This window comes from Nicotiana tabacum, chromosome 5 (assembly GCF_000715075.1).
Source record: "Nicotiana tabacum cultivar K326 chromosome 5, ASM71507v2, whole genome shotgun sequence".
NCBI lineage: Eukaryota > Viridiplantae > Streptophyta > Magnoliopsida > Solanales > Solanaceae > Nicotiana > Nicotiana tabacum.
Genome location: NC_134084.1, coordinates 24,169,066 through 24,241,154, shown reverse-complemented (window position 1 = coordinate 24,241,154; position 72,089 = coordinate 24,169,066). Strand labels below are relative to the sequence as shown.

The 72,089-nt window shown below is 37.8% G+C and overlaps 1 protein-coding gene across 1 annotated transcript; it reads right to left on the bottom strand.

Annotated features, from left to right (window-relative positions):
- Nucleotides 1-37,722: 37,722 nt before the first annotated feature.
- LOC107788899 (putative F-box/LRR-repeat protein 9) lies at nt 37,723-58,939 on the bottom strand. Its single transcript, XM_075252783.1, has 3 exons — nt 58,593-58,939; nt 45,514-45,958; nt 37,723-38,151 (listed from the first exon to the last, which is right to left on the bottom strand). The coding sequence occupies exons 1-3, from the start codon at nt 58,937-58,939 to the stop codon at nt 37,723-37,725; spliced, it is 1,221 nt and encodes a 406-aa protein (XP_075108884.1).
- Between the last annotated feature and the right edge of the window lie 13,150 nt (nt 58,940-72,089).

Below are 72,089 nucleotides of genomic sequence, written 5' to 3'. Positions count from 1 at the left end.
GTTGGCTGATCGAAATAAAAATCTGTAGCAAAACAAATATTTTTCTTCTCTCTTCTCTCTTGACGAAAGCTCTCTCAAAAGTCACTCTTATGTGCTTAAGTCTTTCAAAGACTTGTATCAATGAGCATAGAATAATTCTCCAAGGTTGTTCTATTTATAGATCATGAGTGGTGCTTTCTCTTAAAGCCAAAACCCACTCAAAATAGGAATAAACCGAATCCAATTCCAAATAGGAATGGAAACTAAAAGAGAATAGGATTAGGCCATTGGGCCTTTGGCTGGACAACATGGGCATGACCCCAACAAACTCTCCCTCCAGCCAAGGGGCCAAATGTTTCTTTAAGTAGAGGAACTATTGACAAGCTTCATGCCTGCCAATTTTCTACAAAATCCATGTTTATCTGTAAGCTTAACTACGAAGTCCTCAAGGTGCTCCATATAAATCTCTTCATCTAAATCACCATGAAAAAAAGCAGTCTTGACATTCATCTGCTCAACCTCCAAATCTAGACTTGCAGCTAAGTCTAGAACCACACGAATAGAAGACATCTTCACAACAAGGGAGAAAATTTCATCAAAGTCAACTCCCTTCTTCTGACCAAAACCTTTAACAACTAACCTCGCCTTGTATCTAGGCGCAGAGGTATGGTTATCTTGCTTTATTCTGAATATCAATTTGTTAGATAAAGCTCTCTTACCTTTCGGCAATTTCACTAACTCATATGAGCCATTCTCATGGAGTGACTTCATCTCATCTTCCATCGCTTCGATCTACTGATCTTTGTGAGTATCTTGCATGGCTTCATCATAATTTTCAGGTTCTCCCATGTCAGTCAAAAGTACATACTCATCAGGAGGATAGCGCATGAATTTTTGTTTCTCCCTTGTAGATCTTCTAAGAGAGGTTTCAGGAGCATTCGAAGTAGTTACCTGTGCAAGAATTGGTTGTTGATCAACCACAACTTCATCAACTGGAGCATCCATAACATTTACACCATGATGATCATTTTGATCTTGATCACTATCTCCATCATTGTCTTGGGTTTCTTCATGTGCAATAGGTGCCTTAGCAATTGAAACTGGATCAATATCAACTAAGCTCTCATTATTCTGAGAATCTATCTTCTCAAATTTGTCAATATCTTCAATAGTTTGGTCTTCAAAGAATATTGCATCACGACTTCTAATAAGTTTATTGTCAACTGGATTATAAAAACAATACCCAAACTCATCTTGACCATAATCGATAAAGATGCACTGCTTAGTTTTGACATCCAATTTCGATCTCTCATCTTTAGGAACATGCACTCAAGCTTTACACCCAAAAACTCTCAGGTGATCATAAGAAATATCTTTGGCAAACCAAACTTTATTTGGGACATCACCATCCAAAGCAACTGCAGGAGACAAATTGATAACGTAGGCAACAGTGTTAAGTGCTTCAACCCAAAACGTATTTGGAAGTTTAGCCTCTGAAAGTAAGCATCTAACTCTCTCAACTAGAGTTCTATTCATCCTCTCTGCCAAACCATTCAGTTGAGGTGTCCTGGGCGGAGTTTTCTAATGACGAATTCCTTTTTCCTTGCAATAGTTATCAAAGGGACCACAATATTCACCATCATTATCAGTGCGAATACATTTTAATTTCTTCCCCGTTTGTCTCTCAGCTAAGGCCTAAAATTCCTTAAATACGCTAAGTGCTTGATCTTTAGATTTCAAAGGATACACCCAGAGCTTACGAGAATGATCATCAATGAAGGTCAAAAGTAAAGTGCACCACCTTTTTACTTTACTTTAACAGGACCACACAAATCAGAGTGTACTAGCTCCAATAAATCGGGCTTTCTTGAGGGAGGATGGCTATGAAAGGAAACCCTTTTCTGTTTGCCAGCTAAACAATGTAGGCACATTTTCAGCTTTGCTTGTTTCACTCCAGAAAACAAACTTTTCTTGGCCAAACACGTAATCCTTTCTCACTTATATGGCTCAATCTTCGATACCACAAATTCTGACAAAGTATCACTTTCCACCAAATTTATTGAGTCATTAAGAATAGAGCCCTGTATCACATATAAATAACCAGACTTGACTCCTTGAGCCACTACTAACGAGCCCTTGGTGAGCTTCCATTGGCCATTAAAGAGGGCATTATGGTAACCTTCATCGTCTAATCTTCCTACGGAGATCAAATTGAAAGGAAAGTCTAGAGCATGCTTGACATCTTGAAGAACTAACATTGAACCATTATTAGTTTTCAAACAAACTGTGCCAACACCAAACACCTTAACTTCACTAGCATTGCCCATTTTAACACTCCAGAATCAATAGGAGTATAAGATGAGAAAGTCTTTTCTTGGTGTGACATGTAAGGTAGCTCCAAAATCTACTATCCAGCTCGTCTCATGGGATACCAAATTGATGACATTTTCATCATAAGCAAAAAGAAGGTCATCTCGAACAATAGCAGCAACATTGTTCTCGTTATTTTCAGCTTTCTTTCCTTCTCTAGTATCTTGATTCAACTTGCGGCAAAACCTTTTGATGTGTCCTTTCTTGCCACAGTAGTTTCATGTAATATTATAGTATTTAGACCTTGACTTACTTCTACTTTTACCTCTATTCCTTGAGCCTCTTGTTCTATCTCTCGCCCGGTCTTCAGTAACTAAGATATCTACTTATGAGGACGAACCCTGAGATTTTCTCCTTATATCCTCGTTCAACACACCACTCTTGGCATATTCCATGCTCACCTTACCTATAGTAGCTGAATTTGTCAAAGAAACACTAAGAGTTTCCCAAGAGTCTGGCAGAGTATTAAAAAGCCAAAGTCCTTGTATCTCATCATCAAAATTAACTCCCATTCCAGATAGCTGATCAAGGACGCCCAGAAAAACATTTATGTGATCAAAGATATGGCTGCTTTCCTTATATTTAAAGGTCATCAATTGCTTTAGCAGAAACAATTTGTTGTTCCCGATTTTTGAAGCATAAAGTGTCTCTAGCTTTTCCCACAATGATCTCGCATGTGTCTCGTTCACAATATGGTTGTGAACATTATCTTTAACCCATTGTCGTATATATATACATACTTGTTGGTGCTCAAAATCCCAATCTTCATCGGATATACTCTCGGATTTATGAGCCAAAAAAACGGGTAGATGCATCTTCTTCACGAACAACAAGTCTTTCATCTTGCTTCTCCAAACTTTATAATTTCTCCCATTTAAACATACCATCTTGCTCATATTCGCCTCCATTCTGTAACAACCCGGATAAATAACCAAGGCTTTGATACCACTTGTTAGGACCGTAAAAATCAGGTGTCATATGGAAGCTTGCAACGCAAACCTTGAGCGATAATAAATCATACAACAAAGGAAAAATATACCAAAAGAGACACAAACATTTAACGTGGTTTGGTCAATTGACCTACGTCCACCGCGGAGATGAGCAATCCACTATATAAAAAGAGAGTACAAAATATCGAGAGAACAACCTCATAAAGAAGCAAACACAGGTGACACACTAACACTTCTCTCGTAAAGTTCTCCCCCTAAACACTACTCTTAAGCCCCCATGGCTACATTGTGGATGCTACTAAATGAGAAGGACGGATTTTCAATTTATAGAACTCCAAACCTTTTCCTACAAGAAAAAGGACTAGCCAAGTATAGGAGAATTATAATTTTCTTCTAAAAAAGGAAAACCCAATTAAGGTAATTATATTGCTCTTTCCTTCAACAAATAGGAAAACCAAATATGGTAAGAAAATTATGGCAAATACCTAACAATTCTCCCCCTTGGCCGGAATTTTCTGACAAAATAACTTGATCCACCTTCTTCACATAGCCTTCAACAGGCTGCATCTCCAAATCTCCACCACAAAGTTTGTCTCAACGTGCGTAGCACATCGGTCAAATTTCTCAGACAAAATTCACGATATCGTCAAATATGTTGCGGCTAGAACTGAACCTGCCAAGATGAACCTGTCTTAAACCTCGCTCTGATACCACTCTTATGACGAAGAAGAGGCAAACCCGAAAATAAAGAAGATAAAAAATACCAAATTTTAACGTGGTTTTTACCTTCGATTTGAAGGGTTTTCCACGTTAAAATTTGGTGTTCTTTATCTTCTTTATTTTCGGGTTTGTCTCTTCCTCGTCATAACAGGATTATACTCCAGCACCCAGCACACAATTGGATCATGATGTCACAATTGAGGTACCCCTAGTTTTGAATGACTAAGTTTTACTTATATAATTTAGCATGCTTCTGATGCATCATTATATTCAACCTCTTTTACCTTCCACTGGGAGAATTGGCATGGTCTTGTTATTATTCTTTCCATTTTCTCCTTTTATATCAATGGTTAACATTAGTCCACTTTTTCTATTGTTGGGATTACCTTCTATGAAACTTAGATTCAGTTGAATCTGGTGTAGAAGTGTTAGGCGATCAACTACATACTGTTACTGGAATTTTCAGCATAAATATTCACTCTTTACTACCTGAAACATGTTTAGTGGTGCAGGGTATTAACTATTAAGTAGAGGTATGGCGATGGGATGAGTGTGAGCGTGTTGACGGGGTGTGAAACTACAACTCTTGTAGGAATGTTGGCTTCCCTATTCCACTTCTTTTAAAAGAAAACTAATTTTATTAATCAATTTTGAGTACAATTCTGTTTTTTCCTTTGATTCTTGTCTCTGGATTATTCTCCGTGATTCGAGAGCTTAAGCAGTGTGTTTCTCGAATGCGGGATGATGCAAACTTCCTTGAGATGCATTTGATCTCCATGAAAAAGGAACAATGCCTCTTGATAATATCTTGGGCCCGTTTGGCCATAAAAGAATTCACTTTTTCCGGGAAATTTTCACTTTTTTCCCAAAATGAGTGTTTGGCCATGAAAATTTCAAGTTTTGCTTGAAATTGAATTTTGGAATTTTTCGAAATTTGAAAAACTCCAAAAAGATGTCTTTCAAAATTTTCACTTCAAATCACTCGCAAAAATTCAAAAACGGCTCCAAATTGTATTCACGTCCAAACATAACTCTAATTTCCAAATGTCATCTTCACTAAAAAAAATTAATTACTTTTTCCCGAATTTCACAATTCTTATGTCCAAACGCCCACCTAGTATTGGTTAGTAACTGACCTACCTATCTATCTATCTCTCTCTCTCTTTAAACAAATAGGGTAATTAATCCATAACTATATTATTATAAAAGTAGAAAGCCCTTAGTTAAAAAGTTAAATTACTTAAATGTCCTTTTAAATATCCTAAATGATCTTACTTATAAACTTAAATTAAAAAAAAACTCATCCGAAAAGGTCACTACAAACAAAATACTTAATTTGTGGGGGGGTTTTGGTCAAATTGTGACAGTTTTTGACCCCCACAAAAAGAATTGTGGCAGTTTTTAGAAGTGCTACATTTACCTTTGCCACGAGCATTATTGCAGTGGCTTTCTAAAACCTCCATGACAATCGCCACAAAATGAATTTTTAATTTGTGGGGGTTTTAAAAGATAATTAGTGCTAGTTTAAAGTCCTCACAATATGATTTTGATGTGTCAAAAAAAAAATATTGCAAGGGTTTATAAACTCCCTCAATATGATCATAATGGTTAAAAACAAATATTGCAGGGGTTTATAAAACCCCAAAATATAATTTAAATATTTTTTTTTAAAAAGAAATAAAGTTATGTGGGGGTTTTGAAAGACAATTAGTGCTAGTTTAAAACTCCCGCAATATGATTCGACTTGTAAAACAAATATTGCGAGGGTTTACAAAACCCCATTAATATGATCATAATAGTTCAAAAAGATACTGTGGGGTTTATAAACCCCAAACATATGATTTAAATATTTTTTTAAAAAAGGTTATGTGGGGGTTTATAACTGCTACAATATAATATTAGTGTTCTAAATAAAAAAATAGTGACAGTTTATTTCTGCTACCATCCTTTCTTTCCAGTCAATTTTCTGCTGCTGCTTACTGATGAAAGTCATTTACCTTTACCGCAGATGACAGCCAAAGGAACGAATTATAAGAAATAAAAGCATGCAATGTACAATGGACACAGATGTGTTCTGGTTTAACCAATCAGATCAGCCTCGAAGGTACAGTTGTGTCTTCAGAACAATAACTCTTAACATATTATATACAATATGGCTAGACCATTTGAGATATGGAAGTCTTTTATGTATGCATAGAACCTTTAGATAGGCCTCTGAAATTATCGTGCTGGATGATTAGGTAGAAAGTGCAGCTCCTTCTATTGCTCCTCCATTGATCTTATGGAAATGGTATATGGTAATCAATGTGCTGTCAAGAATGTAATATAAGAATTAGGATACCTCTACAATTATTAGTCGTACTAGCACACTATGCATTACACAAGTAACATAAACAATGATCAGGAAAAACACTCAACATCAGTTTCTAAAGCAATTCCTTGAATCATTATCATTTGTCGCAACTTAACTTCAACAATCTCAAGAAACAAATATAGCTACCATAATATCCTTATAGAGAAAGGGAACAATTGATGAACCACTTCTGTTGGTGTTGCTAACCATATCTACTTAGCACAAGAATAGAAGCTATCCTAAGATCATTGAAGAGAAAAGGATCATCCAAACCTCGACAACACTTCTGCACTCAACTCATTAGAGAATCAATGAACTAACGGTCCATGTCATGTGATGAGAACTAACAGAGAACTTCAACCATCTCTTCTTCTCAATAAACTTAAGGCACGGTTGCAAGTCATGGGTAATTGTACTGTATGAGGCAATTGTGTAATAAAATAAACTTTAACAACCAAAGTATAATCAACTAAAGTCTCAACATCGTCTCTAACTTTTTGTACTGGATGGTTGTCCGGAGCCAGAGTAACAATTGAAGTTTCTCAAACTATTAAGTTAAGCTTCTCAATTTTGTACAAGTCTGTCTCTTATATAGAGGTACGAGCTTTGTTAGATCCAGTTAAGATTCTCTACAAAAGAACAAAATCCATGTGTAGAAATAGAACTTACTTGCAGTAGGAATATATCTCTTGGCATTATAACATCTTCTGGAGAATGGCAAACTCCTTCCAACTTGATGACCTCCAGCAACTACTGAGCATAAAAGAGATTATGATCAACATTAATGATGAGGAATCCATCCCATATTATCCAAAGAAGACAGAAAGGAACAATTTTAGGCATGCCTACATTGATTTAAAATAGGATCTAGAACACTTGCCTCTTCATGTTCAGCGGTGTGTGCCAGTGGAAATATCACTTGACCCCCAAAATTATAGACTCGGGCCCCAGGTAGGCTGCAAGGACCAACTTTAACAGCTGCAGCTGCGTAGGCATCAATATCGTTGTATATCCATTCTGATTGACGCTCGCGCAGAAACCTGAGAAGTACTGCAGGAGTCGCACTCTGAACAACAGAAACAGGAAGATGTCATAAAGCAAGATAAGAATATGGTCAAGTCAAGTAACGTACATAAGGAGGAGGAGGAACTGTGTCAAGAAATTGATTGGGAAAAGCAAGCAACATCACTGATAATAGCAGATCAGAGTCCTCCATTTTACCATTTCACGTTTTCAAGCAATTAAATATCTATAATTTGGGCGGTCTATCTTGCACTATACAAGACGACCATATCAACATAAGTCATTGTGAAACCAATTTTAATTTTCTAAGGGGTTAAAAGCACCAAAATGTATTTATCTGCATTGCATAGGAGAACAACTAAATGAGTTTTAGTAAAGCCAAGCCTATCTAGATTCTAGATGAACTATCAACTTACCAAAATGACCTTTTCTTTTAATTTGGTTGTCTGGGACTCTAAGTTATATCCCTGCTATGAAAATTAGTCTTTCCGTAGCCCAAATACAAAGATTGAGAATAAAACAAAAAGACCAAGTGATCCAATTTACTTGACTATTCTCATCAATATTGTTTACCATAAACTCATCCGGATTATATGGCATCTCGCATTTGCAATACCTTCAGAGAAACAAAAAAGGATTAAGAGCATAAAGAATATTACTCAACTTCAATTAGCAACCATGCGGAATTTCATACACTTACATTGGAACTATGGATGCATCGTCCTCTCCCCAGCCTTTGGCTGTGGGAGAGATGAATTCAAATCCTAATCCAAAACAAACTTATGCTGAGCAACTTCATTTAAAACAAGCTGCCATAGTTTCGTAAAAAATAGAGTTGTTCCCTGTTAAACTCGATCATGGAGAACCTACAATAGAATTCACCATTGATGAAGTTAACGAGTTTACAAGAGAAGAAGGACTGCATCAAGCATTTGTAATGAAGTTCTCATATGGAAAACCTGAGCTACAGGAATTTCGAAAAATATTTTCGTCGCAATTCGATGTTCAAGGTCGCTGCAATATTGGGTTGCTGGATTTTCGTCACTTATTGATCAGATTTGATCTTTATAGTGATTATGTTCTGTTTTTATCAAGATCAATTGGTTATGTTAAGGCAAAAGGTGATGAATTCTTTTTCAGAACATTCACATGGACGCTAGGATTCAATCCGAAGGAGGAAACGTCCATAGCAGTCGTGTGGATCTCTTTTCTAGGAGGTAGTGTATGACAACCTTCCAAAGTATTGCACTTATTGCAAGCATCAAGGACATTACGACAATGTGTGTCGAATTATGAAAGAACAAGCTGGAACAGAGGTGATGGCAGACAAAGCAACAAAGGTTGCGTCTCAAGGTGGTCTTGTTTTGGTCGAGGCAGCTGGTCCAGTTATTGAAAAACTTCGAGGTGATGCTAGAGACTATCTCAATGCAAAAAGAGCTAGCCAAATAATGGAGTTAAATACAGAAGATACCAGAAATTGTGGGCAGCAACAGATTTTCAACAACTCAGTTATATCAAAGAATATTGCTACTGCTCCTGTCAATCGTGTTTTAGCTAGGATGTCTCAAGCTATGGTTGTAGATGCAAGAAATAGGGTGTTGAATGATAGAGGGAATAGCAGTTATTTGAATGATAGTGGGCAGCAGCAGCTATTAACTTTACAAGGTGAAGTCGAGGCAGCAACAACAACTGGACCAAAAGCAATTTTAATTGATGCTAACATTCCTACTGGTACACAGATTTACAACAATACTATTAATATTGTCCCTGTAGATCGTGCCTTAGATAGGATGTCTAAAGTTATGGTTATAGAAGCAGGAAATAAGGTGTTGAATGAACGAGGTAATGGCAGTGTTATTGTGACTACAACAGAAGGTGATCGACCTCGTATTGCTACAACTAAACAACCTCATAATGCAGTAGGTTATGAAGTTGTTACTGTGAATGGCTAGGGACATGAACATGAAAGTGTTGAGTATTTGGAGAAGGAAAATGCTACAACATCTAGGTTTGAGAAAATGGAAAATTCAGCTAGAGTTTTGCAATCCAATCCTGGAGCTTGGAAACTACTGTTACATTGACTCCTACTGTTGATCAAGCAGCTTTTGATCCTTTGGTGACAGTTTCAGGAGGTTGTCGACCTATTAATGATGCAATTGATAAGGCCTCGAAGGAACATGATACAAGTATGGTAAAAAAATATAGCATGTCCAGATGGTGATTGTCAAGAAGCAAAGTTGGAGACTAATGCTGCATTGCAAGCAACAGGTGACCGAGCTATTACACATGTTGAACCATTGGAGAAAATAGCAGTAACAGGTGTTGTCCAAAATTCTAGGGTACTGCACATATCTCCAATGCAAAGGATGTTATAGTAGAAGGAGATCAACCTAATTTTGGACATGGTCAGGAAGGTGTTATGGCTAAAGTTGTTGTGGCTAAAGAGGGGGAAAGTCAGGGTACTGGAGTTGATAAAAATACTGCTGCACTTGTTGATTTCGTTGAAAAACCAGCAACCCTTGTAGCTAATGTTGTGCAAGCTGGGCAGATACTTCCCACAAGAAAAACTGCACGTGATTTCGATGGCAAAGCTGCTACAACTCAGTTGAACTCACCTTCTGAAGCTTCCAAGGATACAAGTGCAGCTACTCTTCCATTGCACACAACTACAGAATTTGCACACTTAGAGGGGCAGGGGAATATTCAGATAACTGAATCTGTATTTGAACAGGTAAAGGAACAGGTTCAAGTAGCTTTTAAAGCTACTGCTGCCAACAAGGAAGTACAACTGAAAAAACAAACATTGACACTGAAGATAGGAAGTTGCAGCAAGTAGAAAAAACACTAACTCAAAAAAAGAGTAAGCTGCAGCAGGCAGACAAACACATTCCCTCCAACGATACAGTTACTCTTTCAGAAGACTCAGTGCACCCAGCATATTTTCTACATGATGCTTCCATGAAATCTTCTGTAGTATCCAAAAGCTGGGCAGATTAGTTTGAAATAGAGAAATATAATCACGCCGATTCAGCGGACAGTTATCAGGCAATTGTTACTACCAGCGTACAAAAAGTCAGTACATGTAAATCTGGGCAGCAACAACATCGTCAAGAAGATGCTTCTGCTGTTGGTCAATCTCCTGTGCAGCAACACCAGCCTACAGGCACACAAGGTGATGCACTATTGCATCCTAATGCAGGACAACTCAAACAACATCACAATGCAGTCAATTCAAGCGATACAGCAGTAGACTTGGAGATTTCAAACCATGATCGGGCACTATTGGATGTTTTGGACAGTCCTAAACCTCATAGATGTGCATACTCAACTGGCTCAAAAACAACTTCACAAAAGCTGAAAGTTTCAGTGGCAAAGAGACATGAACCATGTAGTGCAAAGAGATTGAAGAGGCATGAACCATTGTGGATGGTTATACAAGAAGAAGCTAATCAAAAACTTGAGGCCAACTTATGTGTTGCCATTTCCGACGAAGCAAATGAAGATGAATTGATTGAACCTTGTCCGGAAGAATAAATGAATTTCCTCCAGCCGCCAACATATTTGCATGTATTTTGACGACTTCTTTAGCCATTCCAACTAATATTAGCATTTTTCACTAGGAGATATCAGCTAGAAAGGAAAGAGTAACTCACAACATGATGTGTCCAGGCATCTTCACTATCAATCTCAAAGCCTTTGTTTGCAGCTTCTTCTGCATCTGGTTTCCAGTGAATCTTAAGTATGGAGTTTGAGTCGTTAATTATGAGATGAGAAAAAAGTAAAAAACATTAATGTGGTTCAAGGAAAAGAAATCAGTACATCTAATACATAATGACAATCTAATAAAAATAAAGCTCCCAAACACTAAAGATAAAGAAAGATAATTAAGTGTAAGAGCCTGTAATAAAATTTAATCGGTGTATGCTTGGCTGCAATTTGAAGTTGATAAACCATCCAAAATAAATTTAGCTATAGCATACAAGCATACCTCAAGGTATCAGTAAATGAGTGTACAACAGCTTTGGATGCACTATAAGCACCTGACCATGGTCCCAGATCCAAAGCAATGCAACTTCCAACATTTACTATTTTCCCTTTCTCTTGGATGCCATGTGAGGAAAAACAGATTGAATTAACCTTATCATTTCTAACTATGCCTTCAAACCAATTATGAATACCATTCTAAATATACTTATACATCAAATAAATAAAATAAACACTAGTTATGCAATACTATTACCTTCAGGTAAAGCAACATATTAAATAAATTTTCTATTCAAACATGTATGTATCAGCTGCTACGTTAGTAGCAACATTTGTCTCTACTACATCATCAATTATATGGTCCGTAGCTAGTTGTACATACTCATCACCATCACCAAAAAACTGTTCAAGTTCTTGCTCTTGGTATGGTTCATTCTCATATACTTCATCTTCCACTACTTCTTCTCCCATATCATATAGATCTCTTGGCTTTAGATGCATAGAAACACTCCACCCTTTATTGATAACATCATCCACATAGTACACCATTTGTGCTGGAGATGCTTCGATGTAAGGCTCATGTTCTTCACGTTCACCAGTATGAATCAATCTATCAAAATTAACATAATTTAATTTCCAACGATCCTTTTTATACCCTCTATCTCGAGCAGTATCAGCCCATCTACATTTGAAAAGAACAACCTTGAATCGACCATAATAATTAATCTCAACAATATCTTCTAACTTCCCAAATATGGTAACTCTGCTTGCCTTAAATTTCTGTCAATACTACTTGCAACACATGATGTTTTAAAAGTTAAGAAAACTCCACTATTCTATGTTCTTAGACCTTCTTCTCGAGCCAAAGTTCGAAATTCGGACCCATTGCTGTTATATGCAGTAAAACGTCTTGCAACTATCGATGGACCTCGTGCAAGAAACTTTAGATCAATAGACATTGTATCTATTGTGTCTGGATTCATAATCTAAATGAAAACGAGATTGTATTAGTGAAGTTTGCTCGTTCAAACCAAATGTAAACAATAACTAATGATTACTTACTCACCCGCTTTTGGAACCGATCAACAAACTCTTTATTAACTCTCCTTTCTATCTCTGTAGGTGAAGGTCTTCTTTTTGAACTCCTCCTTATGTACTGTCTAAACTCACTATATGAAATAATTATACTAATGTTAAAGAACATGAATAGCCTATTCAAACATTACAATGATAAAGAATATAAAGTTTGTATGAGTTACTCACTCCACAAATGGCGTGACTACTGCACAATTCAGAAGCACATACCGATAAGCTTGTAGTTTCTGCATATCATTTAAAGGGAATGTAATCGAAGCTGATGCATGTTTACCTAATTGGGGAAATATAGAGGACATTCCATAAGGCTCAGTGACATTTGGGTCATCACGAACACGCCTAGGTCTATTGAATCTTGTCTCAATATCCTTAATATACCGAGAACAAAAGGTAAGAGACTCTTCAGCTAAGTAACCCTCAGCTATAGAACCCTCTGGTTGTGCTTTATTCCGTACAAAGGACTTAAAATGTCCCAACTCCCTACAAAATAATTGGCCATAAGTGTACAAACTAATTCAAGTGACCAGAATGCAAGTATCTTCAAATTAGAAATGTTAATATTTTACCTCTCGATGGGATACATGTTTCGATGATGCACTGGACCTCCGAGTTTTGCTTCCTCTGCTAGATGGACAGACAAATGAACCATTACTGTAAAGAATGTTGGAGGAAATAGTATCTCTAGGTGGCAAAGTGTGCTTTCAATGCGCTCTTGGAGCTTATCAAGCTCTGAAACATTCAAAGTTTTGCTAGAAATGGCTCTGAAAAATGAGCATAAGTCCACCAACTACAACTACATGGTCGGGCAACACATTGTAGATCGCCAATGGTAGCAATTGCTCTAAAATAATATGGCAACAAAGTGTGCTTTCAATGCGCTCTTGGAGCTTATCAAGCTCTGAAACATTCAAAGTTTTGCTAGAAAGGGCTCTGAAAAATGAGCATAAGTCCACCAAAACTGCAACTACATGGTCGGGCAACACATTGCGGATCGCCAATGGTAGCAATTACTCTAAAATAATATGGCAATCATGACTTTTCAACCCAAAAATCTTTTTCTGTACCAAATCAACACAGCTAGAAATGTTACTTGAGTAGCCATCTGGTACTTTAATATTCTTCAAAGTTGTAAGGAGCAACATTTTAGTGTCCAACTTCTTTTTTTTATCAGTCATAAGTGAAAACACAACAAGGTGATATTTTCCACTATCATCCGGCCAAAGATCACGCCTTATGCCCATTTCTTTTAGATCCTTTCGGGCATTAATATTATCTTTTGATTTCGATTTATCATGGAGCAGTGTATATATGATATTGTCACATATATTTTTTTCAATATGCATAAAGTCTAGATTATGATGCAACAAATTAGATTTCCAATAAGGGAGTTCAAATAATATACTTCTCTTGTTCCATTGCTTAGTTGCTCGTCTAGATCTTTTTCCTCTACAATTCAACTCTGCTCCTCTCCTTTCTTCGATTTGTCTCAAAATGGCAGACCCTGACAATTTTAATGGTGGATTTCGCTCCTCTGTACTTCCATTAAAGCGTACTCGATTCAACCTAAACCTGTGATTTCTTCTCAGAAAATGTCGATGGCCCATAAAGCACCACTTTTTACTATGACGAAGACGACAAGGTTCTGAGTCAAAGTTACAAGTTGGGCAGGAAAAATCAGTATGTGTATTCCAGCCAGATAAGATACCTAATCCAGGAAAGTCACTGATTGTCCACATAAGAGCTGCATGCATTCTAAAATTTTCATTCAACGATGAGTCAAACGTTTCTACACCATCATTCCATAACTCGTGTAATTCCTTCATAAGGGGTTGTAAGTACACATCTATATTATTTCCAGGAATGTGCTTCCCTGGAATGATCACTGATAAGATGAAGGAGGTGTGCTTCATACACATCCAAGGAGGTATATTGTATGGAATCAAGAAGACTGGCCAAATACTATATGTAGCAGTCATTGTTCCAAAAGGACTGAAACCATCACTAGCAAGGCCTAAGCGAACGTTTCGAGGATCTGAAGCAAATCCAGAATGAGTCCGATCAAATGTCTTCCATGTCTCACCATCCCTTGGATGCCTCATCAACCCATCAGTATTATTGTCTGAAGCATGCCATCTCATATGTTCAGCAGTCTTACAACACATAAATAATCGTTGCAATCTTGGTTTCAATGGAAAATAACGCAAAACCTTTGCAGCTTGCTTTTTTTTTCTTGTTAGGATTCCATTTAGATGTACCACAATGTTACATGCTTCCAATTCTGAATCACCTTCCCAGTATAGCATACAATTATTTAGACATGCAGGTATCTTGGTATAGTCAAGGCCAAGTTTGCTAATGGTTTTTTGGCCTCATAAAAGGAAGGAGGTAACTTTGCATCTTCAAATGCATCTCTCAACAAATCTAGTATCATAGTCATTGCCTTGTCACTTAATCCACAATAGACTTTTATATGATACAATTTTATTAAAAACTCTAGCTTTGTGAACTTGTTGCCTTCATGCAGTGTTTCACTTCCATCTTTGAGAAAATCATGAAAGTCACCAGAATCCTCCCTATGCCCCTCATTTGATATTTCATTTGAGTCCAATGGTTGAGATATCCCTACATCAACCGCTTGGTGCCTATAGTGCCCAAATGCATCATTAATCATTGTTTCTATTGGATTTTCTGGGTGAACCATCTCTTGCATAACATCTTTATCTCCAGAAGGCTCTACTACCTGTTTCTCACCGTGAAGATTCCAAATAACATAATTTTGAGGGAATGGCTTGCAAATCAAATGATCCTGCACTATCTCTCTAGTTTTCCACTAGACAAATCCACATTTAGGACATGGGCATCTAATTGTATCTTCCACAGCCGCATTCTTAAACGCAAAATCAAGAAATTTATCCAAACCAAGCCAGTATTCGTTTGTGTTCTGTGGCTTTTCAATCCATGATTTATCCATTGAAAAATGATAAATAAATTAACATGAACCCTTTTAGAATATACCTCCAAAAGCAATCCTCCAGTCCACGCGTACCTTCAGATTTGACTATCCTTCCAATCTACTCCAAGAATTTTAAATGCTCTTTCAAACAAAGTTAATTCCAGAAACTGACAGAGGACAGAAAGAACCAATGAAGAATTCCCACAAAGGACTCCTTGTTCATATAGCGAAGGATAACAAGTAGTAGAAAAAAGAGGGTCAGAATTACAAATGAAGAAAACCTAAGAATTTCGATATTTCCCACGGTTGCCGCTTTCCTTGCTTAAAATAAACCCTCATCGCTTCCAACTATTTAAAATCTTTAACAAAATTTATGACAATTAGTATTATACGGATATAGGAAATTTTCTACTCTCATGATAAAGAGCTTTAAAGAAGCTAGAAAGTTTTTAAAATTTTTGAAACCAAAAAGTGCAACGATTTTTCTTTCATGTAAACTTTTAGAAATGGAAAAATAACGTTTAGGGTTAAGAAAGAATAATTTTGGGGAAATAAATAGCTTTTCCTCTATTCATTTATTTTAATTCTTATTACTAATTTTAGGAGTCTATATAAATAATAATAAAATTAAAATTAAATAATAATATTAATATATTTAAATTATAAAATAAAAATTAAAAATATATATAAGCTCTTGAAAATAATTAATATTGATATATTTAGAAAGATCATAGGAAGAATCTTGTCAAATTTCTCTAACAAATGAATGATTAAAGTTTTATTCATCTATATGAAGATTGAGAATAACTCAAAATAATGAGTCAAAGTATCACATATTTACTAATTTGGAACATTAAAAAATGAGTATCATTGGAATAGCCAAAATTTACATCTTTTAGGAGCATCTAACATTTTTTTTCATATTTTAGTTTTATGTCTCTCAAAATTATCAAACATTTATTATTTTGCTATTTGAAAGTAATTTTATATTTACTCACGAGGAGTAATATTTCGAATTACATTATTGATGGAGTTTATTGATTATTAATTCTTAGAGAGGTAAACCGTGCAATTTGATAATATTCTTTTAATCGTTTGAAAGATAAGACGTTAAAGTTGAATTTTCTCTCATATTAACTTTAATTGATAAGTTAACAATATGTAAGTCATATGCAAATAATAAAGTGAAGATGTAATACCGTACTAAATAAGATATGATTTTTGCCATACACAGATACGATGATAATTATAATTTTGTTAAAACACGTGCTTAAATAAATTAGATCATACTAATACTAGCATTTAGCAAAAGAGAATGGCCTCATTGGAGGAGGGGGGATTCTAAAGATGAATAATTACATGAAAGAGATATGTGAGCCTTACAACCTTGAAAACACTCTTGGTTGACAAAACCAAATTCACTGTGTATTGCTTGTATGTTATTTAATGCAAGAGATATTTTTTGTTTTCCACAAAAGATGCATAACTCTAGGTTTGCAGCAACTATCCCTTCAGGAGATCCAATGAACCTCAGTATACAACCCAAAGATGACATTCTGGTAAAGAGCAAGTGACAAGCAACTATGATGTTGAAGCAAGTTCAGCTTCAAGTGTCAATTTAACACCATCCCTAAATGAAGTTATTGACATATTGAATGTCTGAATTAATCTGGTGATATCCATGGATATATCTGCTGGAGATTTAACACCGTGGTTAACCTAGAAAGTTCAGATAACACTAGGCTTCAAAATGAGAATTTTTCTTTAAATTAAATTCCGAATCTTCTGAAAACTAAACTCGACCATACACGCGAGTCATAATACATATTACGAAGCTGCTCGAGACCTTAAGTCCCTGAACGGGGCATTAAATTCTTAAAACGACAAGTCGGATCGTTACATACATGTTAGGTACACGGTTTGAACACAAGCATTAGTGATAATTTCTTATGTAACACAACAGGGAGAAAACAATAGTGAGAGCAGATTGAAAGCTCATATAACATTTGGTAAAAACAAAATAGACTTCATATTGAAGTGATTAGATGAAACTTTCACTACGTCTTGTGAGGCTGAAAGATACAGAAAATTAAAGTTCCTACCCTTTCGCTCATAATCTAGGTTAGCTCATAACCAAATTAACTAGCAAAGAAAGGCATGAAATTTACAGAGCAACTGGGAGGTTCATTGTGCGGCAACAGATTAAGGTATAATAACATACTACCTGACTCACTGTACAGACAAAAATGTTGATTTAACACAAGGATCAAAAGAAACCATTTCGGGGCAGCAGAGGAACACTAGAAGAAAATAGTATGTGTGTCGAGGATTAAGATTGACAGTACCTTTTCTGCTGCAACCACAACCATAAGGCGTCCAAGGATCTCTTGGTCAGATAATCTTGCAAATTGGACCAGGGCACATATACTTTGAATCAAACGCTCAATATTCCTATCATCTGATGCATTTAGCTCCAAAACGACCTCTTTATAGTTTGGTCCCAAAAGCTCATGAGCAAGAGCCAATATACTAGTGGTTTTGCCAGTACTAGGAGGACCATACAGAAAGTTTTATATAGAACTGAATATCTTACATGAAGAAACTATGCACAAAATATTTAGCAAACTGCTTTTGCCAATTCAATGTGACACCAAAGGGACAAACATTTCAGAGTCTGGAAGTCCTAAATTAGATATGCATTTGAGTTAAAATGGTCAACTTCCAGGAAAACTAGCAATAACTACTTTGTTTTTATACATTCTCATCAATCAACACATTAAAACTCAATGTTACTCAAGGATACAACTCAGGAATCATAAAAAAATGGTATGTGAAACCAAAGACCATTCTTCCAAAAATAGAGTACGCATAAGAGGTAAAAGAATCAGTATCCAACATCAGGTATAAGCTAATACAAAAGATCATAGTTCTTTGCAAATATGTGCACATATAACTATGAAACTCCAAGTACCATTGAGCAAGCACCATTAATATCTACACAAGGAAAGGAATAAGAAATGTTTCATATTCAGGACTTATTGACCTCAAGAGAATAAAACTGAGGTCGCAGTAGCAAAACTGTAATCCAGCAAAAGTCAAACACATTGTATGAAGCTTTTGGGCCATGTATGAGCTTCAATGGCCACTTCTGGAATACTAAATTTCCCACTAACAATTTCTTATAGCATGACCTGCCAGAAAGAAGCCTCCTTTCCCAGCAGACTCCCAAACAATAAATTCCTTTCAACAGTTTTGCAACATTGTGATATCTCAATCAGAACAACTTTGTTTGAGACTTAAACTCCATTTGTAACCAGATTTACATTGTAGAATAGTGACTTGCAGTAAGAGCAAAGATCTCAGGATTCTGCTTCTTAGAGTTAGAGGGGTGTTCGCAGACCAAGTCATTCCAAATTTTAATCTTTTCCCAATTTACCACTTTTTATTTGTACTGTTTCTGAGAAATCAGGCCAATGATTCCTTATGCAGTTGCAGATCCTAGACCATACATGGAACTTATTGATTGTGCACCAGAATGCCAACTCCCTATACTTCACTTGTACCAGCTTTATCCAACGCTACTATTCTTCTTTGAATATCTCCATAACCATTTCATTATTAGAATTTCACTATAGTTCAAGCTTGTGAACAATGCCAGAACCATAAATTTATACAACGGGATACGAAACAATCTACAACGTCATAGTTGGAATTTGAACCTAAGGCCTAAATCAATTTTGAACCTCCTTCACAACTACATTTTGATTTTTTTTCATAACAGTGCACATATAACAAAAAGAAGACCGGTTTCACTCTTTTATATTGTGTTATTTTTCGATGAAGGGGGTTCGATCCCTTCACTCTACCTAGTATCCATGATAGCAAAAGTCAGAAATTGAAGTACTGAAAATGTGAGGAAAATGGGAAGGATTAAAGTAAGAAAATTGGGAAAAACAGTTAACTTCTGAGAATATAGCAGTGATTGAAAATGTGAATGATACAACTGTTGAACATGAAAACAAAAAAACTGATCTAAGGGAAGATGAGAATGCCTTACTACAACAAGTTCTTGCATAGGCTGTTGAACCATATGGTATTAAAAGCTGGTGCTAGGAATTATTCCATTCATGGTCAAATGGAACTTCTACATGCATTTTGTCATTGGGATAAGGCTAGTTGGGGTACAATGGTTTTTGTTTGGCTTCTGAACTGAAATTATTCAGCCAAGAGCTTATATTAACTCCATCTTTTACAGTTCAATCACTATTACCGTATTTGTTCGACCATGCTTCGCATAATGCTTATTGTTATTGTGGCACACGAATCACACCTGATGAAACTGTTGTTCTAGGGGCTGCAGTATCAACTGGTGCAATTGTTAGATATGTTAGTGATATTGTTCTTTTAGATATGGCACCATTATTTCCTGGCGAGGAAACTCTTGGTGATTTTATTCCCTATACTCAAGAGAGAAACAAAGCAATATAAATTCCTAAAGCAATATAAACACAAGTCTAGATAGCAACAAAAACATTAAACATTAGCTGAAGTAAAATGATCACAAGTCTAGACAACCATTACAAATTTAAATTCCTAGAAAGCAAAAGTAGTCACAACGAAAACATTAAACACTAACTAAAGCGATATAAACACAAGTCTAGACAACCACTAAAAATTAAATTCCTAGAAAGCAAAAGTAGTCCACAACGAAAACATTAAGCATTTGATTGGTGATTTGCGTTGTTATCCGCCAATGAGCCTCTTACATCAACTGGTGAAGTAGGTTCATTCTCTGCATCATCAGGCTGAAACAATAAAAATGATATTCAGTGAGAAAGTTATAAGATTAATTCCAAACAAGATCAGGAAAAAAGATTGTATCAAATGTAGCCCTTATCCTAACCAAATCAAAGCCTTTAACTTCTGCTAGGAGATGGGAATTCCTTGCCACCACCTCTATCTTTAGCAAAGTTAGCAACAAGTTTTACTAGAATTAGATGATATGAACTGTATATTGCACTAACTTTATTTTGTTATCAAATAGAAGTACAATGCAATTAAACTGACCAGAAGTTGTTGTAATAGAAGAAGACTAATTATATTACTTCTTACCTGTGGTTGAAGCGCAAACAGACCAGCAAATTCTTCAGGAACCACACCTTCTTTTGACATCACGTAGACCTTCAGTGCATTTAAGGTGCCTTCTAGTTGGGATTCCACACGCATAAGCTTTTGTTGCAAATGGGTATATGTTGCAGATGATGTACCGTAGCTAGATGAAGAAACACTCGGATCACTAAGTTGTCCTTTCGTATTCCTGAATGTGTTCGAAGGAGATGCTCTTATACACATACATCGTACTCTCCCAGAGTACTCTGCCCCTAACATCTTGCCAATAACATCATTTGGGGAAACTTCACATTCATTAGTATCATATTGAGTCATACTCAATTCAATTTATTCCTACAAGCAGATAAAATATCAATTAGTAAGTACAAGATAGCAAGACTTGAGTTGCAGAATGTTATACAAAACAATGAAAATGATGTTAGAAAAATGCACCAAAGCTAGACTTACCCCTATAGTCCTTTCCGCATCATTTACAAATGATCCATTAGCTTTCTTATGAGTTTCAATAAACATTTTTCCACGACTAGGAGTTTTTCCAGTTTCCAAAAACTAAAAAAGATATGTATTAAAAAAGTTATCATAAAACATTTTAATTAGAGAAAAAGTAAACTTAATAAGGTAATGTGCATACAAGCTCATATCGTCTTCTCGAGTTAGCTTTTGAACCACCAGTGTGTGGCATTTTTTGTTTCTTTCAAATTTCTTTATTTCTTCGACAAAGCTCCTATCAACAAAAACAAATACAAATTTAAAACATCATCTTCATTTAATTATGATGAAACTTGTTAAAATAATCTGAATCTTACCATTGTTGATGATTTTTGACGATAAGCAACAAAAATAGCTCATTGATCTTTATTTATACTTGTGGCACATTACTTATAATTTTATTTTTGCTTTTGGCTGGGTCAAAATATTCATTCCACAAATTCTGCCTATGTGTAGTCCACTTCTTCGAAAGACTAGCATTGTAGTATCTATATGCAATGGACTCACTTACCCGAAAATCAAATCGAGGCTTCAAACAAAAAATTGAAGTTAGTTTTTTCATGGTATAAAAATCTAGGTGCAATAAGTACATATGTATGTAATAACACTTGTACCTTCAATATTGTTTCAAAGCAGTCTTCCATGTACTTCTTAGGCATGCCCGATGGCCCTGACCACTTCTCAAAACTAATCGGAAACAAATTACAATCAATTGCCAGCGTTCCACAATATCCAGTAAGTAATCTTTGTGCTTCACCATATGCTGCATTGTAGTCATCAAAATTCACAATGATGCGCTCCCCAACAATTAGGTTGTTAACTTCATTGACCTTGACCCTAATTTTCTTGGTAGCATTTTCCGAGTCTTTAACAAGAAAACAAGTTACTTAACCAAAAAGGAAGAAAAAGTAAGATTCTCATAAATTGAAGTAAAAATATATGTAAGGCATATGCCTTTTGCCTCTACTGTCCAATACTTTGTAGATTAACGTCCTGCACTGCGAGATGTTGCACTTGAATTAGAAGGAAGAATTGGAGCTTGTTCTTGTTGCGGGACGTCATGAGCATGTGGAAGGGCTTGTATTGTTGTTGAGGGCTCGATAGCATGTGATTGGACTGGAGTTGCTGATGATGAAGAATGTCCATGAGCATCATGTGGTTCATGAGCTGACTTTTGTAGATTCCGAAAACACCTAATCTTCGGCATGACTGCGTATTCATAAGAAAAAGAGAGAGGTGAATCAAATATGAAGATGAACTAAACATAAGACAGAAGATGATACAAAAAATTGTCCCGAAACTACCCAACAAACCCAATCTAGAGCCTCAAAAGATCTGGTTTTTTTACTCCGAACAAAACAAAATAAATAAACTAAGTACAATATACTCTACAAACAGTCAAACTCAAATAATTGGCAAAGATGATCACAGAGAATCAACAAACTACACAATGTCACGATTTTGGTAAAGCTAAGCAGTGAAATTAAAATGAACAAACTTAAAAGAATTAAAATACAAAAAGAAAAGAGAGAACTGACCTAATGCTCACCAGGAATTTCATCTCTCCAAGAGGCACTATATGCTGAATATATAGCTCTGGAAGTGGAAGTTTCTTACGCAGAAATGGGAGATCAGGGGTCGAGGGGAAGGTGGGAATATGGAGGGAACAATGGCGGGAATAAAGAGAAGTTACCTGAGTAGTTGAGTTAAAAAACGAGGGAAAAACCGAGGGAAATGAAAAGGAAAATAGTGAAGTGGTTTCTTTACTTTTCCTCGGTTTAGTTTTCATTATTACATTTACAAGAGAATTCAATTTGCTGTAATTACACATTTTGAGCTACATAACTATTTTTCCCAGCAAGTATCGGTAAAGATACTTAATTAAGCCATATGTTGTGACTTTGACTTCAAATATAGCTAGTATATGAACTAAATCAGACTTCTAATCATAGCATAATACGATTCCGATTTGAAGTTGTCTTTAATTGAATCATAGAATTATATTTGGACAAAATTTATTTGATCGAACTCCTAAATAGTAGGAATGTTTTTTGAGTTTATAGTTTTATCCTGTCACGGCCCAATCCCCGAACCCGGTCGTGATGGCGCCTCTTGTGGAGACAAGGCCAGCCAGACCAAAACGAAACACCTCTTTTAAACAGTTAATCATCATAAACAGTAGTAACATATAATATAATATTCATAAATTGCGGAATTTAACGATAATAACAGCAGGAACCATCCCGACACATCCCAAACGGGGGTGTCACAAGTCATGAGCTACTACAGAATCTGCTATAGGTCTACAAAGTATGGAATCTGATACAACAGTCTGAAGAAAACATAAATGATAGAGGATAAAAGAGACAAGGGGCTGCAGACGTCAACAACTACCTCGTAACTCCAAATCACTGCCTAGCCTGGAAGGAATCAATGCTCAGGTGCGGACTCTGCTATACCTGAATCTGCACACACGGTGCAGAGAGTAATGTGAGTAATCCGACTCAGTGAGTAATAATTACAAATAATGGCTGAAAGTATGAAAACACGTAAAGGCACAAAACAATTCCATATCAAGCAATAAAATCACTTAAAGCAGTAAATCAGTGAAGAAATCAAATGATATTCCTTTTTAAAACAAGTAAAACAGGTAATTAACAAGTAGAAATCCGCCCCTCGGGAACAGTGTCAATCGCTCAGCATAGTATCGGCCCCTCGGGCTCACTCTCAGTACAATATCAACCCCTCGGGCTACCTCACAATCACTCTGCATAATGGTCAGCCATTGTTACCTGACCAAATTGCATCAAACAGTGTCATTATTACCACTATTTCAAATCACATGGGTACTCGCGCTCACTGTGGGTGTGCAGACTCCGGAGGGGCCCCTTACGGCCCAAGCGCTATATCAAGCCACCTCGTGGCATCATCACTCAGTATATCCTCACAGCACTCAAGCAACCACATAGCATATAAAGTATCTCAGGCCCTCGGCCTCATATCACTCAGCATATCCTCATATATGGCCCTCGGCCTCACTCAGTCCAGAAATCATCATAAGCCCCTTGGACATTAGTAAAATAGTAGTTCTCAGCCCAAAACATGATGTAGAAATATCATTTAAGTTTCAAATCTGAGTAAAAGTGGCTGAGTTTGTAAAACAGTAGATATCAACAGGACTGAGTTCAAATAATAAGTCAAGCAGTAAGGAAACAGTGATAAAAATCCCCGAAGGGTTCAAATAGTTGGCACGAAGTCCAAATATGGCAATCAACCCAAATCATCATGATAACAAATGAATTTCAGTCAAATATTCAGTAAAGTCATCAAATGGGATGGACCAAGTCACAATTCCCAGTAGTGAAAGAGCCCACGCTAATCATCCAGCGCGTATCTTGCCTCAATATAGCACTACGATGTGCAATCCGGGGTTTCAAACCCTCAGGACATCTTTTACAACCATTACTCACCTCGAACTGGCTAATTCTCTAGCTCGTGACGCCCTTTTCCCCTCGAATTAGCCTCCACGCATGTCGAATCTATCCAAAATCAGAACGAATACGTCACAATATGCTAAGGGAACAAAGCCCAAGCGAAAACATTAGAAAAATATCAAAAATCTCGGAATTAGCAAAACCCGAGCACCGGGCCCATGTCTCAGAATTGGGTAAAATTTATATTTTCAGAATCCTCATACCCTCACGAGTATAACCATACCAAAATTATCCAATTCCGATACCATTTGGTCCTTCAAATTATCATTTTATATTTTTGAAAGGTTTCACAATTTTCTTCCCAAATTCCATCTCAAATCATAAATTAAATGATGAATTCAGTGATAGATTCATGTATTCTAGCCAAATCTGAGTTAAAATCACTTACTCTGATGAATTTCTTGAAAAACCTTTGAAAAATCGCCAAAATCCAAGCTTTCTAGGTCAAAATATTAAATAAAACCCAAAACCTCGTATTTATAGGTACCCCTCAGGTCTTCTCGCCACGGGCCACACCAAATCGACTGCGGTCCGCGTCAATTGACCGCGGCCGCGCCCCTTCCTCGCAAACCAGCGCGGTCCGCGCACCGCCTACCGTGGCCGCGCCCGTTTTTGTGCGGTCCGTATGGTGCCTCCCGCGGCCGCGCCCCTTCTGTGCAAGCCAGCGCGGTCCGCGCGACGCCTACCGTGACCGAGCCCGTTTTTGTGCGGTCCGCGCAGTGCCTCTCGCGGCCGCGCCCCTGCAGTCCTCTTGGACCTGCTACAGCTGCTGCATTTTTCTGTTATCTTTTTCAACTCCCAACCTCCCGTTAGCCATCCGAAATCACCCCGAGGCCCCCGTGACCTCAACCAAAAGCACCAACGCATCCTAAAACATGCTCCAAACTCGTTCCAATCCTCAAAACACCTCAGACAATATCAAAACTATCAAATTACATCGAATTCAAGTCTAAGAACTCCAAGGACTCATGAATTATGCTTTCTATCAAAAAGTCTATCAAATTTCGTCCGAATGACCTGAAATTTTGCACACACATTCCAAATGACACAATGAAGCTACTGCAACTCTCGGAATTCCATTCCGACCCTTATATCAAAATCTCGCCTATCAACCGGAATTTGCCAAAATATCAATTTCGCCAATTCAAGCCTAAATCTTCTCTACAACTCCAAAACCCATTCTGATCGCGCTCTTAAGTCACAAAACACCTCCCAAAGCTAACCGAACCATCGGAACTCACTTCCGAGCCTTTTAACACATAAGTAAATATCCGGTTGACTTTTCCAACTTAAGCCTTCTTAAAAGAGATTAAGTGTCTCATTTCTTACCAAATCCTCTCCGAACTCGAACTAATAAACTCGATCACATAAAACACGGATAACAAAGCGTAAAGAAGCTGAAATGGGGGAAATGGAGCGGTAACTCATGAGACGACTGGTCGGGTTGTCACATATCCAATGTATGTTTTAAGGGTAAAACAGTCGAACGACATTTTGCTAAGGGTTTTCGTCTTTTAATATATTATTATTGTTATTATTATTATAGATATAGATAGGTAGATATAGATTTAAATAGAAGCATATTTGGAAAATAGAAATAATATGTTTGGTAAAACTTACTTAAACACGGTTCATTTATCTACTAAACAAGAAATAGTAAAGAAAGTAAGGACAAAACAAAAAATCTAAAACAACGACAAACTAAAATTAAAAAAATTTACAAAAACCATTACAAGTTCATCTAAAATTCAAAATTATTACAACTCTTAAATTAGATAAAAGTAACAAAGTTCTAATTATTAAATTATTTTTTTAATATATATAGTGTTTAAAATGCTCTTTTGGGACTCGTTCGGGGTTCTCCGTCCCAGGACAGGGCACTATTCAAAAGGCCCTGAAGCTCACGTGTGGAGCTTAGTTTTGTGGGCTTATGCCCCAAAGTGTCCGACTATGCGCCCAAAATACACATAATGCTTAATGGTCAGGACTATTCCAATAAATCCTACTTAAATCATGTGTCAAATTCTCTAATTAAGACTATTGATGATTAAAATTCTTTAACAACGTAATGATTAAAGTTTTATTCAAGAATAAATTAAATATCGGTCATGTAATTGCATATTTACTAATTGAAAACACTGTGAGTGTGAATATCATTAGATTATTTCTTCTAAATTAGATAAACAAAATTTATATCTTATTGTTATTGGTCTTCATGTCTTAAACTATGAGGCTTTTATTGTTTTGCTCTGTGAAAGTAGTTTTATATATACATGAAGGGGTAATCTTTTAAATTATAGTATTGATGAACTTTCTTGATTAATTACTTTTAGGGAGGTATAATATATCTTCATATATTTTTAAAGAAATAATATAATTATTTGAAAATTAAGACATTATAGTTGTATCTCACAGCAACTTTAATACTATTGTATTATTTATATTTGTAAAACATACTAGATATTTTTTTGTGAGTTCTTTATTTTCCTTTTAAATTTCTTAAACTTTAATAGACTTTCTATTTATGCGTAATTTTTAAATTAAAAAAAATTAAAGATATATGGGGCATACACATCGTCCCATAGTAAAGTGGCTCACCTCACACACACCTTTGAAATACTATTTGAACGTAGAATGCCTGCTATGATGAAAATTCGCATGCTAAATATTGCAATTATCTATACCCCTTTAAAATTTAAATTATCTCAAATAAAATAAAAATTACATGTTTATGTAGATAATTAAAATACTTGGATGTCTCTCCTTCCACTGTTGTTCATCTGACGTGTAGTCATTACCTATGAATGCAAATATTATTTATGGTTAACCTAAAGCATATTTTTTCATTTATATTAGGCCTCGTTGACCTTACATTTTGTTCAGTGAGACTCGGTGAGTACCTGATGTATTCAATTCTTTATATATTTGTCTTCTTCTTTGGAGACAAGTATCACTTGTGACGGTGAGACTAGCTTGAATCACCGTTCGTTCCTTGTTTTTGTTGAGCCACAACTCAACTTTTGTGATGGCTCATTTTGCATTATTCTTTTGTTACCCAATGTCGTGGTCCAATGCCGGTCACATTCTTTTTTTGCACCTAAAGGTTCACGATACTCACGTGGTTAGAAAGTATATTTAGTATTTATGGGTCGACATTTCGTATAATCTATAAATAAAAAACCTATGAGGAAGAAATGAAATAGATGTCTATTTATTTTTTGCTAAAGATAAAGAGACAAATTATAGAAATGTACAAAGACAGTAAATAAAAAACTAGCGAGTAAGACATAGAGAGATCATGGAAGACCTCGTATCTTCTTTTTGCAGTTGAAGAAAGTGAGGAGAAAAAGATTACAAACTAGAAGGAATATATATTGATGTAAATTTCATTAATTCACAGTTATTTTAACTAAAATACGTAATTTGATTAATTTTAAAGAAATAAGGTGGAAAAAATAAGTAAAAATTTGCATGCGTCAAAGCATTAATTTGTATCGAATTGCAACAATTTCTCAAACAGTTGAAATTGATATATTTGTGGAGGTTATCAAAAACCTTCACAAAAAACTGCCATAATAAGAAAAATTTGAGGAGGTTGGAACAAACGCCACGGATTAAACATATAGTATGGGTCTTTTATAATCCCACATTTAAACCGCCACAATAAGAACTATTTTGTGAGGGTTGGCTCAAACGCCACAAAACAAATGTATAGTGGGAGTTTTTTATGACCCCCATAAATAAACCGTCACAATTTGACAAATATTTTGTAGTGGGTGTCTTTTCTTTTCAAAAAGGTGTCATTTAAGAAATGACATGGGCTTTTTAAAAAATAAAAGAAAGGGAAAAACTGGAAAAGGCTGATGAAATGTTGAGAAAAGGATAAGTGTGATATATGGCCGAAGAGAGGTCGTGATACTTCACCTTCTTAATTTTCAGATTTATATTTTTCAAACTTTTTGAAACGGTACAAACGTGCTGCTAAAAACTAATGGTGAAGGCTAAATTCATTTGCAGGTCCGACAATTATTCTAACCAAAGAAATAATGTCCCTATAAGATTGTGGTATTTTTTTAGGCTTAGACGTTTTGAAAATCATATTGTTTCCATACAACATGACAAATAGTATAGAGATTCAAAGTTAAGGATGAATAATTTTACGAAGAAAACTAAGTCAACAATCATGTGTGTGCAATAATATTTTTTATTTAGATTGTCCTTTTCTTCTTTTCACTCTTTATCTTTTGACTTCTTCTCTTAAAAATATGGAGATAAGAAAGCAAATAAATGAAGGAGTTCATCACGCATCCAATATTTTTATTCAATCGGTAAGTTAATTTCCTCCTTATACAACATGCAAATTCTTCTCTCTTTTTTGCGTGTTAGTAGCTTTGTATTATTATTGTTGAGTACTTTACATTTCATGATAATAAAACTCATATTTTCTATTGTATACATATATATTGATTTTGTTTAGTATCTATTACCATAATATTAAATTTTTGGTTTAATTTCTTTCCTTAGTTTATTTTGGAGATTAAACTTCACAACAAAGAGTAGAGGCGAATGGTTCGAAAGTAGATGCTAGTGGTTCAAATCATGTATTAAGCCAACCCATTCTTTTTATCTATTCTTTTTATCAGTAAAGAGGTGCCTCGGGCTCTTTTCCAAGGGGCAGAGGGTATTGAGAAGTAGGTAAGAAAATAATGATTTACGTGGGATAATTTTTTTATGCATTTATTAAAGATCAAAATTGTCATTTAGAGTTAAATATATTTACGAATGAAAATATTCAAATTATAAAAAGGTTATGAAAAAGTTACAAACTTTTGAAACATATGCTCAATTTCCAGCATTTTTAAGGGTATAGGCATGATAAAATTAAACACCTTAATTAATATGTAGTATATTTTTATTAGACAATTTTTACTGTAGGAGAGTTTTTGTAACTATATTTGTTTATTGTTTTACAAATGAAATGTATTTTATTAAAAGATAACGTTAAGTTATTACAAAAAGAGAAACTGAACGTATAATTTCACGAAGGTTTCTATAAGTGAACTGCAATTTAGTATATATGAATGATCCTTAATTAAAGAAACTACAATAAAATTTTAAAAACTAATTTAAACGTGAATTGATTAGCAAGCTATTATATTATATTTTAATGCAGAAATCTAGAAAATAGTAAAGCACTTGCTGTTTTAAGTGAACATAAAATAGTAAAAGAAACATAATATGAAAGAAAAAAATAGAAAAGAAATAGGCAGAGTATTTTTGTAATATATTTCTCTTAAAAATATCTTTAGAAAATATAAATACTTAAGATATTTTTTTGCATTGAACTAAACTTATTTTTAAAAAGACCAAATTTAAATAGTAATTAATTATATATAGACACACATGAAAACTTAAACATTTATGGGAATTAGTTGAAAGAATAAATTGAAATATGAAGTTAACATATTTTTCATATTTTCACTTCTTCCCGGATAATACTAACACAGTCATTTTAAAATTCATCAATTCAAATAAATTCAATAATAATCATAGTCTTTTTCCCCCGTAAAAACACAATATTCAAATATGTAGTTGTGTGTTTAGACAGAGAAAGAAAACTCTCCTCAAAATGTAAAAAGAGTATACTAATCAAGAGGTAACAGTTAGATTTTATTTTGTGATAATGCTTTATTCTTTAATATGTTGGAAATAATTTCTTATAGATTAAAAAAATAGGACAATTTGCATTTTACGCATTTTGCTTGTGAGAAAAAAAAAAGAAGACATATTTCAGCTAGCTGACCATTTGTGTGTTTATGAATAAATAGTTTTTCAAGAAAATTCATACAAAAGCTTAAATAATTTTAAGTTGAATATATCAATTGAGATGATTAAGGTCATATCAAGTAGAGTTTCTTCCTTTATTAGGCTGGATAAATAAGAAGCAACAATTATCATTTTCTTGTACTTGCAAACTTTCGTTTTTAACTTTTACTTTATAATTCAAATACAACTTTTAATATTATACTAGTTTTAGGATACGCGCGTTGCGCGTGTATCCTATTTCAATAAATATAAATTTTAAAAGATTATATAAATAATCTATTAAAACATTAATAAAAGTGTAAGTTTCTAAACAGAAAAGACTAAATTACTATGACAAAAGATATTATTCAATCGCCATATTTTGATCAATCTACTCTTTCTTTGTTTTGGAGTGAGATTTCTTTCTCCGTTCAAGCACATAACCAAATGCATGTGAATATTTTCTTTTATGAAAGTAAGAGTTAAATTATAATGGAATTGCTTACTGTTAAAGGATTCTAAAAGGACTATATTAATCTATGAGCGAAAAATATAGAGCTTATGTTTAAAAAAATTCCTATGCTTTGCACGAAATTATTAACACCCCTAAACAAATTATATTCTTAGTTATCCCCGAAGTTGGCTATTTGATAGTTGTTACTCCTGGACATTGACGTGGTAATGTGCATGGATATATATACTCCTTTAGGCATATGAAGAAAATTTTTAAATTAACTTTAAGATGCAATATTTTTCAATCATTAATATAATTGTTTATTTGTTAGAATATAATTGTGTATTTGTTCTTGCTTCATCTTAATATACAATGCATACTTTATCTAACTTTGTATTTTAATTTCTTTTCTTAAATACAATGGTTATTTGATCCAATTGTATAGTATTTTATTTTTTGGGGCTAAATTTGTTAAAACTTAGCTGGAGTTTTGCCATAAATAAAAATAGTTTTAGCTAAAATAATAAAGTACTAATTGTGTATTATTTTTATTATTTTTTGTTAGATGCAAATGACTATTTATTTTAATATCCACTGTTTTTTGCCACTGTTAGATAGTCATTTGCAGTGGATATAAAAGTACTAATAGTTTTAGCAAATGACTATGTATCTTCCATTTTGTCCGTCTATCCACTGTTGCTAGCCTTTGGTTGAGAGCTAGCCACAGAATAAATAGATGTCTTGGTATAGTAACATCTCCCAACACAAGATTCTTTCATGTAACTTTCTGAAATTGAGACCTTGCTGCTATATACATTGTCTTGATGCTAAACTTCCCTTGCTTGGTCTACATAAATAAAAGAATAAGTGAATATTTTAATTTATATAAGGTAAAGATTTAATTAATTTTAATATCCTACGTATTAGGATTTCTTATATAGCACTTCAAAGTTTTAGTTGATTTAAAACTCTTAAATATTAGAAGAAAATTTAAATGATGATTTTGTCGAGTGTAAACTCTATTTTAAAGGGTAAAAAAAAGCGGACAACATTTTGCTAAGGTTAGGGTACGAGCTTTTGATAAGTACATAAGTTTAAAAAATCACATAGATATTACTCCTGTTGGTCCACTTTAATTGATTTTTTATTGTTTGATATTAAAAAATTCACCTTTGAACATTAATTAACGATAAAATTGACCATATTAATCTTAAGACCATATTAATCTTAATTTGTTCAAATACAACAAATACTACAAAGGCAATTTTCAAAAAAAAAAATTAATTCTTTCTTGATACCTGAAAAAATTATATATTATGGACTACTAAAAAGGCCAAACAATTAATTAAATTGGACTGGAGGGAGTATCAAATAATGTGTTTGAGTTATAAAAGTTTTAAAAAATTATAAGTTCCTAAAAATAATGAATGTTGACCCTATCCAGCTATAGCTCAATAAAGAAAGTAATCATATCCCATTAAATTCTGCAAATGCCTTATTGTGATTTTCAAGACTTTATGAGAATCTTTAAGAAAATTGTACTGAAAATAAATAATATAAATATATTTTTCAAACTATTATTTAATGATTTGATGAATAATATATATCAAGAAATTTAATCTTTGATCTTTAGAGTTTTGGAAATGAGAAGTTTAGCTTATAGCTCTTAAATATTAATTTGATACATGACAATACAAAATCTAAAATTGACTAACGTTTTGTTAACAATTTACAACAAATAATTAATATATAAAAAAATGGACCGGTCATTTGCTCGAATAAATGCAAACAAAGAAAAAGTTAATTTATGACAACTCAAATAGAATAAAACTTATCTTTTACTATTTCATATTTATTACTTCAAATTTGCATTTTATCAATCTGACCCTCATACTATATTATATTGATTTTTTTATTTCTTTCACTGTCAGTGCTCTTTCTATAAAAATAAATTTATGTACCCTAATAAAGAGTTTGTAAACTTGAAAATGTATTTTTATTTTATGATAAATTTGAAAAAGAATTTAATAGGATTCTTTAGCTAGTTAGTTATATAATTTAGATACTTAATTATTTATTCTCAATATAAATGAAAATAATTCATAGTATAAGTATATACTATGAATTCTATGTTCCAAAGGATTAAAAAACTAATATGATCATATTTTACTTTTGAATCTTTATATGTAGAATAATTAGTGTTGTTGACTCTTGGTCAACTACTTTTATGAACTCTCTTTTTCCTTACCTCTTTTATATCTTTTATATTTTTAAATTTTGTTATTTATTTTAATTATTGAATTTTATATTTAAATATTATATAAAAATATTTTTTGGGTTAAAAAGTAGCACAAATTTGATATGCAAGTGTATATATATCTATATATAGACACACACATGCAAAGAATTACAGTAATGTTATATTATCCAAATAAATAAATAAGTTATATTAGATAATTAAAATATTAAATGATTTTAAAGTCCTATATTAAGACTTCTTACATAGTTAATTAATGAATGATTTGATAAATAATATTACAATGAATTTCAAAAAGGGATAACTCTCTAAAGTATTAACCATTATATTACGTCTAAAATTAATAGATTACAATTATGTTACATCTTCTCTAAATAAATAAATAATTTATATTAGATAATTAAAATACTAATTTATTTAAAATTTCTTACATGATTCAAAGGATAACAAATTTTTAGTTGATTTTGAAAATGGGATAAATTTTTAAAGTGTTAGCCACTGTTCTACGCATAAACTTTGTACCACTATCCATCATAGTAATGTGCTTGGTAATATATTTGTTGTTATACATACTTTTACAACTTCTGCAAAATCTAAATATGAAAAAATAATATTATTCATTTAAAGTTCTAAATATTAGGATTTCTTACCTAGTTCAAAAAAGGAAAATTTTAATAACTAAAATTTTATTTGATTTAGAAGTCCTAAATATAGGAAAACAACTAAATTACAATTTTATCCAATATGAAACTAGTTTTTAAAGGGTAAAAAAAGCGAACAATATTTCGCTAGGGGGTTTCGTGCTTTTAATATAGTATATATATGAATAGATTGATCAAAGTTCTTAATATTAGCCATCTTAAGTATGAAATATTTGACTGTAGCGTAGAAGGAATTACAGTGGTGTTTGGATTTTTTTTTGTCAAACGTGAGAAATTCTCTTTTAAGTTTTAACCCAAAATCTCAAAAGGCATAATTTTTTATTATTAAACGAAAATTAAATTGAATGTAAAGTAAGAACAGGAAAGAAGGTAGCCTCAAAATTTTTAGAATCTTCTGATTAAGAAAGAAAACCTGCAGATTAGTCACAGAAATCCATATTGAACTACATTAGGCTTTAAATGTGTAACATCTTTCAATCCAAAATCAGCATATTCTTTTACTCCTAAAAAAGTTGAATTGGATGGTCAATAAGAAAAGAAAAAGACATTAATGAAAAATAATTCTTCCAAAACCCATATAAAACATTTAAAACAAAAGCAAAAACAAACTAAAACAAGAAAAAACTTCAAATATAACAGCAATATTCTATAGAACGATCGAAAAAAAGTATAAAGAACTCACCTACTAAGGAGCAATCACATATCGTTGGCAAAGTACTACAAATTAGCAAGTCTTTTTATACTATCAAGTCAAATAATATGGAAGGAATAAAATTATATTACATAATTCAAATAAGGAAAGAATTTATGTAAAGAAAATCATAGTTGATTTTGAATTCCTAAAATATTTAGATTTTCTACATAGTTTAAATAAGGAAAGAATTAATAATTAATAATTTAATTGATTTTAAACTAATAATTAAATTAATAACTTATCCACTGTGGAATCTATTTTTAATGGGTAAAAAAGGCGAACGACATTTCGCTAAGGGCCTTCGTGCTTTTAATATAATATAGATTTATGTGATTGTTAAATAAAAATTATACTTATTGAGATAGAGTACACGCGCAACGCGTGTGCTGAGAAACTAGTACTATATTAAAAGTGGGAAGACCTTTAGTCAAAAGTTAAATTATAAAAATACCCTTTTAAATAACTTAAATATCTTATTTATAAAATAAAATAAAAACCTAACGGTACATACATCAAGTACCGCTTCCCCATTAACAGTCACAATTATTAGTGCTGGCCTTGATAAGCAATGTTGTTTGGTGGAACTTGAAATAAAATGCTTTTTAAAAACATTGTGTATTCATACACCAAACCTAACGGTACACACCAATCGGGTGTATTCATACATTTTGTAGCCTTTATGATGGAGATAATATGTACATATATCATGCTTGATTGTCATATCTTTAATGTGTCGCCTACTCGTATAGCCTTTTCACTAATATGTCGAAAATGTAATGTTTGGAGTGATCACTTTGCAAAAGTTACGTTTGGAAAACATCGAAAAAAGAAAATGCAAAAGCAAAAAGAGAAGGGAATGTTTTAAGCCTTCCTTCTCTTCGACTGATGCTAGAAGTAGAAGGTAAAGTTGTCTGCCAGTGTCTTACTACATGGAATTTCATGAAAAAAATAAAAGCAGATAACTGTTGCATGATGTTCAAACCATTGCAGATTTCACTACGAATTGCCAAAGACATCAAAGAATAAATTAAGAAGAAAGTGGCAACAAAAATCGGTTTCTACTTTCTTTACTCTATTTATTTCTTAATTATCTATACTTTATGCTTTATGATGTTAGAATAGATAATCATGATCGCATAAGTATAATGTGTGTCACATGCTTATTACGATTAGGAATAACTAAGGTTCTTGTGGTGGTTATTTATTTTACAAAATAAACTAGGTTTCTTTATATACATTTTGGTAGCATGTATGAAAATAATATTATAGATTCGGTGGGCGTTTGGACATAGGAATTGTTAAAATTTCGAAAAAAAAAAGTGAATATTTTTCAAGTGAAAACGGTATTTGAAAATTAGAGTTGTGTTCGGACATGAATATAATTTTGGGTTATTTATGACTTTTTGCCAGTGATCTGAAGTGAAAATTTTGAAAAATAGCCTCCTTTTCGAGTTTTTCAAATATCAAAAAAATTCGAAATTCATCTTCAAGTGAAAATCTAAAATTTCGTGGCCAAACACTAATTTGAAAAAAAAAGTGAAAAGAATTTCGGAGAAGAGGAATCCCTTTTTACGGCCAAACGGGCCGTTAGTGCAAAGCAAGGGCGGCCCAACATTGTTGGTGGCCAAAAGCAAAATCTCGATGAGGGGCCTTAATTTGTTAACAAAATAAATTTGTATATTTTTGTTTGAAATCTATTTTTTTAACTTTTTTAAATGATAATATAGCTAATCCGATCCTTTTAGATTCTCCTAATACATTATTGATCCTAATGCAAAATTGTTATAGGAATACTGTTTTATGAGGAATATAGCTATTAAACAAAAATTAATTCTTGTTATCTTATTGAGTATACGGATCAGAGTATTATCTTCTACTTGTAATATTTCCTTTAACGTCGGCTCCCACCCTCCAAGAACTCCCCACCTTGCTCTTGGGGTAACTCGAACTCACAACCTCTTGGTTGGAAGTAGAGGGTGCTCACCACTAAAGCAACCCACTCTTGTCAAAAATAAAAGATATCTTTATACCCTTTAAATTAAAAATCAAATTTTACCCACTAAATAAAGAAATAACGTCAATCATGTCACTCCAGGTAACTTTGATATTTAGTGTTAGCAAATGCAAAGGGCGAATAAAAAGTTTTGGAGCTTTAAGTGTAAACTGCAAATAAAGCTTGGACTTTAATGAATAAAGAAGCAAAAGATAAAAGAATATGTGTAATGCTAGAATAATAAATATAAACACAAACAAAAAACTACATGGACAAGAGAACTAGAATAATTACAATAAGTAAAACGTTTATTTTTATTGTTTCGTGATGTCATCATTAAGATAGAGCTCATGGTTACTTGGACAAGCTTTTGCTTCTTGATGCCTGCATTAGTGTGTCGCCTATGTTGCGCCTAGTTTCATTAGAACAGTAGGCACTATTTAGGCTTTGAGGCGTAGTGTTGTAAAACCCATCTCTTTGTCACCTAAAGCTATTAAGTGATACGAAGCAAGAGGTTATTGCTTCATTGGTGAAGTCATGCACTTGAGAGAAATGTGCACTTCAAAAGATGAGACACACATTGATCTCAATGAGAATCGACTTTGAGGAGTTGGACTAATGTCTGCATATTCTATTCTTTTTACATATGAAAAAGGGTCATATTTGCCTCTTTACGTTAAAAAATTATTCATATCTACCGTCTACATGAGTATTCAAATGTATACAGCCCTATAGTTACACTTTTGAACAAAAATGCCCATACCCGTTAAGAGATCTGGACCCAACACTAAAATAGACACGTGGAGGGCCAATAAACATTTTAAAACACCCCGGTTCATTTGTCCAAACCTTACCCGACCCATCCATAAATCCGCTTTTAAACCATTTCCATTGTTCATTTTAGAGGAGGTGCCATACACATTTGTGTTCAGTTTCTCCTAGATATAATAGGCATGTAAATAACTTGTATATGATTTGACCTATGCCGCAGTATAAGTCTTTGAAGCCTCTGCAAAGTACCAAAGTCGGATAGAATGCGTTTTTCAACTAATTGAATATTTTTCTGGTAACGAGAAATCCCTTTTAAACTTCGTGGATAATGGACTTGTTCCTCTACCCTACTTCACTTTAATACTACTAGGGTTTTGTCCTATATACATACTATGCTCTTACCATTAGACCAAAACCCGAGGGTAAATTCTCAATTAGCCTAATATTAACTTGTTATTACATCATCTTTGGGCTTGAGCAAGACTGAACATACATTGGATGGATATGCTATAGTTTTGGCATTAGAACTCAAGATAATTTATTTTGTTAAATCAACTGATTTAGACTAGATCTGTTGTACCTCTCAGCAATGTAGTTGAGCAAGTCTCTGCTACCAAAATTCTCAATATTAATTTTGAGCAACTGGCCCGGGCTACGATGTACCGCAATCCTACACATATTCTCCAACATTCGAGGCGTTTTGGCATCAACATCATCATTCCTCAAGTCGACAACACGCCACACAGTAGGGTCATGGCTCGCCTTCCACCAGGAAGTACAAACTCGCTGTGCATTCTCCAGTATCTCTATCGTTCTCAAACGCTGCAGAATGTTTGCCGTGATATCCAGCGGAAGCTCCACCCACGGCGGCGGCGGCGAAAGCGGCAGCGACGGCGATGATGGTAAGGAAGAAGAAGGTGGAGGTAAGGAGGAAGATGATGATGCTTTTAGCATTTTCTGTTTGACTCCTCTCGGCTGTTTATGAATACCCGTTTGGGTTAGCAGAGCAGTTGATAAGCATCAGGTAGTACGGAAAAACACTTTTTAACAACTAGGAATAGGAAGAGTTTTATTTTAAAAAGAAGTATTTTAGGGATAAAATAGTAAATATTTTGGTCAAACTTAAAATGCTTATAAGTTTAAATTTGATAAGTTGGAGAAACCAACTTATGACTTTTGACTTATTTTTGGCTTATAAACACTTAACTTATAAGCACTTTTAATTTTATCAAACGCGTAAATAAGCCAAAAAGTGCTTATAAGCCAATTTGACCAGGTTATAAGCTTAGCCAAACACGCCTCAGCATTTTGGATTATGGAGGTCGAGCATTAAGGTTGTAGGTTAGGGGAGAGTGTGAATATTTCTACAGCACGATAGAGGGAGACTATCTAGTTAGGAGTTAGACTAGGAATGTCATTGGTCGTCTATTGATGCAGGGCTTTACCTTCTAGTTGTACTATACCAGCCATTTATTTCGTATTTCGTATTTCGTATTTCGTATTTCGTATTTCGTATCCTGTATTTCATATTTCATATCTCTTATATATTGTTGTTATTTTTATTACGCATTTATATGGTACTAATATATCATCTCTTATTGCTTTTTTTGAGCCGAGGGTCTCCTGGAAACAACCTCTCTACCCTTCGGGGTAGGGGTAAGGTCTGCGTACATTTTACCCTCCCCAAACCTCACTTGTGGGATTATATTGGGTTGTTGTTATTGTTGTTGTTGTTGTTAGGGCTTTTGCGGAGAGCATCACTGAGGAAGAAGGATACGCTCTGCCTTTAAAGTAACGGAAATTGGGGGAACTTTTGAATTTTGAACTCTCTTTTTTAGACTGTTTCCCATATAAAAAGCCTACTAGTACTGCCATGAATAGGGCAGTCAAGGCCCAAGCAGTGGTGACTTGGTGAGCCAGGATGTTTTTCAAGGGAATTCGAAATAATAAAAAGTAAAGACACTTATATACATAAAACATAATTTTGATCTTGTATATACAACATTTAATATTTATGGAGAAATTAAAAAGTAATCAGATTTACAAGGGGTCATTCAAAAATAATCGCAATTTCAAAAGTAATCAAAATTTAGCCACTTTTCATGTAAAGATAAATCTGAACGAAAATATTGTTCAAAATCTGGAAAATACTCCAACATAATATGCTGGAGTTCCACTATAATATACTGGAGTTCCAGCATAAGTATACTGGAACTCCAACATAATATACTGGAGTTCCAGTATAACATACCGGTCCAGTATAGTATGTTGGAAATTCATACACATGTGCTTCAATCTCCAGTATATTATGCTGGAACTATCCGCGTGTTGGAGTTCCAGCATAATATGTTGGAAGTTCATACACAGGTGCACCGATCTTCAGTATATTATGCTGGACTGATCCCTATTGCAGCAAAATAGTGGTTATTTTTTAATGACTTTGCAAATGCTGGTTATTTTTGAATGACCAATCCGAAAACTGGTTAGTCCGTGCTATTTTAACCTATTTATGTCACCCTAGCTTTGCCCGGGGGCCCAAGGGAAGTTCAATTGAATATTGAGTTATTGTTCAATCAGATATCGAATGCAAAAAACTAAAAAATTACCTCTAATATTCTTTAGCTTTTAGCCTTTAATAATGTTCACACTCTTTTTCAAGGGATTTTTTCATAATTGCTTATAGAATCAAAAAATATTCCATAATATACAACCACAATAAGATTTTTATATTTTACAACTCTTACGTATAATCCTAAAATATGGTAGAATCTCTATAAAAAAGGAATGTAAAACTGTAACGTATCCCATTTCTCATCCTATCCCATAATTAATGCCTACAAATTCTCCATTTTGCTAAATCTACATTTTCAATATAAACCCATTAGATTATCTCTATCACAATCTCCATCTTGGTCTTTAAAAATTCTCCATCGCCTTTTTATTTATATTATCCTTCAACACATTCTCAACAAATAATTCATTATTTATCATTTTCTCCTTCTCCTGTTGGTAAAATATTATTCAAATATAACTATCCAAAAAAGGTGTATTATATATTATATACCAATTTAATAAAAGTTATATTATAGAATATACTGTATACCATATTTATCAGTAGTATTCCTCCTTGGTAGGGGTGTCAATGGTTCGGTTCGGCCGGTTATTTTATAAAATTAGTATCATACCAATTTTTCGGTTATTCTATTATATATAATTAAAATTAGATTTTTCGAAACCGTCTCAATCATATCGGTTTCTCTTCGGTATCGGTACAATTCAATTAATTTTTGGTATTTTTTTAAATATTATATAAAATTCACCAGTAGAAGTAGAATGCAACAACATATGTTCTTTTATAGGACGTAACAAAACTCTCTAGATATTTTTATTGTTTAAAGGGTGATGAATTAAAAAAAAATGAAAGATGGCTAGAGTATAGATCCATCAACTATTCTACAACAGCGTAAAAGAAACCAAAGCAAAGGCAAAGAAAATATAAATCACACGAGTAAAAATATATTAACAAAGTTAGGACTCAAGAATAAAGTTTATAGAAGATTAAATATTTTAAAAGTTAAATCTAAATTATATGAAAGGAAACATATTCAATACATTGTAGTTTGCTATTCATAATCGCTAGAATATTTTGTGTTCTGCTAAGATACTTGATATAAGTTAGTTTAAGTAGAAGTAGCGTAATAGGTTTTAGGAATTAATATTTTGAGTTTAATTATTTGTTGGCTTGTAACAGTTTTCATAATTCCAAGGCCCAAAGAAAAGTTTAATGCATTATTTTTTTTAGACTTATTATATAAATATATTTTTCACATGTAAAATTTATTCGGTACAGTTCAGTATTTTTTCGATTTATTTTTATAAAATAAAAAATATACCCTAATTATCGGTGCGGTTATATATTTATATAAAAATCTACGATTTTTTTAAAAGAAACCTAAAAAAGGTTCGGTCGGTTTAGTTGGTTGTCGAATATCCATTCCCCAGTCCTTGGTCCTTTTTGCATAACACTCTCGGCCGCCCAAGAGGACTGACTATCTTTCTCTTTATACGCAATATCTTGAAAAGCAAAGAAAAATATCTATCTTGGCAACGTCATTGACTGATATATTCATTGCATGGAATCCCACACTCAATTGTCAGCGATTGGGGACCAGTCTTCATTAGCAATTTATGGCATGAGCTCTTTCGTTTACAAGGGACACAATTTAACATGAGTACTGCTTTACACTCTTTTCCCGGGTGGGGCTTCTTATACCTAAACGCAGCAGGCCCTGCGAGTAGTCGAACAAATGAGAGGTTGTCGACGAAGGGGTCAAAGGTTGCGCTTGCGATAATCCGAAGGTTGCGCAAGACCGTTATATACCATTTTCACATTAGTTTATACTATATTAATTATTAGCACGCATCAGATACATATTAATAATAGCATAAGAGGCTTGGGATATTGGGATATATTTGAATCCTTTTAATGGAGAAATTGGGTAAGAATTAATACGGATAGATACATGTTAGGTGAGAGAGAATCCCAATATATATATATATATATATATATATATATATATATATGGATATTTGAAGGTGAGAGAATATCAGAAGAGAGATATAACAGATATTAAAAGTTGTAGAATTTAAAATAAGTTGTACCTTATGTAACTTTCTAAAAGTAATTGTAATATATTTAAATAAGTTGTATTTTGTGTAAATTCCTCCTTTTTCAATAGGTGCGAAATATTAATTTATTGTTCCTTTTGTTGGATGATTGTTGCATGTCCCAATGTCTTTCAAGTGCAAGAGCAGACAGATGAAAATTTACAATCAAGACGCATTGAGATATCAATGGACACCCCCCTCCCTCCCTCCCCCAAGCCAATGCTGAGGAGAAAAAATCTGTTGAATGTGTATCTATCAATTCAGATTTTAATAGTACTCTCTCCATTGTCTTATTAGTACTGAGATTTGTTTATGGTAGTAATGCTTTATACAAAATATAAAATGTAGAGGGTAAAAAATCAGTTCATATTAAATGCTCAAATGATAGAGTAACACGTGGAATTGGGGGAGGGCAGACGAAAAATGAAGCAAGTAAAAACCAAGATCGAGGGCAACGGCTTCAGTTGGCACCAGGTAAGTCCCGAAGGGAACATTTCCAATTGGAGCAAACGAATGTTTGTCACCAGATGACATTCAATGAAGAATATTCCTCAGTATTAAATACGCAGCCGTTACAGAGAATTTTGGTATTCATGACCTGCCGTTACATATTCATCAATGACCCTCATTATTGTCATTTAAGAGAGGTTTAATACTGGGACCTTGTTCCCTAGGTATAGCTATAAATAGTGGCTTCAACAACCATTGTAATACACGAAAATTCTGGCGAACTTATGCTACACACTATTCCAAGCTAAATAATACCTTTTTTCTGTCTAACGTTATTCTTATTGTTGTCTTCGGTAGCCTTGCTCTCGGAACCAAGTTGTCTGTTATTTATCTCGATTTCAATGCTATGTCTTACATTTTATTTAATTTATTTATTATTTTGGGATCAAATCAATTTGTTTGTCTATAAACATGCTATAAATTCAACTATACAATTTTACGCTTTACGGATAAACATAAAAGGGTAAAGATTAGATCAATTATTGCACTTGTTAATTTCCAAAGATCAATAATATTGAAAAGCACAAGGTAAACTACTTTTTTCTTTGGTATGTGAACTCACAAAATCAGCCCATTGATGTAAAAGAGGAAAAAACTATTCGATTTTATCTTGGTTAAATAAAACAATAAGTATTTTGAGATAAATATTTTTACTAAGGACGACAAGTGTTTTGGGACGGAGGAAGTAATAGAGTGATAAGTAAGTTAACGCTAAAGTTATTTAGTAAAGATGCAAAGTAAGTAAACTGCGATTTTTGAGGTGTTTAAAATTCTTACATAATGAAAATAATATTGTATAGCGGTTCTCAAAATAATAATATATTGTATGTTATATACAAAAGTTATAGTACTAATTTTATTCACTTTTTCGACTACCAAATATAAATAGTTTCTGGCGCGGCTAAAAGTAATAATACCCATTTGTGCAAGAGGACTTCTAAAAGTAGCCCTTTTTCTATAAATTACTTGCCTAAAGAATATGCCATTTTACAGCTAGAATCACTTATATTTAAGTACTATGACTACTATATATTTCTAGCCCTAGTTATTTATTGTCGTTCAATATTAATTTTGTTAGCTTCGGCATTATACCTAATTATCTCGATTCTAACATCATCCTCCACAGCTATTATAAAGGGCTGAAGTTTATATTTACCAAGTCCCAAGTACATTTTTCAGACACATACGAATAGACAGTAAACTTTAAAAATTTCAAGGGCAATCCGAGTTTATAAACAATTCCAATAGAAGTCTTCCCAATCAATCAACCAAACACATAAACAGCCAGGTTCATAATCCAATGCCAACAAAAGCTCGCAAGGCCGCAACAACAGAAATCAGGCGAATGTGTCAGAAGCTGAACCACTAAATTGGCGTTTACTTGAAAATATCCAAAAGTTAATATAAAGATTTTTCAAACAACAACGACAAATAACAACAACAACAACAACGACCACGACCCAGTATAATCCCACAAATGGGGTCTGGGGAGGGTAATATGTACGCAGACCTTACCTCTACCCCGAAGGGTAGAGAGACTGTTTCCAGGAGACCCTCGGCTCAAAAAGAGCAACAGGAGACGATATATTAGTACCATAAAAATACATAATAAAATAACAGCTTTATAAGAGATATGAAATACAGAATACGAAATATTAAATAGATGGCTGGTATAGTAAAAACTAGCAGGTAAAGCCCTGCATCAATAGACGACCAATGACATTTTTAGTCTAACTCCTAACTAGCTTGTCTCACTCTATTGTGCTGTAGAAATATTCACAACTTTTCCCTAACCTACAACCTTAATGCTCGACCTCCATAATTCCCTGTCAAGAGTCATGTCCTCAGTAATCCTAAGTCGCGCCATGTCCTGTCTGATCACCTCTCCCCAATACTTCTTAGGTCGCCCTCTACCTCTCCGCGTGCCCACTACAGCCAGTCGCTCGCACCTCCTCACCGGTGCATCAGTGCTCCTCCTCTGAATGTGCCCGAACCATCTGAGTCTTACTTCCCGCATCTTGTCCTCTATGGGGGCCACACCTACCTTCTCTCGAATATCTTCATTCCTAATCTTATCCATCCTTGTATGCCCGCACATCCACCTCAACATTCTCATCTCTGCTACTTTCATCTTCTGGATGTGTGAGTTCTTTACCGGCCAACATTCAGTTCCATATAACATGGCAGGCCTAACCACTGTTCTATAAAACTTACCTTTTAGTAACGGTGACACTTTCTTGTCACACAAGACTCCCGACGCTAACCTCCACTTCATCCACCCCACCCCTATACGGTGTGTGATATCCTCTTCAATATCCCCGATCCCCTGAATAACCGATCCAAGGTACTTGAAACTACCCCTCTTGGGAATGACTTGAGAGTCAAGCCTCACTTCAACTCCCGCTTCCGTCGGCTCAACCCCAAATTTGCACTCGAGGTATTCCGTCTTCGTCCTGCTCAACTTGAAACCTTTAGACTCAAGAGCATGTCTCCAAATCTCTAGTCTCTCGTTGACGCCGCCTCGTGTCTCGTCAATTAGAATAATGTCATCAGCAAATAACATGCAACATGGCACCCCCCCTTGAATATGATGAGTCAGTGCATCCATCACCGGGGCAAATAGGAATGGGCTGAGCGCAGACCCTTGGTGCAACCCCGTAATAACTGGAAAGTGTTTAGAGTCGCCTCCTACTGTCCTAACCCGAGTCTTAGCTCCAGCATACATGTCTTTAATCACTCTAATATAGTCAACCGGGACCCCTTTATCCTCTAAGCATCTCCATAAGACCTCCCTAGGAACCCTATCGTACGCTTTCTCCAGATCAATAAACACCATGTGGAGATCCTTCTTCCTATCCCTGTACTGTTCCACCATCCTCCTAATAAGGTGGATAGCTTCTGTGGTAGATCGTCCCGGCATGAACCCGAACTGGTTGTCTGAAATAGACACCGTCCTTCGCACTCTCATTTCTACCAGTCTCTCCCAAACTTTCATGGTATGACTTAGTAATTTGATGCCCCTATAGTTGTTACAGCTCTGGACATCACCCTTGTTCTTATACAACGGAACCATTGTACTCCACCTCCACTCTTCAGGCATCCTATTAGACTTGAATATAACACTAAACAATCGAGTAAGTCATTCCAAGCCTGCTCTACCCATACACCTCCACAGTTCAACCAGTTCTTCACATGTTTAATCTGTCGCGAAAATCTACCACTAATTAAGGCTATGAGCAGGGTAAGATCATAGCAGAGCCGCAGGTCAAGAGATACAAGATTCGGACAGCCATCAAGAATAGCTTGAAGGCCTTCTTTAGTCATACTGTTCCCAATGAGCCGAAGATGGTGCAACGTAGGAAGGTTTTTAGCAATAGCTAGAGCCTCATCATCTTTTCCATCTTCTTTACAGTAAATGCTATTCAATTCAAACGACTTCAACCGTGGGCAAGAGCGTCCAAGAGCTTCAATTCCCTCTATGGTGATATCAGTGTGCGTCAGACTCAACTCTTCTAACATTGGGAGCTTTTGAACTACTTCAATCAAGCCTTCACATACCCTATCATTGCAAAATGCAATACTCAGTCTTTTCAGTTTTCCTGATCTGGTGAAGAAAAGCAAAAAATGAATTAATTGTAGTCTCAAGCACAATTACCAAACACAATGTGGTACAGAAGATTAGTGCAAGTATTCCTGATATAGGATAAAACCAGTTGCTAGCTTACAAAAGGGAAATGAGAAGACAAAACGCGATCTCTGTATAGTTACAGCAACAAATCAGTTTGGCTTTTGGTGTGTTATTAATGTATTTTCTGCTGGGTGAGTGAAGGGAGGAAACACTCTCTTTGATATGAGGTAGAGGTTCGTTACTAGCTGCATGTCTCATAAAGCTAGGTAATATTTATAACTCGTAAATAGTGGCAGAGTCAAGAATTTAAACAATGAGATTCAAAAAATAAGAGAATTTCACACTTAAAAGCAATTTTGGACCCCATTAGCCTTTTCTTTATGTCAAGGGATGCAACTATTTAAATGTAACAGAAAAAAATTCATTTCTACCATATTTGCACAGTATAATTTTTTAACAAAAAAATTCAATTAAATCCCTTTACTATGATTTTCCCTTACTGTTTGACTCAAAAGTTATCGAAACTTTTTTTAACAAATTAATCAAAGAAGTTGAAGAGGTAAATCTTAGCTAAGTATAATAATCTCTAGAATGAAATATAGAAAAAGTGAATAATGATAAGAATTCCTTATCTCGTTTAGACCAAAAAAAAAAGACATTTTTACAACAATCTTCTCAATCCTCTATGTAAGCAAGTTTGCAGTAAGTATTATGGATTAGCCGAAAAAGTGCCCTTACAAGGTTGTTTCATGCTCTATATATAAGGAACCCAACCTTGCTGAGCTCTAAAAGACAAGTTATAGGGAATATTCGTATATGTATCGAATGATAAGCCTAGTTGTATATGTATGCTGCTAGATAAAAGTGGTATCGAATGATAATTGTATATGTATGCTGCTAGATAAAAGTGGTCTCAATGAATTAGGTTGCCTCTCAGATTTAGTTTGCTTTGCCGTATATGTTGTAATGCAGTCCAAGCATGAAATTTGTACACTGTAGATTAAGTTCTTCCCTTTCCAATAAATTGCCATATATAACTCCTAAAACCATGTTTCAAGATAAAGAACACAAATTCAGGGCCTCAACCTCATGAAGGTCGAGCCCAGGTCGAAGACAGACCAGGCAGGCCCGCGTCGAACGAGCAGTGGCCCAGGTCTGGCCAACCACGCGTGGGCTGGATTTGGGCCCATGATTATTTGTTTGGCCGACTGTGCACGCAGCTTCGGTCCCGATTTTTTTTAAGCATTTCCGAATTCCATTACAAACAACTTGCAAGCATGTAATTAATTAGGATTATCTACTGTTTTCAATTGATAGAGACAAACACGACAAGAAACGTAGTTGCTATAGGATATCCTTTTAAAATAAGAACGAGATGAGCCTCGATGAAAATAAACAAAACACGTATATGCGGGGCCCTTGTTAAATGTATATTATTGAAGCATTTAGTTTCCAGGACGGGTTGTTTAGCAAATCTCACAACCCTCCTAAAATAACAACACGTTAGTCTCTTTAGGACACGCTTTAATAAACCTTACCTTCTTAAACTCGGGTGCACATTGATGTGACCCAAATCCAAATCTCAACGGAGTCAAAGTGTGTCGACGACCATGGGTACATTGATTGTAACGCGGTTCGAGATACATTTTCACAACGTTGCAATTCTTGATAAAAACAGTAAATGATAAAAGCGATTAAAAGTTAAATTTTGCATATAAGTTCACACTTGTATAAAATCAGATAATCAAGCCGAATATAACAGTTGAGCGACCGTGCTAGAACCACGGAACTCGGGAATGCCTAACACCTTCTCCCGGGTTAACAGAATTCCTTATCCGGATTTCTGGTACGCAGACTGTAATATAGAGTCATTATTTTCCTCGATTCGGGATTAAAATCGATGACTTGGGACACCCTAAATCTCCCAAGTGGCGACTCTAAAATAATTAAACCAATCCCGCTTCGATTGTCCTTTGATTGGAAAAACTCCCCTGCGCCCCGCGGGCGCGGAAAAAGGAGGTGTGAAAATTTTGACCAAGTATGTGGAGTTGGCGGAATGCGATGTTTCCATCCACCACTTTTTGCACCTGTTCTCGCCCAGCTTCCACAGGGGTACTATGGTGCATCTAAGGCACCGTGGCACAAAAGGGTTGGTGGTTGGGACTGACGATCGAGCAAGTCACAAGTTTTGGCATAAGTATTTCTTTGTCAAAACTGAACACATCGTTTCTAATTCCGCCAGGTTCCCGGAGCGGTGGAACGAAACTCGTAAGTGTTGCTACTCATTTTACTCTTTCTTTTTCTATATTCGTTATAAGGTTTGTTCGCTTCTTGTTTGCAGCTATGGGATGTCCACCCCGCCCTATTGTTGGCATAAGGGATTGAGTAGCCCGTCTGTTGCCCCATGTGGAGGAAACCCGAGATTGGCCTACCTTAAAAAGTGTTATGGCCCTAGAGTTCCATCTGGTACCACTTTGTTGGTTATATATTGTCGTCTATTGATACGACTCTTCGTGACGACGACAAGTCGAGGAGCTTCCAAGCAGAGGGCGCCAGTCCCTACATTCCGACAGGTCGTTGCTGCCGCAGGGATGTAGTTTACTTTGAATGAGTCTGTTCGAGAGGGTCATCCTCAACCAATTCAAGTAGAGGGTCCCTCTCGGGTTATGGTTGTGAGGGAGGAGGCTTCTTCAATATCGACCCCGCACCTTTTGGATGAATTCTCTAACGGGGATGAGTCGTTGTCGAGAAAGAAAAGAATGGAGCTTGGGAAGGATGTGGCCATGGACGCTGATAGAAGCAGGGTGTCACAGACGGCACCTGTACCCACGTTTATGGCCGACGCCATTTTAGCGGGGAGATCTCCCAAACGGAAGGAGTTTATCCAGGGGTCGGCTCTGTGCGCTCCACTGAGGGCGGCGAATCGTCCAACGTTGGGGGCCATCGTGTCGAGGGTGAAGGCTCAGGTTCAGATGTCGACCCGGAGGATGTTCGCGAATTCGTAGGTCGCTATACTCATGTAGATGCCAAGGCGGAAGGATCTGACCGTCACATAGTCATCCCGGGGGACTTCAACTTGTTGTTGAACTGTGATCAGATGGCGTCTATTCTAGCCCCTCTATGCACTTCCCCGAAAAACGAGGTGCTTAGGGCGATGAGTGACATGGATTTATCCTAGAACGTCATCGGTATGGCCTTACGGGTAGGTGCCTTTCTTTTCCTTTTCGTTGTTGGGCTTGCGTTGTGACTGTCGACCTGTATTTTTGCTTTTAACTTCTCTCATTTTTTGTGCCATACCCTTATCATAGAGACCGAGCGTGAGCGTCGGGAAAGGAAAAGGACAGAATTCTACGGGAAGATGTCTTCCAAGTATCAATAGTAACGCGCTAAGCATTGTGCAATGGCTGATATTTACAATCAGAACCCTGATTTTCAGCTATTCCGCGAAGGACTCAAATAGAGGGAGGACCAACTAGCGCGCAAGGTCTTAGAGCTGAGGGAGTGAGATGAGGAGCTCATGAAGGCTATCGGCCGCAATAGTGAACTTGAGGCCTCCCTTAAGGTGAAGGAGGATGAGCTAGAGTTAAGTAGGGGGTGATGGCCGAGAATGCCAACTTACAAGCAAAGGTGGCCAGTTTGACCGCAGAATTGAACATGAAGGCGGTAGAGATTGAGGGGCTTAAGGGCAAACTGAACGTCGGTGCTGATAAGCTGGCGGCAGCTATTTCTGGCACGACGGCTTTGGAGAATACCCTTCGTGTTTGTAGGTCAGAGCTGACCGAGGAAAAGGAGGCGTCTAAGCTTAAGGTTGCGGGGCTTGAAGGGTGTGTTAAGGAGTTGGAGACGGAGATATATGTGTTGAATGGACAAGTAGCCTCATTGAGGGAAGTGGATGCAATTCGATGCTCTCAACCTTCTACGTCTCGCGCCTCGGCCGACCCGGTCGTGCCTCGTTTCTTATATGAGTTGTGGGTCCATGCTGAGGCCTGGATTGATGTGTACAAGGCTTTTCATGCCGAGGGTAGGGCGACTGAAGCAAAGTTTGGGGTCATGCATACCAAAACTCGTGCAGCTCGGGAGACGTGCGGGTACGACCCTCTTACTCCTGACGGGGATGATATCAACTCTGATGATGCGAATCGTCTTGCTTCTAACTCTTGGTACGAAGACGCATACCCCACCGGGGATGACGTGTGAACTTTTGTTTGTACATACTTTTTGTTTGTGACTTTTGTAAGGGGCGTTCTTGAACCTGTTGTAAAGATTGGTGTAACATTTTGATGTAATGTAAAATTTGTTTTGTCGGTGTGGTGATGATCTTTGCAATATATATGGCATCCGGGGTACCCGTCGAACTGTTAAGCCGATTTAGAAATTGGGTGAGGTTGATTCCTTTTTCTTTTGGCGATGGCTTTAGCCTCTGGGATGCTATTTTCGAACGATCGGCAAAGTGGTATCCCGTCGTAGTTCAAACGAGGTCGAACTGATATTTTTGTCGATGGCCTTGGCCATTGGGATGTTGCTTCGAACTATCGTCGAAGTAGGATCCCATCATAGTTTGAACGAGGTCGAACTGATATTTTCGTCGATGGCCTTGGCCATTGGGATGCTGCTTCGAACTGTCATCGAAGTAGGATCCCGTCGTAGTTCGAATGAGGTCGAACTGATATTTTCATCGATGGCCTTGGCCATTGGGATGTTGCTTCGAACTGTCATCGAAGTAGGATCCCATCGTAGTTCAAGCGAGGTCGAACTGATATTTTCGTCGATGGCCTTGGCCATTGGGATGTTGCTTCGAACTGTCGCGAAGTAGGATCCCGTCGTAGTTCGAACGAGGTCGAACTGATATTTTCGTTGATTGCCTTGGACATTAGGATGTTACTTCGAACGATCGTCAAAGTAGGATCCCATCGTAGTTCGAACGAGGTCGAACTGATATTTTCGTCGATGGCCTTGGTCATTGGGATATTGCTTCGAACTATCGTTGAAGTAGGATCCTGGCGTAGTTCGAACGAGGTCGAACTAATATTTTCGTCGATGGCCTTAACCATTGGGATGTTGCCTCCAACTATCATCGAAGTAGAATCCCATCGTAGTTCGAACGAGGTCGAACTGATATTTTCGTCGATGGCCTTGGCCATTGGGATCTTGCTTCGAACTGTCGTCGAAGTAGGATCCCATCGTAGTTTGAACGAGGTCAAACTGATATTTTCATCGATGGTCTTGGCCATTGGGATGTTGCTTCGAACTATCGTCGAAGTAGGATCCCATCGTAGTTCGAACAAGGTCGAATTGATATTTTCGTCGATGGCCTTGGCCATTAGGATGTTGCTTCGAACTATCGTCGAAGTAGGATCCCATCATAGTTCGAACGAGGTCAAACTGATATTTTCGTCGATGGGCTTAGCCATTGGGATGTTGCTTCGAACTGTCATCGAAGTAGGATCCCGTAATAGTTCGAACGAGGTCGAACTGATATTTTCGTCGATGGCCTTGGCCATTGGGATGTTGCTTCAAACTGTCATCGAAGTAGGATCCCATCGTAGTTCAAACGAGGTCGAACTAATATTTTTGTTGATGGCCTTGGCCATTGGGATATTGCTTTGAACTATCGTCGAAATAGGATCCCGCCGTAGTTCGAACGAGGTCGAACTGATATTTTCGGCGATGGCCTTGGCCATTGGTATGTTTCCTCGAAATGTCGTCGAAGTAGGATCCCATCGTAGTTCAAACGAGGTCGAACTGATATTTTCGTCGATGGCCTTTGCCATTGGGATGTTCATATTTGAGGTTTGATCATATTCCCGTAGGAAAATACATGTCGGCTTTATTCATACAATGGCAATTTAATTATATTCTTGTAAGAATCATATATCGGCTCTGTACATACAATGTAGATTTGATTATCTATATCGAGTCCCTTCATTACTCGGTCCGGAGAATACGTCGACGACCAGGGTAATGAGCAATACTTTGATTCTCGAGACGTCCTCCTTGTCGCCTCATTAAAAACCTCACTGAGAAAACCTGATTGTGACAAAATTCAGATGAGGGAAAAAGAGTACGACTAAGGTGGCGCCTCCTTTCAGAAGTGGAAGTATTTGAGATGGGCGACATTCTAGTTGTTTGAAGTAGTTTTCTTTCCATTGTCTCTAACTGGAATGCTCATTTGTTTGCTGCCGTCGTGATTTTGTATGGTATGTCCCAGTTTGTTCCTAGTTTTCTTTTATTAGGGTCTTTCGCTGCTTGTGTTTTAGGTTTGAGGATGTAATCTCCGACCTAGAGCGGTCGCACTTTGGCTTTTTTGTTGTAATACATTTCTACTTGTTGTTTTTGGGCTACCATTCTTATGTGGGCCATGTCTCCTCGTTCTTCAACTTCATCCAGATCTTGTAGCCTACTTTTGTCGTTGTTTGGTCCGCTCTCGTTGGAGTATCTCAAGCTAGGCTCTCCGACCTCGACTGGTATAATTGCGTCAGTCTCGTAGACTAGTGAATATGGTGTCTCGCCTGTACTGTTTTTTGGTGTAGTGTGGTATGCCCATAATACTTCTAGTAGTAGTTCAGGCCATAGCCCTTTGGCGTCCTCGAGCTTTTTTTTCAATATATTCAGTATTACTTTGTTGGAGGATTCGGCTTGACCATTGCCGGCGGGATGGTATGGTATGGAGAGTATTCGTTTGACGTGCCATTTTATGAAAAACTCGATCGTTTTCTTTCCGATGAACTAAGGTCCGTTGTCGCAGCTGATTTCTTTGGGGATGCTGAAACGGCATATTATATTTTTCCATATGAACGCGATGACCTCTTGATCATGTATTTGAGCGTATGCACCTGCTTCCACCCATTTAGAAAAGTAATCAGTTAAAACCAAAAGGAAACATACTTTACCTCGTCCTACTGGGAGGGTCCGACAATATCCATCCCCCACTTTATGAATGGTCATGGCGAAGTGACGGAATGAAGGAGTTCTCCTGCTTGGTGTATCATAAGGGCTTACTTTTGACACTGTTCATACTTCCTGACATAGTCCGCGGCTTCTTTTTTCATGGTGGGCCAGTAGTATTCGGCGCGGATGAGGCATCGGACGAGGGCACGATTTCCCATGTGGGCACCGCAGTGCCCCTCATGTAATTCTTCTAGTACTCGCCTTGTTTGATTTAGACTAAGACATTTGGCCAGGGGGTCGCCGAACGTTCTCTTGTAAAGATCACAGTTTACGAGGCTATATCTGGATGCCTGTATTCGAAGCTTTTTGGCTTCTTTTTTATCTTGTGGGAGAATTCCATAATGCAAATATGCCAGGAGACGATTGCGCTAATCCCAAGTTAGGTTTACAGAACGTACCTCGACTTGGTCTATTGCGGAATGGAGAAGGGTGACCATGTTTTCCTTGTTGATATTTTTGGTGGTTGTTGCTAGCTTGGCGAGTCTGTCTGCTTCGATATTTTGCACCTTGGGTATTTGGTTGAGGCGGCATTCATTGAACTCTGGCAGTAGTTTGTGAATTTCTGACTGGTATTTTTGTAGTCTTAGTTCTTTGATTTGGAAAGTCCCGGTGACTTGGTTCACTATGAGTTGAGAGTCGCAATGGAGGTCGAGTTGTCACGCGCCATATTTGAGGGCTAATTTCAATCCTATAATCACAGCTTCATCCTCGGCCTCATTGTTAGTCATCTCGGGGCATCGTATGGACTGGCGAATTACTTCGCCCGTAGGAACCTCGAGGACGAGTCCCAGTCCCGATCCCGAGGCATTAGATGTGTCGTCAGTGTAGAGGACCTAAAGTTCAGAATATGCGGAAGCGATGAGCGCCTCCTGCTATACTCCAGGCAATATTTTTGCGCTGAAATCAGTGAAGAAATCGGCGAGCACCTGCGACTTAATGGCAGTTCGTGGTTGGTATGTTATTTCGTGCTCGCTTAATTCTATGGCCCATTTGGCCAGTCTACCCGATAATTCGGGTTTGTGTAGGATGCCCTTCAGGGGGAAGGTTGTCACCACTTTTATGGGGTGACATTGAAAATATGGTCTAAGTTTTCGTGAAGCTACGACTAATGCCAAAGCTAGTTTTTCAAGGTGAGGGTATCTTGTTTCGGCATCAATTAAGGTTTTGCTGATATAGTAAATTAGAGATTGCGTACCTTTATTTTCGCGGATCAAGACTGAATTTACTGCGACTTCGGAGACTGCTAGGTATACTAGTAGGCATTCCCCCCGGTCTGCCTTGACGAGCAGTGGTGGCGAGGATAGATATGCTTTCAGCTTCATTAAAGCATCGACGCATTCTATATTCCACTGCAGTCTGTGGTCTTTCCTTAGCACATTGAAGAATTTATGGCATCTGTCCAATGATCGTGAAATGAACCTCGACAGGGCGGCTATTCATCCTGTATCCTTCGATGGCCCTGATCTGATTCGGGTTGACCTCGATACCCCTTTGTGACACTAGAAAACCAAGGAACTTTCCTAAAGTTACGCCGAAGGCGCATTTTTCGGGATTCAGCTTCATCCTTTATTTCCTCAATATCTCGAAGGCTTCCTTCAGATGGTCAATGTGATCCTTTTTTTTCGACTTTACTAGCATGTCATCGATGTAAACCTCCATAGTCTTACCGGGTTGTTCTTTGAACATCTTGGTGACTAATCTTTGATACGTCGCCCCTGCGTTCTTGAGTCCGAACGACATTACCTTGTAGCAATACATTCCTTGGTGAGTGTTGAAAGTGGTTTTTTCTTGGTTTTCTTCAGCCATCAGAATTTGGTTGTCTAGGAAGCTCAGTAGCTCGTGTCCCGCCGTTGCGTCGATGAGCTGGTCGATGTGCGGTAATGAAAACGAATCTTTTGGGCATGCTTTGTTTAAGTCGGTGAAGTCGACACACATCCGCCATTTCCCATTTTTCTTTTTAACCATGACCACATTAGCAACTCATTGGGGATATTTTGACTCTCGGATGGAGCCATTAGCGAGTAATTTATCAACCTCTTCGTTGACCGCTTCATTGATGGCGGCATTGAACTTTCTCCTCATTTGTCGTACTAGCGGGTAAAGAGGATCGACATTTAGTCTGTGTGTAGCGATATCCCTTGGGATTCCTGGCATATCTGAATGGGAAAAGGCAAACAAATCAGCATTATTAGTTAATAACTCACGATATTTACCTAGTTCTGAGAGGTTGTGTCTGATGTAAGCCTTTTTCGTGCTATCAGTGTTGTCCAGTTGGACGAGGTTGAGGTCTTCTACGGTTACCTTGCAAGCTTCTACGGCATCTGGGTCTTTGATGGCCTCTATTTGTATGTCGGGTTTGGTTCCCGATATGGCTGATTGCTATGCTTCCGCACTTGCCCCTTTTAGTTGTTTGGTGTGTGTGCAATCTTAGGCGATCCGGTAGCATTCTTGGGCGGTGCGTTGCTCGCCTTGAATGCTGAATATCCCCCATGGGGTGGGAAATTTGATTACTTGATAGAAACTTGATGGGACGGCTCGCATGGCGTGTATCCATCGGTGCCCTATGGTGGCGTTGTAGGCTGTTTCCTGGTTCATGACGTGGAACGTCTTCTCTAGGGTGACTTCTCTTGCCAGGACAGATAGCATTATCTCTCCAGAGGTTCATTCCACTGCATTATTAAAACGCGTCAGTGTTATGCAATGCGGTACTATTTTATCCTCGAGCCTCATCTGCGTGAGAACTCGTGGGTGATAATACACGCACCGCTTCTATCATCCACCATTATTCTTTTTACGTCGGTATTTGTGATGCGTAAAGTTATAACCAAAGCATCACAGTGAGGGAAAAACAAACCGTTAGTATCCGACTTATCGAAGATGATACAGTCTTCGAGATTGTCATATCGTTCGTGGGCGACTGTCCATTTGAGTTTGTGTGTGGTGGTGAACTTCACATGATTGATCATTGTATCGTCGCCGCCACCAATGATCATTTGTATGGTACGAGCTCGTGATGGTAGTTTTGGAGGTCCCTGAGGTTGATCGCGTCCACGAGCAAAGTTGGCTCGTCCTCGGTCGCTCAGCAGTTCTTTCAGGTATCCCTGGTTTAACATTCTTACCACTTCCTATCGCAGACCTATGCAGTCCTCGGTCTTGTGTCCCTTTTCCTAGTGGAATTCACACAGAACGTTCGGTCTTCTGGTGTTTGGATCCGACTTCATCTTTTGCGGCCACTACACCTTTGTGCCGAGATTTTCCAGTGCGTACACTATTTCTGAAGGGGAAACACAAAAGTTATGAGCAAATAACAGTGGAGGCATACTTCTTTCGCTTCGAAGTGGTGCGATGTGTCGGGGCGCGACATCTGTATGTTGTGAAGGGGGTGGGTTGGATGTTCGGACATAGGGCTAGTGCCTTTCTCAATTGAAACGTGGTAGTTGATCCCTTCGGTCGTCGTTGAGGAGATCTCTCCTTGTCTCAGTTTGGATCGAGGTTAGTCATTGGATCAGGCCGTTCAGGTCATCCTCGTCTGTCTTCACTTCGGCGCAATAGGCATTATGGATATCTTCCCACGTGGTGGGGGGTACTTCATGAGTCTACTTAGCAGCTTTTTGGTGGCTTTTGACCCGTTTCTGTTCAACCCATTTTGAAAGGCTGCTACCGCCATCCCTTTTGACACGTTCGGTAGGCTCATCCTTACCCTGTTGAATCGGGCTAGGAAATCCCGAAGTCCTTCGCCTGTCGTTTGCCTGATGGTGAAGATATCATTTACCATAGCCTCTGCCTTTTTCGCTCTCGCATGAGCGGTGACAAACTTATCTGCCATTTCTTTGAATGTTGATATCAATTGTGCTGGTAGTTGGGAATACCATGTCAATGCTCCTCCTATCAGAGTATCATCGAACTTTTTCAGTAGTACTGACGACACCTGTTCTTTTGATAGACCGTTACCTTTTACTGCAGTAACGTAATGGATCAAGTGATCCTCCGGGTCCGTGGTGCGATCATATATTTTTAGATATGGTGGCATTTTGAAGGTTTTTGGAATAGAGTGGGGAGCTACCTCTTCGCTGTATGGTTGTTCGACGAATCGTCTCACGTCACGTTTTGGTAGCAATTCGGAGTACCCGGTATTTTATCAACCTTTTCCTGATGCTCTTTCATCTGGTCGTGGAGTGGTTTGTTCTCATTTTCCATCTCTTCCATTTTCTTTAAGATGGATGCAAGTGCATCGTTGCCTATATCAGCGACAGTACGGGTGTTACCTATTCGTGTAGTTTCTGGCTCATCGGCGACAGCTGCAGTTTCTGCGGGTAATGTGTCTTCAATATCCCTCTGAACGGGTTTGTCGAGTATGTTGCTCAAGGTGTTTGTCAACCATTCTTCTAATAGCCTTTTCACAGCCGGTGGTGTTTCTCCTGCTGCGGATGTTGAGGTTCCCCTCTCGCGCGAGACAGTTAAACTTTCATGTGGGGGGAGTGAGATCTCTCCCTCATGTGGAGCACTTGGTGCTACATTTTCGTTGTCTTCTCTACTGGATTCATTGAGGGAATTCATGAGGTTGTTCGTGACACATACTATTGCCTTTAGCCTTGCTTCTCCCTTTCTTGCCATTGTTGGCCTTTGTCAGACTAAAATGAGGTGATTATTTCTTTCAAGAATCTAGACGAAACTAAGGTCTCAGCTATAGAAATCCCCACAGACGGCGACAAATTGTTTGACTCGAAAGATATCGAAACCTTTTTGAACAAATCAATCAAAGAAGTTGAAGGTGTAAATCTTAGCTAAGTATAATAGTCTCTAGAATGAAAGATAGAAAAGTGAATAATGATAAGAATTCCTTATCTCGTTTAGACAAAAAAAAGACCTTTTTACAACAATCTTCTCAATCCTCTATGTAAGCAAGTTTGCAATAAGCATTATGGATTAGCCGAAAAAGTGCCCTTACAAAGTTGTTTCATGCTCTATGTATAAGGAACCCAACCTTGCTGAGCTCTAAAAGACAAGTTATAGGGAATATTCGTGAGAATATTCCCGATGTCCCCTAATAGGCCTATACTACTGCAAGGGTCGTACCATCTCTTGTTCGCCATAAGGTCGCCCTCTACAAGATGTCGAGCTGTGTGAATCTCGTCGTTTGTCGTGCTCATCAACGGTTGTGTTTGTTCAAATTTGGACTCATACACCTACTTGTAAACAACTCTGTGATAATGTGTAGATTCTTGCCTCTGACGAAGCAAATAAGGAATTCAAACAACTAAAGACATATGTAGATACATGCTATAATAAGCTTCTTTTTTATAACATAAACACTAGAGAACTCTCGCACAAAAAGGACGGGTAAAAAAGCTATAACACATATGCCAAATAAAAGGTGAGCAGAAGGTTATCATTTTATCGTAAGTCCAGTCAAATGTCATGTAGTATAAAGCATTACGTAATATAGTTACGTAACACCCAAGCCACCCCAATCAGATCAACGAAGAATACACTAAAACACAATGACAGTGGAAATCTGAACTAAGAATTGGGGCAAATGTAGACTATTTCTATGACTTATAGGTTTGGTTCTAGTAGCTTTGGCTCACGCTTTAAATAATAAATTTCGAACCCATAAAATTAAAATCGTGAATTCGCCTTAAACGGCTAGAGATTAAATTACCTCTCCACTACATAAGCAAGCAACTCGTTGGTGACGAAGTACTCCATGCTGAAGTCAACTAGTTCACCTTGGCTGCGATCAACCACGTGGCGGCACAATTCTTGGCTGCCGATGCAGTCTAAGTCACGGCAGTTCGACATATCAATGACACGCCACATGGAAGGATCCATGCACACTCGCCTCCACATACTGCACACCTTCTGTGCAATCAGCAGTATCTCTTTTAACCCCAGCCTGTGTAATATGTTACCCCATATATCTTCTGGTAATTCCAACCATGGCGGCCTTTTCACCATTGACGCCTTCTTCTTTTTACCTTTTCCTTTTCCTTTCCCCTTTCTATTCATTGTTTACTTGGGTTCAAGTTGTTTGATGGGGAAACGAGAAAGTGAAGAAGAAGGACATGAGCGAAGGTATTAGCGCTGTCTTTAAAGTGACGGGAAATTTGAATTTTGAGCTCTCTTATTGTTTGCTTGCATAGTTCCCCATAAAAAGCAAGTAACCCTACTGGTAAAAGCTTTAATTGCTACAGAAATGAAGTGAATGGGGACAGTTGCTCTAGATAATTGGACCGTTTGGCACGATTTATCTTTTCCACGACATTATCCTAAACCTAAATGCCAATTTTTTGGATTTAAAATACGTTTCTACTGTCTAAAAAAAAATTTCTATATATAACGAGATATTATACCGTGCTATACTTTAACGGTGTTTCTGCCGTTAAAGTATAGCGCATTATAACACCGCGTCATATATAGCATAGTATAATACAACGTTACATGTAGCGCGGTATTACAACGCGCTATACCTATTTGTGGGCCCATCAATTAGTCTCCTGCATTTAACCGACATAACTGTAATTCAAATATCTATAGCGCGGTATTATACCGCGCTATACCTGTTTGTGGGCCCACCAATAAGTCTTCTACAGTTAACTGACATAACAATAATTCAAACGGGTATAGCACGGTATAATACCGCTCTATACATCAAAAAATTCAGCCCCTTCGGGCTACGCATTGCCTTATTTAAAGGCGTTAGGATTTTATGAAAATCCATTCAAAAATATTCTAACTTTCGTTCAAACTTTTGTTCTTTTTATCAAACATTTTTTATAATGTCTGAAGAGCCAAAAATAAGGGTTTTATTATATTGGGGGTGAGATTGTAATGGAGAATAACTCTGTCTGGTATAGTTCATCTCCACAATGTCATGATAAATTGTCGCTTACAATGGACCACGATAAATTGGTATCGTTATTACGTAAAAATATGATTGTGAGGAAACGTTCGGTGAACCTTAAAGTAACCGGTAGATTTCCGTATTATTGGAAATGTACGTCAAAGCTGAAGACACTGGTAATAATGAGATTGCGCAAAGCAGAGATAACCCTCAGTCATCGGGTGATTATTCTGGAGCAATTTTAGCACAACATGTTCGGCTCAAAGAGTTTGACCGGATCTTAACGTATCTCCGCGGGCGAATGAGGAGCGAGGAAATAATTTCTCTCATACATTACATAATCCACAAGACGACTCGTAAACTTCAATTTTCCTTTCGGTTACGATGTTTTGTTGAATTGAATTTGTATTAACACTCATATTTTCCACAGGGGTACCATCCGGATATGAGTTTTACAAGTTATGACCCCATGCCCAATTGGAATATGCGTAGTTCTATCGTGTTGGATCACGGTGGTCCATTTGGGAGTCATCACCAATAGGAAAACGTCCATCATGGAATGTCAATGCAGTACGACTTGTAAGTGAAGTGATATAGCTATATGTAAAATATTTATCAATTTGAGTAGTTTGTCATTTTGTTCTTTTTGTGCAGTGAAAACAAGCAACTTGATGGTCCTGACCTCACTCAGTTACCCATAGACGATGTATTTACTTGTGATCTGGTAGATGCACAGAGTCAGAAAGATAATAGTGATTATGACAATAATGCCGATGAGTCTGGTGATGACACACCCTTCCCTGACGAGGGTGATAATGAGGAGGAAGTGAATGTCGAACCTGAGCTGACGAGGGAGCATGCTCTTCCACCTCCCGTTAGACCAAGAGTGTACGAGTCCCACGTGCCGTTTCATGAGTGGAATATTCCCTATCTTGATAACTTGCCAAGTATGCTGGATATGGATGCCCTCACAAGGGATGTTGACGAATTTCGGTCAGCAATATGGGATGAGTCTAGACCAACGGTGCTGGCAAAGAGCATGTATTTTCCCGATAAAGCTCGCTTAACTAGGGCTGTAAAAATGTTCAGTGTTAGAGAGTGCCGTGGGATGACGGTAAGGGAGTCAACTCCGAAATTATACAAGGTTGTATATCGTAGACAGTTTATGGGTTGTAACTGAATGTTGCATGCGATCAAGAAGGAAACAGGGTTGTGAAAAATGGATAAATATATTGGCACCCACAAATGTGAAAAGGACACATTCAATTAGAATTACTTCAACTTGGATGTAGACTTGATTTCTTTTTTCTTGATTCCTTTCTTGGAAGTGTCCATTAGGTACAAGATTGTCACGATCCGAATTTCCCACCCTCGGGAGTCGTGATGGCGCCTACTCGTGAAAGCTAGGCAAGCCAAGTATTATAGATTTACTATTCTTTTATTTACCCCTTTTTAATAGTTTAAAATAACATGTGAACAACAGTGAAATATTAACAATAATTTAGACATGTGGAAGATAAAATCGGATAACTTAGCCAAAATCAAGTACGACCATATCAAGTACATCTCTACCCGGAACCGGTGTCACAATATCACGGACCATCTACGAATACTACAAACAAGTGTCTGAAAAGAAAGATACAATCTGTCTCTAAAGTAAATAAAAACAGAACATAAAGATATAAGAGAACGTCGGGGCCTGTGGACGCCTACAGGACTACTTCGGGATCTCCAACTAGACTGAAGGCAGCCACCCAAAGCTATTGTCCAAAAGCTGCCGCTCCGGGATCTGCACATAGTGAAGAGTGTAGTATCAGCACAACCGACCCCATGTGATGGTAAGTGCCTGGCCTAATCCCGGCGAAGTAGTGACGAGGTTAGGACCAAACTACCAAATAAACCTGTGCAGTTATATAATATACAACGGAAAATAAACAGAAATAAATAAGTAAAGATGGGGGGGGGCATGCTGCAGGGGAATATCATTTACTAACAGTAATTTAAGAGAAAGACATAAGGAACAATTTACAATTCACAGCAAAAGAATAAGGAACTCGTAACCAATCAATAAGCACTTTTATTATCTATTATTGCGGCGCGAAACCCGATCCAAATCATAAAAACACTGTTGCGACGTGCAACCTGATCCATATCATTTATCATTATTGCGGCGTGCAACCCGATCCAAACATAATATTGTTGCAACGCGCAACCTGATCGAAACATATTATTGGTGCGGCGTGCAACTCGATCCACATATACAGTTCAACACCAATCACAAAGAAAGTCCCGACACGGGATAAAAAAAAACAATACTATCCCTGCAAGGGAATCGACGGTATAGGTAAATACGTCCCGGCAAGGGAAAATCAGCTATAACCAAACTTTTTCCAACATCTAACTTCATCAACTAGCACCAATACTCAATCATAAGTAATTTCCACGAGAATAATCATAATCTTTGCTCAACACAGAGAATCAACAACTTAGGCATTCGTAGTATTTGTTAAGAACACAACAATTTCAATTTAAGACTCATGGTCATGCTTGACACCAACGTATAGATACCCGTCACCATGCCTATACGTCTTACTCAACAAGTAACATGTAGCAATTAGGACACAACTCTTAATCCCTCAAGCTAAGGTTAGACCAAACACTTACCTCGAACTTCCACGGCCAACTCAAGCCTCAAACACCACTTTCCCTTTAGAATTCACCTCCGAACAACTCGTCTCTAGTCCAAATTGACTTAACAACATCAGTAAATGCTAAAGAATTCATACCTAATGCTTAATTATAGATTTTCTATTATTCTTCCCAAAAAGTCAAAAATCGACCCCGGGCCCGCTTGGTCAAATAACGAGGTTCGGACCAAAACACGATCACCCATTCACCCAAGAGCTCGAATATGTAATTAGTTTCGAAATACGACCCCAAAACGAGGTCTAAATTCCAATTATACAAAAAGCCTTAACTCTACCCAAATCTCTAATTTTCTACCCTTAAGAATATGATTTAGGCTTAGAAATCTAATGGGTGTTAATGGAAATTGAAGAAAATGAGTCTAAGATTACATACCTATGAATTTGTGGTGAAGTTCTCTTTCCAAAATCGCCCAATTTGGAGTTTAGAAGAAGAAGTTATGAGTTTTGGGTTAAATCTCGTATGTGTTCTGTTACTGTTTAAAAGACTGGCAAAATTGGTCTATGCAATCGCGAACAAGGGTATGCGATCGCATAGGGTAAGGGGGATTGGGCACTGCGATCGCAGAGCAGGGAGTGCGATCGCATAGAGGAAAATAGGTCTCCCTTCCCATGCTTGGTTTAACCCATTGCGATAGCGGGAGAAGCAATGCAATTGCATAGAACAACTGGTGACCCCCCCCCCTCTCCAAATTAATTCTACGTGATCGCGAAAGCAACTATGCGATCGCATAGCACAAAATAGGGCCCATTGAAAGTACACTACGCGATCGCGAACCTTCCTATGCGATCGCATAGCATAAAGACCTGGACACCAGCAAACACCAGAAACACCAAAATTTCTAAGTCCAAAAACACTCCGACGCCTATCCGAAACTCACCCGAGCCCTCGAGGCTCCAAATCAAACATGTTCACAACCTCAAAAACACCCTACGGACTTACTCGTCGATCAAATCTCCAAAATAACATCAACAACTATGAATTTAGTATCAAAATCATGAAATCACTTAAGAACTTCAAATTTTCCAATTTTCTCAAATACGGTCCGATTCACGTTATTTCAAGTTCGTTTCTTACCAAATTTCACATACTCAACTTAAATCATATATAAGACCTGTACCGCACCCCGAAACCAGAATATGGATCTGATACCATCAAATTTAAACACATTTCATTTCCAAAACTCATAAATAATTTCAGAAAATATTTTTTTTTTAAAATTCATTTCTTGGGCTTAGGACCTCGGAATTCGATTCCGGGCATACGCCCAATTCCCATATTTTCCTACGGACCCTTCGGGACCGTTAAAACATAAGTCTAGGTCTGTTTCATAGATTTTCACATAATGGCTTTCCCGCTATATGCCCGGACTATGCACGCAAATCAAGGTGATGCTGAAAGAGGTTTTTAAGGCCTCGGAATGCATAATTTATTTCTAAAACAAGAAAGGTCATCACATTCTCCACCTCTAAAACAATTGTTCATCCTCGAACGGACATAAGAAGGAAGTACCTAAGTCGGGGAAAAGATGGGGATAACCGCTCCGCATGTCGGACTCGGACTCCTAGGTTGATGCCTCAGCAAGCTGACCTCTCCACTGAACACAAACAGAAGGAAAACTTTTCGATCTCAACTGACGAACCTACAGGTCTAGAATAGCTATCGGCTCCTCCTCATAAAACAAGTCCTTGTCCAACTAGACAGTGCTGAAATCTAACACGTGGGATGGATCGTCGTGACACTTCCGAAGCATGGACACATAAAACATTGGATTCACGACTGATAAGCTCAGCGGCAATGCAAGTCTATAAGCCACCTCTCCCACTCGATAAAGAATCTCAAATGGGCCAATGAAGTTAGGGCTAAGCTTGCCCTTCTTCCCAAATCTCATCACGCCCTTCATAGGTAACACTCGAAGAAATACCCGCTCGCCGACCATGAAAGCCAAATCACAAACCTTACGGTTAGCATAACTCTTTTGCCTGGACTGAGCTGTATGAAGCCTATATTGAATAATCCTGACCTTGTCCAAGGTATCCTGTACTAGATTTGTACCCAACAACAGAGCCTCTCGCGGCTCAAACCACCCAACAAACGACCGACACCACCTACCATACAAAGCCTCATAAGGAGCCATCTGGATACTCGACTGGTAGCTGTTGTTGTAGGCAAATTCTGCTAAGGGCAAAAACTGATCCCACGAGCCTCCAAAGTCAATGACACAAGCTCGGATCCTCCAAAATCTGAATAATCTGCTCGGACCGCCCGTTCGTCGGAGGATAAAATGTTGTGCTCGGATTGCCCGCTCGGACTCCCAGGTTGATGCCTCAGCAAGCTGACCTCTCTATTGAACACGAACAGAAGGAAAACTTTTCGATCTCAACTGACGAACCTGCAGGTCTAGAATAGCTATCGGCTCCTCCTCATAAAACAAGTCCTTGTCCAACTAGACAGTTCTGAAATCTAACACGTGGGATGGATCGTCGTGACACTTCCGAAGCATGGACACATAAAACACTGGATTCACGACTGATAAGCTCAGCGGCAACGCAAGTCTATAAGCCACCTCTCCCACTCGATCAAGAATCTCAAATGGGCCAATAAACTTAGGGCTAAGCTTGCCCTTCTTCCCAAATCTCATCACACCCTTCATAGGCAACACTCGAAGAAATACCCGCTCGCCGACCATGAAAGCCAAATCACGAACCTTACGGTTAGCATAACTCTTTTGCCTGGACTGAGCTGTATGAAGCCTATATTGAATAATCCTGACCTTGTCCAAGGTATCCTGTACTAGATTTGTACCCAACAACAGAGCCTCTCGCGGCTCAAACCATCCAACCAACGACCGACACCACCTACTATACAAAGCCTCATAAGGAGCCATCTGGATACTCGACTGGTAGCTGTTGTTGTAGGCAAATTCTGCTAAGGGCAAAAACTGATCCCACGAGCCTCCAAAGTCAATGACACAAGCTCGGATCCTCCAAAATCTGAATAATCCGCTCGGACTGCCGGTTCGTCTGAGGATGAAACGTTGTGCTCAACTCAACTCATATGCCCAACTATCACTGAACTGCACTCCAGAACTGTGAGGTAAACTGCGTACCTCGATCTGAAATGATAGACATCGACACACCGTGAAGATGAACAATCTCCCAGATATAGATCTCAGCTAACCTCTCGGAAGAATAAGAGACTGCCACAAGAATGAATGTGCTAACTTGATCAGCCTATCAACAATAACCCACACTACATCAAACTTCCTTTGAGTCCGTGGGAGTCCACCAACGAAGTCCATAGTGATACGCTCCCACTTCCACTCAGGAATCTCAATATTCTAGAACAAACCACCGGGCCTCTGATGCTCGTACATAACCTGCTGACAGTTCAAACACCGATCCACATGTGCAATAATATTCTTCTTCATTCTCTGCCACCAATAATATTGCCGCAAATCCTGATACATCTTAGCGGTGCCCAGATGAATAGAGTAACGGGAACTATGGGCCTCCTCTAAAATCAACTCTCGGAGTCCATCCACATTAGGCATACAAACTAACTCCTAAGGTAACCTGCTTGGCACCTCCGTGCTGCACCGTGTCTCTAAGGACACACAAATAGGGATCATCATACTATCAATCTCGGATATGTTCCAATAAAGAAGAGCGAGCGACCGTGCAAGCTAACGCATGGCTGGGCTCAGAAGCATCCAACCTCACGAACTGATTAGCCAAAGCCTGAACATCCAAAGCAAGTGGTCTCTCACCGACAGGAATATAAGCAAGACTGCCCATACTGGCTGACTTTCTACTCAAAGTATCGGCCACTACATTGGCCTTTCCTGGATGATATAAGATGGTGATATCATAGTCCTTCAACAGCTCCAACCACCTTCTCTGCCTCAAATTTAGCTCATTCTGCTTGAACAAGTACTGTAGACTCTTGTGATCCGTGAACACCTTACATGCCATGCCATATAGATAATGCCTCCAAATCTTCAACGCGTGAACAATGGTTGCTAACTCCAAATCATGAACCGAATAGTTCTTCTCATGAATCTTCAACAGCCGTGAAGCATAGGCAATGACCTTGCCATTCTGTATCAACACCGCACCGAGTCCAATACGAGATGCGTCACAATAAACTGTGTATGACCCTGAACACGTGGGCAAAACCAACACTGGTGTCATAGTCAAAGCTGTCTTAAGCTTCTAAAAGCTCGCCTCACACTTGTCCGATCACCTGAACTGGGCACCCTTCTGGGTCAACCTTGTCATCGGGGCTGCAATAGACGAAAACCCCTCCAAAAACCGACGATAGTAGCCTGCCAGACCCAAGAAACTCCGGATCTCTATAGCGGATCTGAGTCTAAGTCAGTTCTTGACTGCCTCAATCTTCTTCGGATCAACTTGAATACCCTCTACTGATACAACATGACCCAAGAATGCAACTGAACTCAACTAGAAATCACACTTCGAAAACTTGGCATACAACTGACTATCCCTCAAAGTCTGAAGAACCACCCTTAGATGCTGCTCATGCTCCTCCCGGCTGCGGGAATAGATCAAAATGCCATCAATAAAGACTATCATGAACGAATCCAAGTAAGGCCTGAATACTCATTTCATCAAATCCATAAAAGTTTTTAGGGCATTTGTCAACCCGAATGACATCACCAAGAACTCATAATGCCCGTACCGAGTGTAGAAAGTTGTCTTAGGGATATCAGATGCCCTAATCCTCAACTGATGGTAGCCAGATCTCAAGTCAATCTTCGAAAATACCTTGGCATCCTGAAGCTGATCAAACAAATCATCAATCATCAGGAATGGATACTTATTCTTGATTGTAACCATGTTCAACTATCGGTAATCTATACACATTCGTATCGATCCATCCTTCTTCTTAACAAACAACACCGGCGCACCCCAAGGCGAAACACTAGATCCAATGAAACCTTTTTCAAGCAAGTCTTGCAACTTTTCCTTCAACTCTTTCAACTCAGGCGGGGCCATACGATACGGCGGAATAGAAATAGGCTGAGTGCCCAGAGCCAAATCAATGCAGAAGTCAATATCCCTGTCGGGTGGCATACCCGGCAGGTCTGAAGGAAATACCTCAGGGAACTCACAAACAACAGGCACAGAATTAATAGAAGGAACCTCGGCACTAGAATCACGAACATATGCCAAATAGGCCAAACACCCCTTTCTCGACCATACGCCGAGCCTTCACATAAGAGATAACACTATGGGTAGAATGACCAGGAGTCCCTCTCCACTCTAAACGAGGCAAACCCGGCAAGTCTAAGGTCACAGTCTTGGCATGACAGTCCAAGATAGCATGGTAAGGTGATAACCAGTCCATCCCTAGTATGACATCAAAATCAACCATGTCCAGAAGTAACAAATCTACACGAGTCTCAAGACCCCCAATCACAACTATACACAAATGATAGACTCGATCTACTACAATATAATCACCACCGGTGTAGACACATATACATGGGCACTGAAGGAATCACTAGGCATGACCAGATACGGTGCAAAATAAGATGACACATAAGAGTATGTAGACCCTAGATCAAATAAGAATGAAGCATCTCTACTACAAACCAGAACAGTACCTGTGATAACTGCATCAGAAGCCTCAGCCTCAGGCCTGGCTGGAAGAACATAACATCAGGGCTAGGCCTCACCACCCTTAACTACAATTCTGAGACGGCTTGTTGCTGGCTGGCCTCCACCTTTAGCTGCCTGACCTCCACCTCTAATACCTCTACCTCCACCTCTAATACCTCTACCTACAACTCTAGTACCTCTACCCCCACCCCTAGCTGGCGGAGCTGGTGGTGGAACACCTGGTACCTGAACCATAGCACGGGAACCCTGCTGCTGTGACTGAGTACCCACCAATCTCAGACAAGCCCTCTAGATATGAACATACTTACCACACTCAAAGCATCCACCTGAGTGCTGCGGCTGAGGAAATTGAGACTGACCTTGGTGACCTGAATGATCACCCTGAAAACTATGGAGCGGTGGTGCACTGATAGGAGCAGGTGTTGCACTATAGGGCTACTGATCAGAATACTGCATATGAGAACCATGACCACCCGAAGCGCCATGAGAAACCTGAAGTGCTGACTGAAAAGGCCTAGGAGGATGGCCTCTACCATACGAATCCCTACCTACAGACGAGGCACCACTGAATCTGCCTGAATGACGAGGCCTCTTGTCAGACCCCTGACCACCTCCCTGCGACAAAACCATCTCAACTCTCCTAGCTACATTGGCCGCCTCCTGAAAAGAAATCTCACTCCTTGTCTCCTTAGCCATCTGAAGTCGAATCGTTTGAATAAGTCCCTCAATGAACCTCCTCACCATCTCTCTCTCTCAGTGGGAAGTATGATAAGAGCATGATGGGCCAAGTCGATGAATCTGGTCTCATATTGAGTAACGGTCATAGAACCTTACTGGAGACACTCAAACTGCCTCCGATAGATCTCTCTCTGGGAGATAGGGAGAAATATTTCCAAAAATAGCTGAGTAAACTGCTCCTAAGTCAAAGCTGGTGATCCGACTAGTCTAGCCAAACAATAATCTCTCCATCAAATCTTGGCGGATCCAGACAAGCGGAAGGTAGCAAAGTCGACCCCATTGGTCTCCACTATCTCCATGTTCCTAAGAACCTCATGACAGCTGTCTATATAATCCTGGGGATCCTCAGAAGATGCAACGCTGAAGGTAGTTGTGAAGAGCTTAGTAAACCTGTCCAATCTCCACAAAGCATCGGCAGACATAGTTGCTCCATCACCGGTCTGAGCTACCACACCCGGCTGAATTGCTCCAACTGGTTAAGCTGCTGGAGTCTGAAACTAGGGAACCATCTGCTCCGAAGTGCGAGTAACAAGAGTCTGGGCTCCTCCTCCAACCTGAGAGACAGTTGGTGCTACAGGAAGTAAGCCTGCCCGGGTGACACTCTCCATAAGGCCCACTAGATTACTGGGGTAGCAATAAACCCCTCTGGGATCGGAGCTGAGCCTACCAGAACTGTCTGGGCCAGAACCTCATCATCAAAGTCAACTTGAGGCTTCGCCGCTAGTGCTGCTCCTCTGGGCTGAGCTTTGCCCCTACCTCGGCCTCTAGCACGGCCTCGGCCTCGCCTTCTGCCCCTAGTGGGAGCAGTTGCTGAGGGATCGGGCTGCTGGTCAGTGGATGAGGAAGCACGTGTTCTCGCCATCTGCGAAAGAACAGAGTAGAAATTCAATTAGCATTGAGAAACCAAACCGCACGACAGGAAAGAATAAATGTGAAGTTTTTCCTAACTCTATAGCCTTTAGGGGATAAATAGAGACGTCTATGTACCGATCCCTCAGACTGTACCAAGTTTGTCCATGAATTGTGAGACCTATGTAACCTAGAGCTCTGATACCAACTTGTCACGACCCGGATTTCCCTCTATCGGGAGTCGTGATGGTGCCTACTCGTGAAAGCTAGGCAAGCCGAGTATTATAGATTCACTACTCTTTTATTTACCCCTTTTTAACAGTTTAAAACAACATGTAAACAACAGTGAAATATTAACAATAATTTAGGCATGCGGAAGACGTAATATGATAACTTAGCCAAAATTAAGTACAACCACATCAAGTACATCTCTACCCGGAACCGGTGTCACAATATCACAGACCATCTATGAATACTACAAACAAGTGTCTGGAAAGAAAGATACAGTCTGTCTCTGAAGTAAATAAAAATAAAACATAAAGATGGAAGAGAACGCCGGGGCCTGAGGACACCTATAAGACCACCTCGGGATCTCCGACTGGACTGAAGGCAGCCACCTAAAGCTATGGTCCAAAAGCTGCCGCTTCGGGATCTGCACACAGTGCAGAGTGTAGTATCAGCACAACCGACCCCATGTGCTGGTAAGTATCTGGCCTAACTCCGGCGAAGTAGTGACAAGGCTAGGACCAGACTACTAAATAAACCTGTGCAGTTATATAATATACAACGAAAAATAAATAGAAATAAACAAGTAAAGATGGGGGGCATGCTGCAGGGGAATATCATTTACTAACAGTAATTTAAGAGAAAGACATAAGGAACAATTTACAATTCACAGCAAAAGAATAAGGAACTCGTAACCAATCAATAAGCACTTTTATTATCTATTGTTACGGCGCGCAACCCAATCCAAATCATAAAAAACACTGTTGCGGCGTGAAACCCGATCCATATCATTTATCACTGTTGCGGTGTGCAACCTGATCTAATTATATTATTGTTGCGGCGTGCAACCCAATCCAAACATAATATTGTTGCGGCGCGCAACCCGATCCAAATATACAGTTCAACACCAATCACAAAGAGAGTCCCGGCAAGGGATCAATAAAGAACTATCCCGACAAGGTAATCGACAGTATAAGAAATACGTCCCGACAAGGGAAAATCAGCTATAACCAAACTTGTTCCAACATCTAACTTCCTCAACTAGCACCAATACTCAATCATAAGTAATTTCCACGAGAATAATCATAATCCTTGCTCAACACAGAGAATCAACAACTTAGGCATTCGTAGTATTTGTTAAGAATACAACAATTTCAATTTAAGACTTACGATCATGCTTGACACCAACGTATATATACTCACCAACATGCCTATACGTCGTACTCAACAATTAACATGTAGCAATTAGGTCACAACTCCTAATCCCTCAACCTAAGATTAGACCAAACACTTATCTCGAACTTTCACGGCCAACTCAAGCCCCAAACATCACTTTTCCTTTAGAATTCGCCTCCGAACAACTCGTATATAGTCTAAATTGATTTAACAACATCAATAAATGCTAAATAATTCATACCCAATGCTTAATTATAGATTTCCTATCATTCTTCCCAGAAAGTCAAAAATCGACTCTGAACCCGCTTGGTCAAAAAACGAGGTTCGGACCAAAATCCGATCACCCATTCACCCACGAGCCCGAATATGTAATTAGTTTCGAAATCCGACCTCAACACGAAGTCTAAATTCCAATTATACAAAAAGCCCTAACTCTACCCAAATCTCTAATTTTCTACCCTTAAGAACATGATTTAGGCCTAGAAATCTGATAGGTGTTAATGGAAATTGAAGAAAATGAGTCTAAGATTACATACCTATGAATTTGTGGTGAAGTTCTCTTTCAAAAACCGCCCAATTTGGAGTTTGGAAGAAGAAGTTATGAGTTTTGGGTTAAATCCCGTATGTGTTCTGTTACTGCTTAAAAGACTGGGCAAAATTGGTCTATGCGATCGCGAACAAGGGTATGTGATCGCATAAGGTAAGGGGGATTGGGCACTGCGATCGCAGAGCAGGGAGTGCGATTGCATAGAGGAAAATAGGTCTCCCTTCCCAGGCTTGGTTTAACCCATTACGATAGCGGGAGAAGCAATGCAATTGCATAGAACAACTGGTGACCCCCCCCCCAAATTAACTCTACGCGATCGCGGAAGTAGCTATGCAATCGCATAGCACAAAATAGGGCCCATTGAAAGTACACTATGCGATCGCGAACCTTCCTATGTGATGCATAGCACAAAGACCTGGACACCAGCAA

Coding starts and splice junctions, on each gene's coding strand:
- LOC107788899 (XM_075252783.1), bottom strand. CDS start 58,939: ATGAATAGAAAGGGGAAAGGAAAAGGAAAAGGTAAAAAGAAGAAGGCG. Junction 45,959..58,592: donor CTTGCTTATGTAGTGGAGAG/GTAATTTAATCT, acceptor TTTCTTCACCAG/ATCAGGAAAACTGAAAAGAC. Junction 38,152..45,513: donor TGAACTGTGGAGGTGTATGG/GTAGAGCAGGCT, acceptor ATTCATAAACAG/CCGAGAGGAGTCAAACAGAA.